The sequence below is a fragment of the Akebia trifoliata genome, chromosome 14 (assembly GCF_017979445.1).
Source record: "Akebia trifoliata isolate Shusen 1 chromosome 14, ASM1797944v1, whole genome shotgun sequence".
Lineage (NCBI taxonomy): Eukaryota > Viridiplantae > Streptophyta > Magnoliopsida > Ranunculales > Lardizabalaceae > Akebia > Akebia trifoliata.
The window spans coordinates 2169968-2235733 of NC_141388.1; the positions used below are offsets into that span (position 1 = coordinate 2169968).

At 36.3% G+C, this 65766-nt stretch overlaps 6 protein-coding genes across 15 annotated transcripts in view; 3 read left to right on the forward strand and 3 right to left on the reverse strand.

The window, feature by feature from the left end:
• LOC147385427 (Core-2/I-branching beta-1,6-N-acetylglucosaminyltransferase family protein) overlaps positions 1 to 2106 on the forward strand; it is a 2362-nt gene extending 256 nt beyond the window's left edge. Inside the window, exons 1-2 of the mRNA XM_086423888.1 lie at positions 1 to 1072; positions 1638 to 2106. The exon at positions 1 to 1072 is cut by the window's left edge and continues 256 nt beyond it. Coding sequence (XP_086280014.1) covers positions 1 to 1059 — 1059 coding nt within the window. The 3' untranslated portion in view covers positions 1060 to 1072; positions 1638 to 2106. The remainder of the gene's footprint in view (positions 1073 to 1637) is intronic.
• Positions 2107 to 17855: 15749 nt separating this feature from the next.
• LOC147385428 (nuclear transcription factor Y subunit A-10-like) lies at positions 17856 to 24458 on the forward strand. 2 transcript variants are annotated; one of them, XM_086422680.1, is made up of 6 exons: positions 17856 to 18013; positions 18556 to 18883; positions 22188 to 22306; positions 22403 to 22471; positions 23246 to 23386; positions 23552 to 24458. In XM_086422680.1, exons 2-6 carry the CDS (start codon positions 18619 to 18621, stop codon positions 23957 to 23959), a joined length of 1002 nt encoding a protein of 333 aa, XP_086278806.1. In that variant the 5' UTR covers positions 17856 to 18013; positions 18556 to 18618; the 3' UTR covers positions 23960 to 24458. The 2 variants fall into 2 exon arrangements, with proteins under 2 accessions (XP_086278806.1, XP_086278808.1); XM_086422682.1 differs by lacking the exon at positions 17856 to 18013 and adding an exon at positions 18070 to 18229.
• Positions 24459 to 25045: 587 nt separating this feature from the next.
• Positions 25046 to 30665, reverse strand: LOC147385429 (Outer membrane OMP85 family protein). Of its 4 annotated transcripts, XR_015171778.1 has the most exons (12): positions 30373 to 30663; positions 30147 to 30213; positions 30027 to 30062; positions 29200 to 29344; positions 28872 to 29030; positions 28704 to 28774; positions 28151 to 28229; positions 27939 to 28054; positions 27694 to 27841; positions 26021 to 26090; positions 25467 to 25690; positions 25046 to 25282 (listed from the first exon to the last, which is right to left on the reverse strand). XR_015171778.1 is itself a non-coding variant. In XM_086422678.1 (11 exons), the coding sequence occupies exons 1-11, from the start codon at positions 30404 to 30406 to the stop codon at positions 25533 to 25535; spliced, it is 1083 nt and encodes a 360-aa protein (XP_086278804.1). In that variant the 5' UTR covers positions 30407 to 30662; the 3' UTR covers positions 25046 to 25532. The 4 variants fall into 4 exon arrangements, 2 of the variants coding, with proteins under 2 accessions (XP_086278804.1, XP_086278805.1); XM_086422678.1 differs by having other exon boundaries at positions 25046 to 25690; positions 30373 to 30662; XR_015171779.1 differs by lacking the exon at positions 25046 to 25282 and having other exon boundaries at positions 25559 to 25690; positions 25947 to 26090; positions 30373 to 30664.
• A 7487-nt stretch (positions 30666 to 38152) lies between these two features.
• LOC147385430 (serine/threonine-protein phosphatase BSL3-like) lies at positions 38153 to 50166 on the forward strand. 2 transcript variants are annotated; one of them, XM_086423354.1, is made up of 22 exons: positions 38153 to 38305; positions 38438 to 38989; positions 39442 to 39502; positions 39667 to 39745; positions 39863 to 39942; positions 40035 to 40129; positions 40252 to 40351; positions 40510 to 40579; positions 41481 to 41582; positions 41739 to 41820; positions 43220 to 43399; positions 44318 to 44528; positions 44638 to 44878; positions 44978 to 45148; positions 45536 to 45774; positions 47460 to 47544; positions 47659 to 47757; positions 47878 to 48077; positions 48178 to 48253; positions 48990 to 49125; positions 49212 to 49351; positions 49458 to 50166. In XM_086423354.1, exons 2-22 carry the CDS (start codon positions 38575 to 38577, stop codon positions 49539 to 49541), a joined length of 2946 nt encoding a protein of 981 aa, XP_086279480.1. In that variant the 5' UTR covers positions 38153 to 38305; positions 38438 to 38574; the 3' UTR covers positions 49542 to 50166. The 2 variants fall into 2 exon arrangements, with proteins under 2 accessions (XP_086279480.1, XP_086279479.1); XM_086423353.1 differs by having other exon boundaries at positions 38238 to 38989.
• A 1518-nt stretch (positions 50167 to 51684) lies between these two features.
• On the reverse strand, positions 51685 to 59565 carry LOC147385431 (uncharacterized). 5 transcript variants are annotated; one of them, XM_086423359.1, is made up of 9 exons: positions 59240 to 59565; positions 59056 to 59129; positions 57377 to 57531; positions 57099 to 57250; positions 55722 to 56180; positions 55057 to 55130; positions 53128 to 54880; positions 52832 to 53036; positions 51685 to 52222 (listed from the first exon to the last, which is right to left on the reverse strand). In XM_086423359.1, exons 5-9 carry the CDS (start codon positions 56110 to 56112, stop codon positions 51964 to 51966), a joined length of 2682 nt encoding a protein of 893 aa, XP_086279485.1. In that variant the 5' UTR covers positions 56113 to 56180; positions 57099 to 57250; positions 57377 to 57531; positions 59056 to 59129; positions 59240 to 59565; the 3' UTR covers positions 51685 to 51963. The 5 variants fall into 5 exon arrangements, with proteins under 5 accessions (XP_086279485.1, XP_086279482.1, XP_086279483.1 ...); XM_086423356.1 differs by having other exon boundaries at positions 55722 to 56195; XM_086423357.1 differs by lacking the exon at positions 57099 to 57250 and having other exon boundaries at positions 55722 to 56195.
• Positions 59566 to 62171: 2606 nt separating this feature from the next.
• LOC147385432 (Chaperone DnaJ-domain superfamily protein) overlaps positions 62172 to 65766 on the reverse strand; it is a 7616-nt gene continuing 4021 nt past the window's right edge. Inside the window, exons 4-9 of the mRNA XM_086423384.1 lie at positions 65517 to 65594; positions 64698 to 64771; positions 63740 to 63853; positions 63530 to 63637; positions 62572 to 62610; positions 62172 to 62447 (exon numbers count right to left, since the gene is read on the reverse strand). Of these exons, the coding sequence (XP_086279510.1) occupies positions 62361 to 62447; positions 62572 to 62610; positions 63530 to 63637; positions 63740 to 63853; positions 64698 to 64771; positions 65517 to 65594 (500 nt within the window). The 3' untranslated portion in view covers positions 62172 to 62360. The remainder of the gene's footprint in view (positions 62448 to 62571; positions 62611 to 63529; positions 63638 to 63739; positions 63854 to 64697; positions 64772 to 65516; positions 65595 to 65766) is intronic.

Sequence of the window (65766 nt, forward strand, 5' to 3'; positions counted from 1 at the left end):
TTTGTTGTCTCTTTTGCTCTCTTACTCTCTCTACCTCTTCTCTTCCTCCTCGCTCCACGAATCCTCACCCCTCGACCTATACCCATCTCTCTACCTGACGAACTCGATGATCTCTCTCTGTTTCAACAAGCCGCTCTCGCTTCCTCTTCTTCTCACTCAAATTCCAAATCTACTGCTTCGCACTCCCATCTTGGCACCACCAACCCTCCACCCAAAATCGCTTTTTTATTCCTCACGAACTCTGATCTCTCCTTCGCTCCATTATGGGAAAAATTCTTCCTAGGAAACCAACATCTCTTCAACATTTACATCCACGCAGACCCATCTACCAAATTGAATCCCCCTAATGGGGTTTTTCAAGATCGATTCATAGCTGCGAAGAAAACCCAACGCGGATCTCCCACTCTAATCTCCGCAGCTCGAAGACTCCTCGCTACTGCTCTCCTCGACGACTCTCAAAATTCCTTCTTTGCTCTTATTTCCCAACACTGTATTCCTCTTCATTCTTTCCGCTTCGTCTACCAAACCCTCTTCACCCCCACTCCGACTAAGTCACACACTCGGTTAAGGAAAATGAGTTACCGCAGTTTCATCGAGATAATATCCAAGGAGGAGAATTTATGGGATAGATACACGGCGAGAGGGGAAAATGTGATGATGCCGGAAGTACCCTTTGATCGGTTCCGGGTGGGGTCGCAATTTTTTGTACTAACGAGGCGACACGCCTTGTTGGTGATCCGAGATCGAAAATTGTGGAGGAAATTTAGGTTACCTTGTTTAAAGATTGAATCTTGTTACCCTGAAGAACATTACTTCCCGACATTGTTGTCGATGAAGGATCCGAAAGGTTGCAGCCACTTCACCTTGACTCAGGTCAATTGGACGGGTAGTACGGATGGGCACCCATATACGTATCGACCCGCAGAGGTGTCTGCGGAGCTTATTTACAGACTTCGAGTTTCGAATTCGACTTTCTCTTATTTATTTGCTCGGAAGTTCTTGCCGGAATGTTTGACTCCGTTAATGGAGATCGCCGATAGTGTCATTTTCCGGGACTAAAAGTCTGAATACGGTAATCTGTTTTATCTGTCTCTTTTTTTTCTGGTTGATTTTCTTCTTTGATTCTGAATTTCTGTTCTAACAAGATATGGGGTCACTGGGTCGATTCGGGTGAACCCGAGTCATCTCGGGGTCCTAAAGTGATAAAGCTGAAAAGGATATTTTATTAGATTTCCCTGCAAATTCCTGCTTTTGAGACACCTGAGTCAACCCCGCATGTCCTCTAAACTACCCAAAAGTCTGGAATTAGTTTTTATTTTATCGACCCATTACTCTGAGTAACCCACTGAGTTATATGGGCTAGCCGAGTTTTAACCGAGTTGGGTGGGATTTCGGTTTCCAGAAGCCGAACTTTTTGACTGTGTCATGTGCGTCATACGCTAAAGCTTGAGGTTCTGTTACGAATCTTGTTACTGTGACTCTCATTCATTTGACTGGGTATCTACTCGTCCGAGTCTAGACTCCGAGTTGAATACTACGTTGTTTAATAGGTATTTCGTTGTGATCTTTGTTAAATAGCATGAGTCTTCCATTCTGAACAAGTATTTTTGTTAACTAACCCGAGTCATCATTTACAGGAGATCGAGTCAAGTGGTTAAGTTACCTTGTTGTGGGTGTAGAGAGAAAAGTAAGGTAAAGGGTGGGGATAAGCCCAATCCAGATCCTGAGGCCCAAGCCAGAGCAAAGGTTGGATGTGTGGTGTGGAAGGAATAGAGAGGGTGGAGTGTTTGTTTGTACTTTTTGTATATAATAACAATAATACTTGAAGAAGAAGAAGTAAAGAAGGGAGCATTGAAAAGCAAATACCAAGGCCAATTGCTTTTTCTTTCTCGGCCTCTAATACCTTATTTTCTTATCCTCTGTTTTCTATTTTTCATTTTGTTTGAATGGGGGTTGTTGTAAGCACTAAGCACACCACCAGATGAGAGATCAAAATAACAATAGTAATTATAATTGGGCAATGATATTACCTCATCATTAGTTGTTTCTAGCTTCAATGTGGAAGAATGGGGGATCTCTTCTTTGAAGAGTGTGCTTTTCTATGGAGTCACTTCTCTTTAAATTAACATTAAATGTTGTTTGGGATCTAGAATCGTTTCCAGAAGTTGTGGTGTGGTGTGGTTACATAATTAGGCACATTTCCATCTAGATTCCTACATATAAGTCAAAAGTCAAAAACAGCTTCCAGACTTCTATCAAGCTAGGATTGTAAGCTTTGGCATTTAAAAGCAGGGATGGCAACGAGGGTGGTTAGCTAAACCCGGCCCGGCCCTAATTATTATTTGTTCGGGTCTAATATTTTTGACCCATCCCCACTCTGAATAATTTTTCTCCTTAATTTTTAATCTTTAATTAGGTGTTTTAAGTAATTTAAGAAAATGGGTACCAAATGTATCATACAACTTCAGTAAGTTGTAGTGTTGATATATAAAAATCGTTTCCTGCCCAACATTGAATCGATTTTTCATTTTTACTATCATAACAGTCCCAAAACTGTTTAAAAGGGAGAAAGCCAACTCTGTAAGGATGGGTCGGGGCAAAATTGTCATCTCTATTTAAACGCCCTATTGAATACTATGTAGCTTTGGATTCTGGCTTCTGGAGAGAGAATACCAACCAAGTTATAAGGTGTGTGACCCACTCCTCGATGACATTTGATCACCAAGATGAGATTTGCTTTAAATGTGGTAAGGGTTGGTTTGGTGGGTCCATCACTTCATCAACTTTATCAATAATGTTGTAAATGTCGTACATCCACGGGGTTGTATTGGAGGATGAGAAATGAAAGCAAGATCTGTCATCATTTATATCTCTTCCCCTCGTGATTTCGTACATGTGCCGCCACCAACTTAAATTCGTGTGAATTACTAAATCACCCCTCCATCAAGATAACTATCCATCTGTTTCTGTAGGACTAGAATTGTTCAGAGGATGGAAAACACCCCCCCCCCTTTTCTCTCTCTCTCTCTCTCTCTCTCTCCTCCTCCTCACAATCAATTTTGTATGAAATTTTCTCTTCATTTATAATTTTTATTGTTGTCGCTTCCAAAGAATCTCTGATGCTTAAATTATACTTATAATAATGTCCATGTTCTCTTAATCTTCAATCGTGATTTACACTATCAATCATGTGTTTATGCAACAATCTCTTTCGCATCACTTGTATTTTCGTTTGGGAGACTATTGTTCGAAGCAGTCACCAGAGTCAAAGTATAGATTTAAAGTTGCAAGGGAAATTTTTTGAAAAAATGGGAAAAAAAATTATTCTCATTTAATGTAATGTATAATATATTAGACATTTATTTTAATTTTATAATATATTTTTAAATAAAAAGATATTAGTAAATATCTATCTATCATGACATGTGCCCACCACATAATTAAATATTTTAAGATGATAAAAAAAAATTTAATAACAATTAATATATCTTTTCATCAAAATAATACAATATGGAAAGAAAAAGAAAAACAACTATAATACTAAATATATATAGTTTAGAAAAAAAAAGATATATAGTTTAGACTAAGGGCAGTGACATTCTTGTTGGAAGTTACTGGTGAGATGTAATCAAGAATGTCTTTATTTGTAGATAATGTTTTATTTAAATTAAAATATATCTAAGTTATTATTAACACACCAATTTTTACTTATAACACATTGATTCATATTTGGATTACATTTCCTAAGGATTGATGTGTTGTAAGTAAAAGTTGGTGTGCTGATAGAATTCTCTAAAATATTTAAGACAAAATAACATTGCAAAAATCTCGATGAAAGCTTTTCTCCTTCATTATTTTTTTTATTATTGTATATTGATCGAATAATAATGAATATCATTGTCATCATCATTATTCTTATTATTTTAGTCAATGTGTACCAATTCAAGAAAAAATAAAACTTATTATTTTGTAACGGAACCAACTTACTTGCATATCACAAATCGTCTCTTATAATCCACCCTTAAATATATGTTATGTATTTATTTTAATTCCTACCTATGGCACTATACTTCATTAACTCCCTTATGTATAAAATACGACTTTTGTTAAAATATAACTTTTTTACATTGAAATCTTGAAAATAATCTAAATAATAAGAGCCGTGCTAGAGTAACATTGAAATGTACATCGTGAGGAACATTTCTGACGTGGATGTGTATCAGAACCGTATATATATTTTATCGAGATACGAGTTGATTTTGACACACATTCACGTCTAAAATGCCCCCCCCCCCTTCATTAACTCCCTTATGTATAAAATATCACTTTGTTAAAATATAACTTTTTTACATTGAAATCTTGAAAATAATCTAAATAATAAGAGTCGTGCTAGAGTAACATTGAAATGTACATCGTGGGGGATATTTCTGACGTAGATATGTACTAGAACCATAGATGTTATTCATTGAGATACGAGTTGATTTTGACACACATATCCCCCCCCAATGTACATTTTAATGTTACTTCATCATTATCCAAATAATAATATAGAAATTTGTTGACACTAACATTTCCCTTACTAATTTGGTAAGATTTAAGTCTTACTAAAGTCATTTTGCTCAAATGGATTGCATCATTGGCAATCCAACACCATAGACCTCTAGATTTCAAGGACAAGCTCATATCCAAAACAAAAATTAAAAAAAAACAAAAAAACAAAAAACTTTTGGAGTTGATCCAAGGTTTTCAAAAGGGGTTTGGCTATTGAACTTCCACGTAACTTCTAAATTTAAAATTAAAATTCAATAGTAAAAAATAACTTTTATTTTGGAAGTTATTTTTTCAAAGCTTATACAAATATATCTTCTACATGACTACACACCTTGCAGCATCGGATCATGATTTTAGATGCTAAAAGTTGAACACAAGGACCCTTAGTAAGGGTGAAATCCGTACTAACTTAGTAAGGTTAGTAGGACTCATTTGTTGATGGCGTAGGCGTTGTGAGTCCTCTTGATATACATACTACATATATTGATTAATAAATAAGAAATTCATATTATCTAAAGAGCTGACACTGACGACAAAAAATAATCTCTCCTCAGAGTACACGTGTTACCCTTTTTAAAATAAGATATATTATCCACTAAAATAGTAGACGTTTGAAAACAGGTTTGGTTTTGCTCGGGAAGTGTATACCTATATTAAAGGGCATAATGAAAATGTCGGGGACTGTTTGGATATCAATCCACTTTTGGTGCCCAAGAAATGATTTAGGATTTGAAATTGTTGTTTGTTGAGGACTTGGTTTTTGGCCTTCCATAGAGATTAGAATTCGAAAATAAGTTAGAAGCAGAAGTTATTCAGGCCAACTTTTATGGATCAGCACTTTTTATCATCTTGGTGTCGAACTATTTTTCCACAGAACCTCACCTACAATATCCTCACCGCAGTAGAGTTTAACCACCAAGTTTGGGATGGATTGGTGTGATTCCTCTACGCCTAGGACACCAGAATCTCGAACCATGAACGAAGAAAGGCATGAGATAAAAGCATATTGGTTAGTGATTGTGAGATTGTGAGGCCCCAATTCTTGACCTAACCATAGCTACTTGAAGGCGAACCCATTATTAAATGGTTACGGTTCGGCGGCACCTACAATCTCTCCTCGGACCAGGTACTGGGCTAAATTTGGTTTGTAGGATTGGGCTGGATCCTTGGACAGGCCCACCAAAATATTAGTACGGTTCGGGTTCTGTCAAATCCATGATTTAGTTAGAAAAACTACACCCTAACAAAACCCAGGAAGAAATCTATAAAACAAGCTCAGTTGGTTTGACACATTGCAAAGAAACTTTGAGGTCATGGGTTGAGTCCAGCTTACTCATCAAAAAATAAAAATCTATAAACGAAGCCCAACCATGGACCATTCCGTAAAACCCAACCCAACTGGGCTCAATAATTACCTTCTAACACCATTTACCAACTTATTTGGGCTAATCTTAAAGCCCATTTCAAACTATTCTGGACTCACGAGTCTACCAAAAGACCTCAAAGCCAGTTCCGGTGAGAAATCACAGACCAGGGGAAGTTGAGCCGACTTATTGGGCCTCTGGAACCATTATATCAGCATTATAGCCAGAACAATATGGATCCTCCAAGCCTAGCCTTTCTGACCTGATTATAGCCCATTCAGTTATCACGCTTTAAAATCAAGCATCAGCCAAGGCCCATATAAGGATGGGCCTAAAGGTCTATTAGATCATCTCAGCTCATTAACATCCTTAATGGAAAACCTTTTGTACCTTAATTAAGGTAAAATGTTGGCAAAATTTTTGTTCCATGTCTTTCCATCAGATGCCCTCGGATCTATTTACTGTCAATGGGTCTTATAAAGGGTAAAAATGCCTTTATACATTGTGAGTAATCAAATTACACTTTCTCATATTCACTCCTATGATATGATGTCAATTAGTTAATTACTACATAGTCCTTGTAAACTTTTTCATGATGTTGCAATCAAATCATTTAAAGTAATTAAAAAAAAAAAAAAAATTGAAATAGAAGCAATTCTATGGCTGTGAGCATATCCCACCCCCCATATTAGTGTAAATGCTTCAAGATATTTATGATCTGAAGATAATCTTAAGAAACATTATTTATATCGGCATGTGATCGGCATTAATTAATCTTAAGAAACACGTTGTGCAGAGCCGTAACAAGAGTAAAATTAAAGAACGAGAAACGAACACACAAGATTTATTGGTTCGACAAATTGCCTACGTCCACGGAGGAGAGAGAAAGAAAAAAACCCATTATCAACGATTTCAGAGTCTTTGTTCTCTACTGTAAGGAATCTCATAGAGAGAAAAAAAAAAAAAAACACAAAGAAACCCTACTTGAAATACATATATATACTCAAACCCCTGAGTGGGCCTAGTCAGGTAGCCTAACCTTTAGTGTAAAGGCTTCAAGATATTTATGATCTGAAGATAATCTTAAGAAACATTAGTTATATCGGTATGTGATCGGCATTAATTAATCTTAAGAAACATGTTGTGCAAAGCCGTAACAAGAGTAAAATTAAAGAAGGAGAAACGAACACACAAGATTTAGGTGGTTCAGCAAATTACCTATGTACACAGAGGAGAGAGAGAGAGAGAAGAAAAAAACCACTATCAATGATTTCAAACTCTCTGTTCTCTACTTCAAGGAACCTCACAGAGCAAAAACATAAAGAACCCCTACCCGAAATACATATATATACCCGAACCTCGAAATGGGCCTAGTCAGGTAGCCTAACGTGGGACCTTTTCCTTTTGCTCCAAACCCACTCCGCCTTGGAAAAAGGTCCCTTTTGATACTACCTTGCCTCTTGAAATTCAAGCCCAATAAGAATATTAGATATATATCTCACAACACAAACATTAAAGAAATTATAAGAAGATTGATGAAAGAAAGATTAAAACAAAAATAAATAAATTAGATAATTGAATTGGTTCTATGTCCAGGAAATCATCTATTTGAGGCAATATTTCTATTTAGAAGAAAAAAGAAGAAGATAAGTTCAGCTGAAATAGGAAGAATGTTCAAATAAGTTACCTGGTGCATGTGATGCGCGGGCTTTGCACGTGCCCCGGGACTGTTCCTCGGACAAGACCATGGTCTATGGACTGGGCAAAGCCCAGATATGCGGTTATCAAAAACAAAAACAAAAAAAGTCTATATATTTGATGTGTTGCTTGAAACCTGCAAAGAACACTATATAAAATTAAATCCACAACAATAGGTCCAACATTTCTTGAGAACAGATCATGAAGGGTCTCAAATCCCATTAGACAGCTTGAGGAAATCATAGGGTTGTCAATGGGCCATATTGGGGGCTTAGCTTTTGATAATTTGGACCTAACCCGGCCTAACTGGCCTAGTCATATTGTTCTTCCTGTGTTTGCTTTTGATTCATGTTTTAATACTCAGAAAACTTGTTTGATTCACATATCCATCATTGAGTCAACTCGATGGCCTATGAATCGACTTGAATAGGTCCAACTAATACTATTGCCACACCAACTTTTCTAACACCACCCCAAAATGTGTGATTTAAATACAAATTGGGGTGGCATTAGCAAAAGTATTTTTAAAATGAGAACTATATTATTTTACATTTTTTTATAAAAATAATAAGTAACTAGGTAGAGTTTCTCATCAGAGTTGATAAATTTTTTTTCGTCACTTGGCAGAGTTTTTGGGTCAACCAACCAAGTCTATGTTCTAACTTGAAAGATTCTAATTTCCTAACTAACAATTGGATAATACAAAAATGTTATAATCTTTAAGTAAGTCAGTTTTTAACTTTGGGTTTTATTAAGAGTTCATGTTGGAAAAACCCTCCTATATATTTTATGGTAAAAGCATCCACAGTGGACGCGTAAAGTGTTTGTTTGTGTCAGAAGATAATATCTAGCCAACCCAATTCACTCCAACGGACACATTAATGTTTGTGTTAAGTGTGTCAAATGTTAATGTGTGTGTTAAGCGTGGCTAGCAATTTGGTTGTTCATGTCAGTTTTCTAATGTGATTGATTTTGAAAATAATTACTATTTTATTAGTTTAAAATTTTAAAAAAGAAAATTTGAGTAGAAAAAAAAACATGTGTACACTAGTGTGTTTATAAAAGTTCTTGAACTTGCTAAAAAGTAGCTAACATGTGTTAAAAGATGCCTACGTGACACCTTTAACATTTCCATTAGAGATGCTCTTAGAAACAATTCTCTCACGGTTAAAGAGAAAAAAATTAGTCCATTTTAACATTTCTTATGTCAAGAAAAATTAACTTGACATTGAAAAATACCTATTATTCAATTGAATCGTTCTATGTTAAGAGAATATATTTGAATTGTCGAATATGATCTTCATATGTATCCGAGCCAACTTACTGAAATACATTTAAATTAACAAAAGACATGGATATAAACAAATTTGAATAAAGGAACGTGAATCATTTATTTTAACCCAAATTTTGAGATAAGAATGTGGTGATGATTATCTAATCAACCAAATGATTTTATTCAACGCCCACGCCCCACGCCTAGATCTTCTAACGGATATTTCGAACTAGGTTTATTTTTTAGAACGCGCGGGACGTCATGGCCTCATCCAACCTACCAAAATAATCATGTATTAATTAATCATCATTATTTTATAACTAAAAGGAGCTCCACTTGCTTGTTGGTCCTCCATCACAAATAAAAGTTGCAAATTTAAAAAATGTTTAAATAGATTCTAATGGAGAATAGGACTTTTTATTTAACATCACAACTTGTCATTATATATGAGTTGAACTGTGTATAATACCAACAAAGCTCTAATTCTCCACTACTTAGAAGAATATTAAGGGTGATAATCCACTTTCTTAGTGGCAAGTCCATTTCATTCACCCTAATTTACTTTCAAATATTTGTTTAGGCTATAAAGAGTTGGGATTTCCTTAAATACTCATACATGAGAATTTTGCTAATATCCCCCCACCCCTAACTTTTTTTTTTTTTTTTTAATAACAAAGGGTATCCAGGCCAGTTTGCGCACACCAAGTTAGTCCCTACGCCCCGCACCTAGGCTTTACCCCACTTACATGAAACAGTGCGTGGCCACGAAGGTTTTTTTTATGGGTAGTGGGATTCGAACTAGAGACCAAAGAAGGAGCAGACTCCTTGACCCCAAGTCGGTACCATTCAACCACCCCCTTAGTTAAATAATAAAAAGAAATAGAGAAAAACTTGGCTGGTTTAGAATTTTTGAAATAACAGAAATATCTTTATAAGATTTTTTTATTTCATTTTATTTTATCTTTTTTTTTCCTTGGTGGGGGTGGGTGGGGGTGTTTGTAATTGAATTCTGATGCAACAAAAAAATATATATATATAAATTAAATAAAGAATAAATATTAAGATGATGAGTGGAAGGGCCCAAAAATGATAATTCACAAAAGACAAATTTCTAAAAACCTACTAAAAAGAAAGAAAATATATTTATTTTAAGAAATACCTCCACGATTCCCCCATATCTCTTAAGTATGAGTTTACACTCAAAGTGAGTCTTTACATTTTGAATTAAAAATTGAGTAATGATTTTCTGACGCATCCCCTTTGACATACGCCCCATTACAAAATCATAGATCATTTGCACCAACAAACGCAAAATCATAAATCATTTTCTTGTATATCCCGAGGCAAATGATCTACAAATTCCATGATAGGTGCGTTAGAGGTCGTATGTCTGAGGTGACGCCAAACTATCACGACTCTTAAAAGTTTATAATAATTATTCAAATCTTCTTAAGATTTTTGGTTCATGGCAATAAAATGTTTTTTATTTTATTTTTAAAACAATAAAAAGTCAACTATATTGACCAGTGGTCAAGGGGTCATACCAATGAATCCTATTTCTCAAGGGGAGGTAGTTCTACAATGACTGTATAACACTTGAAAGATATTTCTCCAAAAATGAGATCTACAAAGTAAGGATAGAAAAATTAAGGATTTGTAAAAAGCCATCCTCTGACGTGGATCCCAACACCAACAGGAGTACAGAAAAAGCTATTGGACCCATTTTTGTTGTTACAAGAGACTGCCATTTGGCTTGATATTACAGGTTGTCGGCACACGTCACTAGCACTTACTGAGTAACGACACGTGGTGTACATCATACACACTAAGAGTGGACACTTTTTTCTAAAACAGGTGCAAAAGAAAAAAGAAAAAAGAGAAAGTTTTGTGTGGTTGGAAAAGTGAACCACCTGGTTCTGCATGAGTCGGATGAGGCCTTGTGGGGATCACCACTCAACTTTGGATCCAATCTGATATCATATTAGATCAAATCCAAAATCTGACACTGAATCCAACCCGATAATCAATCGGATTGTCAGTCCCATAATCAATTGGATTTACTATCTAATTTGATGGATATTGGGTCCCGACTTTTTGTTCTAAGCCCTTTCTTAGTTGGATTAGAATGAGGTTTGTTCGTCTAGAATAATAACAAGAACAACAACAACGAAAAATTTTGTTATAAAGATTTGAGATTGGTTAAATAAATTTTGTTGGTTCAGTCCTTACTCCCCAAAGTGAGACTAGATCATTTTTAACATTTTTTGATGATTGAGAGAGCACCACATCAACTAAATATTAAAATCACTTTCTTTAGGGAGTTCAATTATCATTTTTCAAAAAATAATTATTAGGTAAAAAATATTATTTTTTATTTTTTAAAATTTATCTAGACAATGAACCTTATAGCATTAAGGTCAAGGGTAGAACCAGGATTTTCTTGTAGTGGGGGCAGAGGCAAATTATGGTTAGTTGTATAGTTGAAGATGAATGGTTTTAGAGAGAAATTCAGAGGTTTTTAATTAGTAGAGAGGTGAGGGAGTGAGGACAAATAGGACATGTAATTAATTGAAAATATAGGGGTGTCTTAAAGTTCTATAGGGGCAATTGCCCCTACCAGCTCTTTACTAGCTCCGCCCCAGATTGAGGTGTTTTTTTTTTTTTTTTGTTCAACATGGTGCTCTCTCAACAGTGAAAAAAGTGCTATAAGAAAACACATGCGCTAAAGAGGATCAACTCCCCTTCAAAGTCAAGTCTATAATAAAATTTTCATTAATATATTATTGTTAAAATAAATCAAGATTCAACAATTCTGTAACTCAACAAAGTATAAATGGACATTGGATTGAATTTTCTCTCATTTTATTTAGTTATTTATTTATGACATGGTATTTTGATTTATAGGCCCGGCTAGCAGAGACAAGCAACTGACCTATTAGAGCATCATATCTCGTCCAAATCCTCTGGGTATATGCAATACCCCATGAATAACACATATCAAGTAAGTCAAGAGAAATCCCCATGGATAGTCAACGAAAGAGTTGGAACTCAAGGATCCTTGAATTGAACCAATATTTGACAACTTAACTCTAAGGTCCTAATTGACTTAAAACCAATGTGGGATAACTTATCCAGCTGAATTCTTATCTAAATCTATATTTTACTTGTCTTAATATTTAATTAGGAAGCAATATGTTAATAGATTATTAGTGATAAAGACGAGGATGCTGAGATGGATGAGTAGGATCAAGAAATATAAAATCATAAATGAACACATTCATATGAATACAGGAGAAGACCTAATAGAAAATAGAGTGAGTGAATAATGTCAATTAAGATCATTCGATCTCGTACAACGAAAGTTGATTGAAGTTCGAATTGGTTGGAAAGTACAAGTTGAAGTTCTAAAAGGATAAAAAGGAAGAACAAATTAAAGATTCGTTGACATTTGTAATGAATAAAAATATGATTTCATCAGTAACGAAATGGAGGGTCGAGATTTATATAGCTTACCCCACATTTCTAGGATAAGACTTATGATGATGATCATCATCTTTTCGAGGGGAGTCGTGATTTTCTAACTCAAGTATTTTCACTCGATCTAACTTGGCAAGGGCATAGAATCATTGATTATTTTTATCGAGATATCCAAGGATAAAATCAACAGTTCTGTGCCTATGCCATGTCAGACTAAGTGAAAATACTCTGATCAGAAGATCATTAGCTTTTCAAAGATTCAAATCCTAAAAAAAACAAAAGAGAAAAAATAGTCCAATATCAAAACCCTAAATGATTTGAATGAGAAAGCTTACTTCCCAACCTTCCTTTTAGCTTAACATCTATCATAGGTTGAAATCATTGTTTACCTACTCAAAGAGACAACGAAACAAAAGTAAATGACCCATATACCGGAATGGGACCATTGAAGTGGGTGTTGAGTTGTCTGTTGGGCCCACCATTATCTGCATGCTCTCCCAATATTTTAGTTATTGACTATTTAGGACATTGGGACCATATAGAGAACTCCTTTTTGGTGTTGGTATTGGGAGAAGATAGAGAGGGCAGTCATTTTACTAATGGGGTATTATTTTATTACTTATGAGGTAGACGACAATAACATATATATATATATATATAGGGTAGCGTTCAAGGGCAAATTTTTTAGCAAACTTTTTGGCAAAACATTTTTCAAAACATGAGTTAGAGGTTTTGGAATGGGCTGATTTTTTGTGAGGATGATCTCTACGGTGAGGAGATCATCCTCACCAAAAATCAGCCCATTCCAAAACTTCTAACCCATGTTTACAAGCTGAAAAATCGTGGACCGTCTATTTTTTGTAAACTGTTTTTGATGGGGTTAGAGGTTTTGGAATGGGCTGATTTTTGGTGACGATGATCTCCTCACCATAGAGATCATTCTCACCAAAAATCAGCCCATTCCAAAACCTCTAACTCATGTTTTGAAAAATGTTTTGCCAAAAAGTTTGCTAAAAAGTTGGCCATTGAACGCCCCCCATATATATATATATATATATTATATATATATATATATATATATATATATATATATATATATATATGGGTCCCGTTCGCCACCCTTAGTTTTACCACACACTTTAACAAACGCGTTTTGTCTTACATGGGTTAGAAGTTTCGGAATGAGCTGATTTTTGGTGAGGATGATCTCTAGGGTGAGGAGATCATCCTCACCAAAAATCAGCTCATTCCAAAACTTCTAACCCCATCAAAATTGATTTACAAAAAATGAACGGTCCACGATTTTTCAACGTGTAAACATGGGGCTAAACATTTCGGAATGGGCTGATTTTTGGGGAGGATGATCTTCTAATCATAGAGATCATCCTCACCAAAAATCAGCTCATTCCAAAACTTCTAACCCATGTAGGACAAAAAACGTTTGTTAAAGTGTGTGGTAAAACTTAGGGTGCTGAACATTTCCCTATATATATATATATATATATATATATATATATATATATATATATATATAGGGTAGCGTTCAAGGGCAAACTTTTTAGCAAACTTTTTGGCAAAATATTTTTCAAAACATGAGTTAGAGGTTTTTGAATGGGCTGATATTTGGTGAGGATGATCTCTACGGTGAGTAGATCATCCTCACAAAAAATCAGCCCATTCCAAAACTTCTAACCTATGTTTACCAGTTGAAAAATTGTGGACCGTCCATTTTTCGTAAACTGTTTTTGATGGGGTTAGAAGTTTTGGAATGGGCTGATTTTTGGTGATGATGATCTCCTCATCATAGAGATCATCCTCACAAAAAATCAGCCCATTCCAAAATCTCTAACTCATGTTTTGAAAAATGTTTTGCCAAAAAGTTGGCCATTGAACGCCCCCCATATATATATGAACAACGTTCCTAAGACTTATATTGGGACTCACATTGCGACACACCATTTTGTCTTATACGGGCAAAAATATTTGGAATGGGCTGATTTTTTGTGAGGATGATCTCTATGGTGAGGAGATCATCCTTGCCAAAAATCAGCTCATTATGAAACTTCTAGACTGTCCAATTTTTGTTGAAAAATTATAGACCGTCCAATTTTTGTAAATCAATTTTGATGGGGTTAGAAGTTTTGGAATGGGATGATCCCCTCATCACAGAGATCATCCTCACAAAAAATCAGCTAATTCCAAACATTTTTGCCCATATAAGACAAAACGGTGTGTCGCAATGTGAGTCTCAATATGAGTCTTAGGAACGTGACCCTATATATATATATATATGGGTAGCGTTCAATGACAAACTTTTTAACAAACTTTTTGGCAAAACATTTTTCAAAACATGAGTTAGAGGTTTTGGAATGGGCTGATTTTTGGTGAGGATGATCTCCTCACCGAGGAGATCATCCTCACCAAAAATCAGCCCATTCTAAAACTTCTAACCCATGTTTACAAGCTGAAAAATCGTGGACCGTCCATTTTTTGTAAACTGTTTTTGATGGGGTTAGAGATTTTGGAATGGGCTGATTTTTGGTGATGATGATCTTCTCACCATAGAGATCATCCTCACCAAAAATCAGCTCATTCCAAAATCTCTAACTCATGTTTTGAAAAATGTTTGCCAAAAAGTTGGTCATTGAACGCCCCCCTATATATATATAAAGATATATATGGGTCCGTTCAATGGCCAACAGTTTGGCAAACACTTTTTCAAAACATGGGTTAGTGGTCTTGGAATGGGCTGATTTTTGGTGAGGATGATCTCTACGGTGAGGAGATCATCCTCACAAAAAATCAGCTCATTCCAAAACTTCCAGCCCCAGTTTACAAGTTGAAAAATCGTGAACCGTCCATTTTTTGTAAATCATTTTTGATGGGATTAGAAGTTTTGGAATGGGCTGATTTTTTGTGATGATGATCTCCTCACCGTAGAGATCATCCTCACCAAAAATCAGCTCATTCCAAGACCTCTAACCCATGTTTTGAAAAATGTGTTTGCCAAACTGTTGGCCATTGGACGCTACCATATATATATATATATATATATAGGATACTGATGTCCTAGACCCAGGCCCATTGTAATACATTGAACCAACTCCTTAAAATGACATGTGGCATACTTATTTTCTAATTTCTTTTTTAAGGGAAAAATACTCAAAGACCTTGGCGGAGGGATTTCTTTATACATAATCTTTAAGTTTTGGATGTCTTTGGACAGTCCACTTAGTAAACTTTTTTTATTTATATATCCTTAATGGTCCCTCAAGCTCATCTAACCTTATAATATTTTCAAACTATAAAAAATTACCATCTTTCAATGGAGATTGAGATCAATTTTGATCATTTTTTTTCGTAAATGATGAATGGAGAATAATGTCAATTGTCCATTTCACACTATAATATATGCATTTTATGTCTTTTGAGAAGATCTATCCAGTATCGTAATTAGAAAAAGTGAAAAATAAAAATTAAAAAGAGTAATCACATTTACTACTTTTTATTGTTGAGTTCAACATATTTTAAAATTTGTGGAATTCAACACTAAACAAAGTCAAACTCGACAATAAAAGATAGTGAACTTGACAATAAAAAGTGATGAGCTCGATATTGCATAAAAAATTTAGAATAAAAAATTTACTAAATGGACTATCAAGCTACCATTCAAAACTTAGGGAATATTTAAAAAGAAATCTTTTTGTCAGTCCTTTAAGGGTATGTTTGATTGCATGGAAAGTCACTTTTCATGGAATTTGAAATTCATGGAAAATTAGTTGTGAAAAATAGGTAGGGTTGGAAAATCAAATTCCATTGTTTGATTTCACTTGGATAAAATCATGGAAAAAATAAGAAGAGGAGAAGGAGGATGTGGCGATGACGACGGCGGCGATGGTTGCTACGACGACGATGGTGGAGGCGGTGGCTACGACGACGGTGGCGGCGGTGACGACTACGACGGTGGCGATGGCGACGATGAAGGTAAGTGAGGAAAATGAGGGGAGAACTTGGTGGTGGTGGTGGCGGAGGAGGTGAGGGATGGAGAAGAAGAAAAATAAGAAGAGAAAGAGAGAAGGTGGTCGGAACGGAGCCGACGGCGATGGTGACAACGACGATGACGACGACGGCAAGGTTAGTGTAATGGTGGTGGTGGTGGTAGGGAATAATTGATGATGAAAAACATGGGTAGATTTCATTTTCCCACCCATATGGGTGGGAAAGTGAAATCCATGATTTAGTGGACTTTTTGAATGGGGTGAAAAATGAATTCCATTTCCATGTGCAATCAAACACTTGAAAAATGTCATTTCCCATGGAAATTGATTTTCCACCTTATTTTCCATGTGCAATCAAACATATCCTAAGTAATTTTCTGTTTTAAAGGCTTCCGTTGACCCACAGGTGTCTGGGCATTACTTAATGGTCGTACACATAGCCACAAAATTCTCCGAACAATGGAACTGGTTGATTAAATCGACAAATTGATAAATTAATTATTGAATATGATAATATATTTACTCTTTACCCTTGAAAGTTATTTTTTTTAACATTCAAATCTCAAGCACAAGTAGAATTCGTGGGGAGATTGAAATTGATGGGTTTTGGTAAGAAATGTAAAAACATCAATTTATGTGTTTCTCAAAATTTTCCCAAAATTTTAATGAAACTTTCATGAATTTATTCAAATTAACCGAATTTAGGCTCAACCGAATAATTACTGAATCCAAACTTTGTTACTATGATCTTACATACCATATTTTATTATAACCAATGGATTTGAGTATTTTCATCATGGGCTTGAACCCATAAAATGGATCTTCTCACGAGGTTACGATGATAGGTTAGAATTCATCAATAAAGCTGATTTTCTTGATTTTTAGAATCCCCAAAGAGAAATCATAATGGATCATATAGGTAAAAAGTGTCCCACGTGGCATTGTTTAGGTTGAGAGTTCATTGTAAATGATGCTCCTGGGTTCATTAAATATTATCCTTCTCTCATAGACTTAATGTCCTAAATACTAATCTCAAGCAAGTAAAAATAAGATCATGTACTTCCAGGAGTTCATTATTACTTTACTCTAGATCTCTAATTGATGCCAAATGGCACTCTTTTTTCAAGCCCATTAGCGCACCCACCACTTACTGAACTTGGCCAGTGATTAGGTTCAAAACCCATGATGAAAAATACTTAAATCGAACGAACGTAAATAACCAATCAAACATAATGGGTCAGTGGGCCCAAGAGAGTTTGCCAAGTGGCTTATAACGAGGATTGTGGGAGTTGGGTTGCAACCCAACTCTTGAGTCTTGAGAACTCATTAAGTAAGTAAATGAAGTTATAATAAATGAGTCGTGATAATCGGACTACCCCCGTGGCATCCTCAGTCGACTACCTTAACGTGTATCCCGAGGATTACAGATCTACGATTACTGAACTTGTTACGCCAGATAGTCACGATTCATAATAAATACAAAGAATTGCATGAAAGCTATTGCCCATTGGTTGCTACCGTGTCGCTCCAGTACATATGTACGCATCTCTCGCCGTCTCTCTCTCCCTCTCCCTCTCTCTCTCAGCTCGATATTCTGTCGACACGCTTCTCTTCAAACGAGCACAAGTCCAAGCTATTTCTTTTACTGAATTGTGAGTTCCACTCTCTCTCTCTCTCTCGCTATACTTGGTTGAATCTACTTGATTATCTATTTTTTTATTATTTATAATTATCTCATAGATTGAAGGTTTCTTGGTGTTTTTCTTGTTGTTAGTGAAGTGGGTTTTGTGTGAAATTTGGAGAGCTTTGGTTTTGTTGATTATTTCCTCCTTATTTTGTTTGTTTCCTTAAGGGGAGTGAACTATGAAGTGGGTATTTGTTTTTTTAGGACTAAAAGATGATCTGGGCATGTACAAGTTTTTATTTTTATTTTATTTTAATGTCAAATATGGCCAATTTTCACTCCAAATCTAGAGATTAAATGATTCCACCATCATGTAGTGTTCAGATATCTAGGTGTTTTATCTTTCCAAAAAAAAAGGATATCTATCCATCTAGGTGTTTTGTATGAATTTTGGGTTGCTTCATGAATCATGATTTGTTAGCAATTTGTTTCTCTTTTTTTCCCCATTTTTTTGGGTTTGAATTCGACATCGTTATACTAATATATTCCAATGGGAATTTTGAATTTCAGGTCACTTGGTTCAATCTTTGAAACAATATCTCCTTTTTAACTGTAGTTTGGTTGGTATTTACAATGCAAACTGTTTGCCTCAAAGAACCTGGAGGAATCATCCAATATCCTTTTACCCATCCATCACCAATTCCATCCATGTCATGGTGGAGTACAATCGGATCTCAATCGTTATACGGAGATTCATTTGGTCAACCAAAGTCTTTATCCATGGACCACCCTAGTGGTGAAAGTCAACTCACAGCCACGCTTCAACCAGTACAACATGAATCAGACCAAGGCCCAGAGAAAGAGAGCTACAATACATCTCAATTCACCATCTTTCCTGGTAAATCTTCACCTCCAATTTATCTCTTTCATGCACCTAGTGACTCTCTGTTATTCTATTTATGTCTCTAGTATCACTTTTCAATCATTTATATTTGTATAGGTGCGTTTAAATGCATAATTAAATATGAGTGAAGGACGGTTCATTTCGAACTTTAGTACCACATGGGCTTCTTCCCTTCATTCATTGGTATATTTCATGTAAATATGTTGAAATCTAATATCACATGGTTTATCTAGGGAAGATATGAGATGAGTTTAACAATGACGAGATTTCTTTTGCCGCTTGTGTATATGTGTTCACAATCATGTAAACATGATGCACTTCATATCACTAGGATGTTCAATTATCCATAAAGATTAATATATATTAGGGAGGAAGTGAATTGTAGAATGTGTTTGGTGGCTAACTTAGAGGGAAAATGAAGGAAATCCAATTGAGATGGTTTGAAACAAAGACTAATAATGACTACAACCATGAGAATGGGCATTTTGGTGCTGGTTGGAGGTATAGATAAGCAAGATGACAGCTAAAATTACATGGGCTGATGGTTGTAAGAAAGTTTTTGAAGACAAATGTCTTGATAGAATATATAACTCTAAATAGAGTTCAATTTCATTTTGCCAACCCCAATATTTGGGATATGGTGTAGATAACAATGAGGACAATTCACAACACATTTTAGACATTAATTGACTTCGACTAATCAAACTCAAGACTTTGGTGTTATTATCATTAGGAGGATGTGGGACTTCAATTTATTGATTTCTTTTCCTTTTAAATTAGACCAAGACGTGCTCTAGAGAAATGTAAGGATAGCCAAATCTAAGGAATTGAAATTTATAAGCAAGTGAGCTTGCAAATCAGGCTGATTCTACTTGGGGAGGACAAAGCTTACCAAAAAAATGATGCTCTAAGTCTCCCTCTATCCAATGGCCTGGTGTAAGATATTTTGTATTTTTCTATCTTGGAATTTTTTGTTGAACAAAGACGCCTTAGTGTAGTGGAGAAAATTGACCTCAAGGAGGAAGACAAGTGTCTTTGCAAGTAAAGCCAAATTGATCATGGGGTTCATAGAGCTAGATGTAGAATGACCCTCCAACCAATTTTCACACCGAAGGTCTATAGAGGGAAGATTTCTCACAAATAGAGTCCCATTCAATTTAGTATAAAAGGGAGATTAGTTTAGTTGCAAGGTAAAATATTCCATGCTGAACAAAAAGAATATTGTTCATCAAAATTAAGATACGGAGCTCCAATAAAACTCCTATAAGGTGCTAATCCAAACAACTGGAAGTACTCGTTCATCACTATTACAACATCCTTATAACAATTATTTTTAAGAAAATGAAACCCTAAAAGCTAACTTAAGGGTTAGGCAGAAAAATCTACACCTATCATCTATTTATAATAACTAAGCTACCCCAAGTCATGTTATAAAATCTATAGCAAGACTTGAGCATTATTTGGAGATGTAAACTGTTAGGGCCTCCAGATAACTTGTGAAGTAGCTGTTGTAGATCTCAGAAAGAACACTATTGTAGATCTCATAAAGAATTTTACAACAATTTCTAATGATTTCTCATTGGGGTACTTGAGTGGAAATTGCGTTTTTCAGAATGGGTCTATCTCAAAGACCTGGTAGGATTTGAAGATCCATAGCTTTTCTCGTGGCGAGCATTTGTAATGGGCTTCAATTGAGCCTTGACTTTTGACCTCCCTGTTTAATATTTGCACTTCTATCTTGCAAGGGCTACTATTTTGATTGCATCAAAGTCACTTCCCAATTCCCAAATAGTACCTTTTGGCTAATCTTTTGCGTCACTCAATCGTATTCAACACCATATGCCTAATGTGCAACACCATCTCCCCTCCCCCAAACATTATCTAATTGGGAAAAAGACATATCCTTATGCTTTTTTGGCTATAATAGGAAGAAATGATCTCCTTACTAAAAGTCCTCTTTCCTTTAAAAGAACTATTCGGAAACGGTTGACCATCTACCCAGTATAGACTGAAACCAAACTATAGGGCACTTTCAATGTGGAAATTCTAACCAATTATCTAATTTCTTAAAAATATCAAGTTCAATAAATTCGATATTGGCCATCGCTCTAGTCTCTGGCAGCCACAATGGTTGTGATAAATGTGTTCAGACAATTGAATAAGTACTTGTTAACAGGATCAGTTATACTTTTAGAAAGTTTCCCTTAATGAGGTTTAGTGAAAGTGGGTGTTGAGTAATAAATTGTTTGTTTGTACAAGTTGGTGGTGTAGAAGATTGAAGGAAAGATTTCCAAGTGAAGCATAATGTGAAAGTAGGAGCGAGGTTTAAAATCTTATACCAATAGAAAAAAAAGGTTTAAAATCTTGTATTGTTCCATTGTTTCATTTTTTCCAAAAATCAATGCGAATGAAACATAATTGAAATGGTCTGAATGTTCTGAAACCTTTTGCAGCATTCACCTTTTTTGATTAAATATTAGTTTTTGTTCATAAATAAATTCAGAACACTGCTTCCAAGTATTTGAAATGAAAGCTAGAATTAAAAGTTACATTGTTTCACATCAATAAGATTTTGAAATGCTTCAAAACATTCCGAAACAAGCATAGGCACCTCAACATATTGCATCTGATTCTAATGTATATTGTAAAAGTCTTTTTTATTTTGTTTAATCATTGATTTATTATCGGAATATTGCTTTTCATATGTTCCAGAAAACATCCGAGACATTCGAACTTTTATAAAATATTTTTTATGTATGTTACTGAAATAATGCATTACATTGGACAATTCAGTGTTTTGAATGATATATCAAAAAACCGGAATGTTTTGACCAAAACATTCTGGAACAGAATGAAACTTTGAACAATGTGCTGGAGCATGGACACGTGTGTAAGTGGTACAAAATTTTACACACTTTGACTCACAACCAATATGCAGACACATCCAAACTGTTTAATCCCATATGTTGAAAGATATTTTTTAAGAATACTTTAGTTCATGTCAAGTATTATACAGAGAGTTTTTTATTAGATAAGTTGATATGCATTAAAATCATATAAACAGTATATAAAATAATTGCTTAAATGGAATTTTTGAATAGATCTGAAGATTTATTTGGTAATGTGTGTCACCATGTGTCTATCACATGGTACGACACGGTGTCCGACATGAGAAAGTTTTGGAAACCGTCTTTCTTACATAGATATCATTTGTCCCAATTAGCTAAGGCTGAAGAACCATATTTACCTGGCTTAGTTTAATTTCCATTTTGTCAGAACTAACAAGCTTTTCATTCAGGTGGTGGCAAGGATTCTGGAAAGGATCAGAAAGCTCAGCAACTTCTGGCAACTGCCTCTCAACAGCCGTCCCCCCCTGGATATCAAGCTTGTTTCAAACTAGGATTGGGTCAACCGATGGTAAGATTTCCCATTTGGACTGATTTTACTTGGTTCAGTGATTTTTTTTCCTTTATTAATTATGGTTTGTTTTTCATTGCTGAAATAACACTGTAGGTTTGTGCGAACTACCCCTACATCGATCCATGTTATGGGCTATTTGCAACTTTTGGAGCTCAGACTACAGTTGGCTTTCCTCCTTACTAGTTTCTTGGAATCATGCTCTCCAAATTCCAATTTTATGATTCTTGTGAATTTAAATGCTTGCTATTTATTTGTGATTGTCTTCACTTGGCCTCCATCCTTGCTTACCTAGAAAACAGGGAAAATAGTAGTAATAATAATAATAATAATAACAATGATGATGAAAAAGAAGGGAAAAAAAAGGGTAGAAATTTATCTAAATGTATTTTATGTGGTCCATGGAAAATTAGTGGTAATCCTGAGTTGGCAATTGTCATGAAATAATACTAGTAGGTCTCGCATGACTATATGAGGACTGGAACCCAACTTTTTGTAAGGTAAATTGCTTTGTTTCGACATAAAATCCTCAGATTGATGACTTCATAATTTAATAGCTCCGGTTCTAATGCTTCGAAGGCCACTTCCAACTTGCAGTTAATACTATATTCCAAAATGGTGGACCGATGAATTGTTTACTCAAAGAGGTTAGATACTTCAGCTTTAGGCTTTGAATAATCAGGAAAGGCCTTCTTTGGGTCAAAAGACTCCTCGTAGGCATCCATGATAAGGCTATCTAGAAGACTCAGTTTGCATATCTGCAAATATGTTAAAGAAAAATATAATAAGCTCTGTTAGTTTGTGCTCTCTTATCATCTAAATACAACATTTTAGAAGATATCCAGCTTTGATTATTATTATTATTATTATTAGTTTTTGCTATAAATACATATCTAGGTATTCTTTCTGATCAAATGTTTTCCGTATACAATTACACAGGGCCGCATAATGTTGCCATTGAATGTGAAATCAGAAGATGGACCGATATATGTAAATGCTAAACAGTACCATGGAATAATTCGGCGTCGACAGTCTCGTGCAAAGGCAGAGATGGAGAATAAAATGATAAAAAATCGGAAGGTACAGTCCTTCGTCCCACTGAATTGTGTAAAGAATTCCAATTTTCGAAAAGCTGGAAGGAAAAAAAGAAATTCATTTTCTTCCAAAAATTTATTGTTTTTCTTGAATCACCAAAAAATTTTCCGTGTCACATTGATTTATATCTGATATTTTTTTTCCCCACAGCCATATCTGCATGAATCACGTCATCTCCATGCTTTGAGGCGACCAAGGGGATGCGGTGGACGCTTCATGAAAAAGAACATAAATAGCGGAAAAGGTGGGACTGAAACAGACAAAGCAGGTGAACAACAAATTTCTCAGCCCTCTGGATCTCTGAGATCAGAAGTTCTACAATCTGAGAGCAGAAAATTCAACTCTTCAAAGGAGGCATGCGGCAGTGAGTCGAGTCTATCCGGTTCTGAGGTGACTAGCATGTACTCCAGAGGTGGTTTCAATCATTTCCAGATCAACCATTTCCGTTCGTCTGCTTTCCACTCTCTCCCAAGCACAATAGATAGTGGTCAGGGTATCAGTACTCTCAACAAATGGGTTACAGCGGCCGATGGCTGCTGTGAAATCCTCAAAGTTTGATAGCAAGGACACATGGGGTTGGTGGAAGTTGTAGTGTTTGGCCTCACTGAGCTCTTGAGCCTCCTACGCTTAACAACCACCCCATCCTTGCACCAACCAAATGGAGGAACTCTGTTGGAAAGTCATTTGTGGCTACCATGACAGGTTTCGGTTTAGGGATGGTCCCCTGCCACCATTTGGTTAGGCAATTCATTCTTGGCTTCTATGCATTAAGATTTTTAGCTGTTCAAACTATCCTGAGACATGTTTTCAGGGTAGTTAATGACGCTGAAATCCTTAATGTCTAGTAAAAAAAAAAACTCAATGGGTTTGTTCCCATTGGGTATTCGTAGTATATGAGATTTGTATTGGGTGTGCTTGTGAACCTAATGTTGTTGTGGACAAGGTGTGGTGTTTGTGTTGTGTTGGGGAATTGCCCTTTTTGAAGTTTGATATTTACTGTTTGGGTTTCAACTCTTGTTCAAGTAATGTGCAAGACTGCTTATATTGTGTGTGATTATCTGCAGCATTTCAGATGTCATATATTCTGCTTTTCAGGTTAAGCCACAACTGCCTCTTGGGTTAAATGATACCAACCCAACCAACACACCATAGAGCAGCTGTGTGCTATGTGTGGAATCCCATCACCCTATTAATGGGATGCCACAAACGCTTTGGGGTTAAATTTATGACCTAACCATACATAGGTGTTATGGTGTGGAAGATCAAGCCCTTATTTTTTTAGGGTCACAAAACCACATTCCACGGTCAATCTGGCCCACTGTTCATAAGCAGAACTTGAAACCACAACCTCGTGTTTTTTCACCCTAAAGTATCTTCCAGCTTCTCTAAGCAGCCAAATTACAGTTAATAATATACTGTTCTTCACCATTGTAAATCGATAGATATTCCCTACTTAAAGGCCTGGTCAGGTAAAAAATTACAACCTGACACTTTTGGCCTTGATCTGAAGCCGAGCTGGGTCAAAATGAGTAAACCAAGCAAGTGACGGATTCCAATCAGAACCTGACAAATTGGTCAGGTTGGCAATTTGATTTTACTCTAAAGAAAAAAATATAATTTTAATACAAACCAAGAAACCTTCACTGCATAGATGATAATAATGATTGTTATAGAGGCAATAATAGAATTTGAATATCTTACAAATCCAATCTAAGATGGTGAAAAAGGTTTTTCTATGATAACTTGTCAATTTGTTTCCTTAATTCATCTTCCACTTTGCTATCTTCAAGAAGTTACCCTCCAGTATCAACTTCTTCGTGGCCCCAACTAAATTTAACACACTCTTTTGAGGGCAACTGTCGTTTCATCATTCGTGTAGGTCTGATCACTTGAAAACTTCTTGTCAGCAAATTAAAATGCTAGATAATGAAATATTAAATAAAAAATCGATTGAATTGCAAGAGATTTATGCAATAGGCTCAAGTTTTGAAGCAACACTGTTGTGCAGAGCTACACTTCGTATCTTCTCAATGAGAGTGACGATCTGAGTCAATCAGTTAGATACCTTGGATACGTTTCTCCAAGAAACCCAGAGCTTCAGCAGTTACATATACCCTAACTCTGTGACACATCATGAAACAGAATTGCTAATGCCAAAGTAGACAGTCTTTTGATGGAAGGCATTGATGGCATAATCGATCTGAAATTGTCCCACCCGAGAGTTCAACCGAAGGCCGTATCCAAACCCAACTCCAGAACCAGGTTTGCCCTGCCTCAGGGCAGGATTGCCTGAAATTTCCCAAACAAACTTGAATGTCAGTCAATAGTCATTACATGGTTTTGAAGTGTTTGAACCCAGTTTAGATGAGCCATGCAGGAAAGTGTAGTGATCAATACTCTTCAAACAGACAAGCACCATGGATGGGGGACCCCTTATAGAGGCATTTAGGAAAGGAAATATCAGGGAAGCATATTTCTCATGAGTAGTTGAATTACAAGTACCGTAAAACCTGCACACTCTTCATGTGCAGAAATATGTACTCACTCCGCATGGCATGGCCCCTACATAGCAAGAAATACAAAGTGGAAAGCCATTGCAAGAACAATGAACTCACTCACCAGGGACATGGTGACCAGAGCTTAAGTCCGTTCCCCAGTCCAAGAAAACAGCACCTTCTAACACCTTGTTCTGAACACAAGATGCACGACAATGAGAGGATGTTATAATGCACTTCTTTTCAGACCAACAGTAAATAAAAGAATGCATTATAATATTCATTACCATAGAGTGAAATGAAGGGTGATTCATCGTTTTATTTTGAGGTGATGATTATTATGACACAATCTTCTATTTGGACAAGTAGTAATAAATTAATAATGGCAAAGAATAATAGAGCAAGTAATGTGCACCATATGTCCTCTTATCTTAAGAAATAAAAGCTATACATTTATACCAATACAATATTTGGGTACTTTTAGGTGCTAAGACATACATCATTTTTTTTTAATATATTTTTTATAAGTGTAATAATTTCATTAAAAGAGGAAAGAGAAAAAAGGGAGCTGAGGTAGCCCCCAAACAAGAGAGAGAAAAGGAGAAAACCACTACAAAAACAAAAACAAAAGCAACAAAGCTAAGTAACACAAAGAGAATTCCATCTGAAAACAAAATCCTGAATGTCACTCCCTCAAAATCCTTGCTAAGCTTGGACCAAAAGTATAGAAGGCCCAAAATCACATCTTGGGAGGAACTATCCTTGCTCTGGAAAACCCTGTTATTCCTTTCCTTCCAAAGACCCCAAACCACGGCAAAAGGAAGGATCACCCATAGGTGTCTTTTTCTAAGAGAAAAGATATTGTAAGTTCACCCTTCCAAAAGATAATAGAAAGAGTGTGGAAAGTCCCAGTCCATCTGGAATTGAGACAGGAAGGATATCCAAATGCTTCGGGAAAAAGGACAATGAATTAAGATATGATTCACTGATTCCCCACTACTCAAGCACAAAGAACAGAAGTTTGGGGTAATCCAACCCCGAGAGATTAAATTCTCCAAGGTGAGGATTCTTCCTGAAGAGGCAAGCTACAAAAAAAGGAAACCTTGGATGGAACGAGATTAAACCAAATGATGGATGTTGAGTAAAAAACTGCAAAAAACGGAAGTAAACACTTGTAAAAAGTGCGGACTGAAAATCTCTTATCCTTAGCCTTGAACCATTCCCTCCTATCCATGACATCCTCCGCAATTTGAAAAGAATTGAGAAGGGTAAGAAGAGATGTAACCTCCATTAACTCCCAATCATTGAAGTTCCTCCTAAAACCGAGATCCTAAGAACGAGTGCTTCCGTTACTAGCCAAACAATCCTTCACTAGGCAATTCTTTTTCAAAGAGCAAGCATATAAGGAGGAAGGGTATTGGGTTGACAAAGACAAGTCACCGCACCATGTGTCCTCCCATAATCTAACCTTCAACCCTGCTAAGACATATATCTTCCCCCTCTCTAATATCTTGAATACTCGTACAAGAGGTTCAACACTTCACACAGAGGTCAAGGGGTTCCAAACATAAATTTAGCAATGAAGGACAAAACCCAAAACATTATAACATAGAGAAGTTGAAGATCTAACACTCATTAAAGATGGGTGGTCAGTTCTCTGTCTTAATAAGCATGTGGAATCATTCCTACAACTGAAAACAGGATAGAGGTCTTAAGGTTCATTTAACAACTTAAAAACAGCCAAACTAGTGTTTTGTAGTTTCCATCTCAAATGTGATAGCCAACTATATTACATACCAAAGGGAATGTTAATTCACTGTTCATGATTAGACATGATCTCCCAGCTCCAACTGCACCTTCACCATACCCTCTAACACTGCCAAGACCCCCAATCGCAAATGCTTGATATGGAGCCATGTCCCCTACAATGGAGCCACCTGTAAGGCTGTCAGATGGAAAAAAGTATTGAGTTATGCAAACATAGTGACTGAACAAGAATCGAGATAGATTTATCTCCTTAGCATAATGAAGGTGAATGCTACCTTGTCAAGAAAAATGCCGGCCCAACTTTAACTCCTTTTGATGCAACAAATTTGAATCTATTGAAGATTAACCACTTAGATAGAACAGGAATCCCTTGTTCTATCTGAAGACTCATCTGAAACACAAAAAGACGAGAAAGTACAAAACCTATCATCATTATGGCTTCGGATATATTTTTATATTAAAAGCAACATACTATGATGGGGATTACTTGCGAGAAACTGTGATCGTTGGCCTTTGCATAACGAGACTCTTGCTTCAAGACTACCATACTATCATGGGGATTGCCACTGTAAAGGAACATTGAATATTAATTTGTATCCATAAAAGATACCCTAAAACGATCATTTAAGTTATGTGGGTTGAGTTATCCATAAAGATGGAGAAATTGGTGAGGGTGTTGTTGCCCATACTATAGAATTAATGTTAGGTGGCTAAAGTAAAGAACTACTTCCGGATTGCTCCGAGGCATACCAATCAAACTGAAACTGAAATTTTTACAAGACAACAATACGATTATATACGTTTCATGAACCTGAATGTTGAGCAAACAAAAAATATGTTCATAGAATGATTGTAGCACAGAGGAGGATGTTGTGATAGAGGAATGGAAGGAGTACAAAAGATAAAATAAAAAATGAGCAAGGTAAAGGGAATCAATGAATAACGCCATAGGAGATGAAATAAAGGAAAGTTGATTGAGATGGTTTCGACAAGTACAACAAAGAACAATAAAAACAACAATTAGAACGGGATTCAATCACCTGCAAGTCACTGGAAACCCTTCAAGGTCCCTGCTAATGGAACGACCATCATCGTTGATCGGGCGTACGTGCTGAAAAAAAAAAAAAACTAAGTTAATTTCGGGACTAGAGCTTGCGCATACACCTTAACAACTAAATAAAGGCCAATAATTCTTAGAGTAAACCCACCTCAAATTTTATGCTGGTTGTGCTGCTCCATTGGGAGCTTGCAGGTTCGTTGAGATCAACACCAGCAGAAAAACGGCACAAGTTTACACCACCACTCCCTGACCGGGAGAAGTTGTCAACTGGCAAACCATGGACTCCAATCTCAGGTGAGATGGAGTGCTGAGTGACAAGAAAACACTCAAGTGAGATACAAAACAGAATCCGGTGTTGTAATTGAATTAGTGATCCAAATTCATTAACTAGGTTTTCGGCAATTATGTTGAATTGCTTCCTAAAGGTCCTATATCAAGCAGATTTGAGTTTCGAAAGGTAAGTACAGATAGAGTACCTGAATGACAAAAGACTGTTGAGACAACCATTCGGGCCTCGGCCTCCTATAAGCTATCAAGATATTGGAATCACATAATCCTTTGTCCCATGACAAGTCAAGCTTCTCACTTCCACCAAATAAGTTGGGGTGTTTGATGCAAAGACTGCAATTTTTTTAAAGATGAAATTAATCACACTACAAACAATACAAAAATCAAAGATACCAAAAACTAAGCCACCACCCATGTCCAAACAAGAACCTAAAAGCATAAGTTTGAGTGTTTAATGCAAAGTATTACAATGAACAGATTGAACCCATAACACCAGAAACAGTAAGAATCAGATACAAAACAAAAGATTCACCACCCATGTATGGATAATAACCCAAAAAAGATAAAAAGTGGGGTCTTTGGTTCAGACACTAAGAGATTAAACCTACCACACTATAAACAATAAGAATCACAATGATGACAAAAGAGCTTCCACCTATCTTCAAATAAAATGCAAATGAATAAAGTTGGGATGTTTGATGCAAAATACTACAATTAACAGACCCAACCCATCACACCAGAAAAAATAAGAATCAAATACAAAACAAAAGACCCACCGGCATCTACAGATAATAACCCAAAAAAAAAAAAAAGGCTGGAGTGTTTCATTCAGACACTTCATCAAACAGATTAAACCTATCATACTATAAAGAACAAGAATCGCAATGATGACAAAAGAGCTCCCATCCATCTTCAAATTAAATCCAAAACAATATCTTAACTTGGGCAATAACAATCAAAGATTGAAAAAAACAAATCCCATAACCCATCTTCAAATAGAAATCCAATATCTTACCTCCCTATGACCTGCGAAAGGGGATTGCTAGAGTGCCTGAAAATATCAAATTCTCAATCAAAATCTCAAAGAATACTAATAAAATAATAGAATTAAAATTAAAGGAAATAAACAGAAAACCTGAAGGGAGGAAGCATCAAAGCTGCACACAACTTGTGAGTGAAATCCACATTTACGTCTATCTTAGCTGCCCAAAAGCATCATCAATAGAGTGAGTGTGATTAAAACTTCAAAAAAAAAAAAAAAAGAGAGAGAGAGAGAGAACATTTTTTATGGAATTATATTGGTTCTGATTTCTGGGTTTCTGTCATTTTTGCAGAGTTCTTAAGTTCTTCTGATTACTAACCTTTGCCTGCATGGATGCTCTTCTGAGCTCCCATCCCATCACTTCTGCAACCATTAACGAAAAAAAACGAACTTTAAATGAAAATCTACAAATCCACCAATGAATCTTCTCTCTCTCTCACAAGTCTCAACAAAGAATTAACGAATGAAAGATCTTGTTTGCTTTAGTGGTGAGAGATGAGTCTTTTATTCTTTTCTTTTAGCTGAGGCCCTGTACCTATTGGAAAAAAAAAAAAAAAAATTCTTAGGAGAATTTTTTTGGAAATTTGTTCTTTGATGGTTAATTATGGGAAACTTTAGAATCTTCACGAACAAAATAATTTCCAAGACTATAAAAAATTTATTTTTCAGAAAAAATCTTTCTCAGCTCTTGTGCCTTGCTTCCTTAGAAGTCTTACCTGCACGTGCGAATGAGGTGTCATTTAGTTGAGGATGAAGAAAGTATAAGATGCTTCTCTGCCGGAGGATTAGATGGTCTATCATTCTTGTATGATCCAACTAACCTTACTAAGTTTGTAAGGATGAACCCTTACTACGGGTCCTTCAGCTCACTTTGTGGCATTTAAACACATGATCCGATGCTTCAGTGTTGGGACAAATTTTTATCTTTTTTCTCTAAACCAAAGTTAAAATTTTAATTTTAAGTTTGGTAGTTAGGTGGAAGTTTATAGTTGCTCATTTTCAAAACTTTGAATCAAGCTCAAAAGAAATGTTTTTAATTTTTTGGATCTGAACTTTTTGATGAAACTTAGAGGGCTGTGGTGCTGGATTGCTGATGTGATAGTTCATTTGAGCAAATCGACTCAAGTAAGGCTTAAAATCTTACTTTATTAGTAAGAAAAGTGTTTCGTTTCTTGTAATTGTGGTCCAAATGAAAATGCTGACTAGCCCGAAGTGGGAAGGCAAACCATTTCATTGGATCGGTGGACTCAAGAATATGATTTGGATCCTGGTGTTCTCAAGATTAGGTCCAAGCCCAATAAGGACAATAACAATTGGATCGACTCCAGATCGTATTAAACCTGATTTGATATACAAAAATCTGGACTAACTTCATATATTTAATATAATTTATATACTTTCTCACATTTTATTTGATCGGAACATGGTTGATCTAACACCAATCTAATAAGAAATGAACCTTATCAAAACCCAAATTCTTGGTCCAAATTCTGGAGTTATCGGATAGGATCAAACACCCCTAGATATGACCCACCAAATAATGATGATTTTTTTATTATTATTTAATATAAAAAAAATGGACAAATCAAATGCATAATGGTGAAACGAGAAAGATGTGACTCAAGGCAGAATTGAAATATTGAATAGAAGAACAAGATTCATTTAAACCCCATGGGGGTGGTTCAATGACAATTTCGAATCAAATAAGCGGTGAGAGTTCATTGGTTGTGTGTTCGATACCCAGTATGAGCAATATTTCCTCAGGGCCACTTAAGAAGGCGTTCCCTCACTTACCTGGTGCGTGTGATGTGCGGGCGTACGCATGCCAGGCCGAGGGTCCCATATGCTTGGCTCTACCGGTCCCCTTAGTTATAAAAAAAAAAAGAAAAAAAAACAATAACAAGATTCATTTGGTGAATCCAAAATATTTGAGATGTGGTTTCTGTCGTAGTGATGACAAAACAAAAAAATAAAAAATAAAATAAAAATGCATTTTGCTCAGAGATCTATCACCATCAAAGTCAATTTCTTTTACACTGATCTCAGTTATAGACATTTTCTTCTTCCAAGCGTTTTTAGAGAAGAGAAAGATAATAAAAAAAAAAAAAAACAAACAAATGGAAGAATGAACATTGGCTGGTGTCAAGGTGAGGGGAAGAAAAAGGTTGGTGTGGCAATATCAATTGCCGGTTTTTTTAACAATGGTGATATTTTTAATTACAGTGGACCTAAATGATTATCAATGGAAGCATGGTTATCCCCATCTTAAATCTCTCATTCAAAGTTATGGGTAGGGTGTTATAAAAAAAATATTGGTTTGTCGATATCAACTATCCATTTTTCTTTCAATACCAATCACAAGCTGATGCCCAAATGCAGTTGGTGTGTAAATTGAAGAGAAATCTTAAACTTTTGACGAAATTCAGATTCCAGCTCACTATTCATTTTAATTCTCAAAATGTGAATCACGAGATCGCAGGTTTTTCAAGTAACGATCTTGCAAGTTAAAGTGACAATCTCACACATTTCAAGTGAATATCTCATGGGTTTGCTACTATTAGTGAGATCATCACTATTTAAACCAACAAGATTGCCACTTTGGGCGTGAAAAATCAATGAGATTGTCGCTTAAAACCTACGAGATCTTCACTTGAAAAATCTGTGATCTTGTTGTTCACGTTTTGGGAATTAAAATGAATAATGAACCGGAATTAATATTTTATCATATTCAACTCACGAAATGATAATTTACCCTAATTGAATACTGTCTCACACCCATTTAGAATGAATTTAATATGATTTGAAGCATAGGGATCACTATACTCTAATCCAACTTTGTACCTGGGCTCCCTTTATGGGAAGATGAAGTAATCCCTTTTAAAGTGTGGATGATAATTGATAAAATCAGGCAAACATGAAAAAGAGTCGGGATTTTCTAACTCCCCCTCTGACAAACTCCCCCCGAACTCTTCCCACATAGCGGAATCACAAATTTTTTTCTCAGGATACACAATTGCTTATATTTATGTGAAGGTGTGTATCCCACCAAAAAAATCTATGGTTATGTGCACAATCACATGGGGAGAGTTTGTCAAAGAGTCAAATTATCATTAGTCTTATAATAATAAAAAAAGTGCACATCCAACCTATATAAATTAGTCCTTTTGAAATAATTAAATAATTTTTTTTGATGCCCCCATGATAGAATCGTAGATCATCTACCTTGGGATACGTAAATTCATAAATATATTTTTCTTCTGTATCTTGAAACAAATGATATTAGAAAATTTACTTTATGATTTGAAAGAATTCGATAAAGGAGATAGTTTTTAAGACTTCAAGACTCAAATAAAATTCGATCTCTTTTAGACAAATATTATCCCTTATTAATTAGAATTACAGTACACAAAAGGTCAACGAACAAATGCCTTCAAGATACAGAGAAGTTTGCACTCAAATTATCAAATCGGAATATGTACAATCCGATTTAATATAAAATACTCGAAAAATTAAAAACTGACGATGCGAAATACTTAAGCTTAGAAAAAGGAAAACATAAAAATTTTCAATGAAGAAATGTAATTTTTTTTATTGGCTTTTTTATAGTCATTTTTGTGCATGTTGATCAAAAGTCATAAGTTAACATCTCTTGGTTTAATAGTTGTTAGATTGTATCTGATATCAGATCTAACGATCCATATCGCATCCAATCGAAGGTATGTGTCTCATGCCTTTTAATTAATACCTATTAGTTGAATCTATGTAATCTAATGATTTTAATCGTGTCTGATCGGTTGCCACTTGATCTAATAAATCTGATAGACCATGATTGGATACCCATCATGAATCAACACACCTGATCGATTTTGATCGGGCACTAAATTAATCCAACGCACCTAATCGTTTTCGATCAGGTACTATTTTGATCCATCGTATTTGATCAGTTCTCGATCAAATACTAACGTGATCGCGCATCCGATCCATTACACATTATGCAAAGTGTGTCGCAATGGCCTAATTGCCCTTTCGCATGATGTGCATGTGCGTGCAAATACTTGCATGCGGGTGGTGCTTCGCACCAGATCAAAACCTTAAAGGTGTGACACAAATACAACTAATTATGTTGACTTTTTATAAGGTACACTACTTTCTCATTTGTGAGTAATGTGGGACTAAATGTATATACACAAAAAATTTCAAAATCTAACGTAAGAAAAATAAAAAAAATAAATCACAAAAACTTAAATTTTATTTTGAAATTATTCAACACTATGATTGGGGCGAAAAATCAGAGGAAAGGGGCGGGGAAGGGGGGGGGGGTCAGATTATCACGACTCTTAAATAATTAAAGTATACGCATTTGAAACCTTTGATTCCGTCCACGGTCCACGAACCATTCCATTTTCATTCTCTATTCCACCTTGAACAATCCTAAATCCTTTCATCACCATTTTATCTTTCAATCATTAATCTACACCATGACAAAAATGATACATATTTCTTTAATTTCCAGTAATGTAGGAATCTTATAATTGTCTTTTCTTTGTATGTATCTTTATTGGACAGTTAAGTTGTTGAATACTTTACCTCCAACATTGTTGGAGATTATAATAAATATCTTTTGGATTAGAATTTTACTCCCACCGAGGCTGGACATTGTAATTATCTTTGTTATAATATTTTATAGTGAGATATTTTGGTTTGAAGTTTAATAGTGCTGGATATTTTTAATCCGACAGCCATGCAGAAAATGTCACGGACTTGATGAAGAAGTAAGGTTTATCGTGAGAGACTCCTCAGCCCTAGGACAGAAATTAGAAAGAGCCGTCCTAAGCTGACTTCCTTTGGACAATACGTTCTATACTGAGCTTACGTGGCAGTGTATAAAGAATTATATATTATTTCCCCTAAGATACACCAAGAAAAATCTACTTAAAGTGGGTTAGGTTTGGGTCGGATTTGAATATACTCGTACTCAAATTTTCATTCGGATTTGGATATGGATCCTATTAGCTTAGACCATATCCAAATCATTATGCTTTCACTAAAAAATTTTATTTGAAAAACATACAAGTATAATTTTCAAAGCAGTAAATCATTCGGATCTAGGCGGATATAAGGATGGATCCGTATCCTACCTTGATCTGACTCGAATTAAAGGACATCAACTTATATTTTTATTCATGTGTACTCCATGGGTTCAAACCCGTTAAATTCAGGTTTTGATTACTCAAATTTCAAATAAAATCTAACCCATTTTATGCTCCATTTTCTATATATTGTCACGTCAGTGCAATGTTGAACGCAGTGTTCAAGGAAGTCAATTAAATATTTTCCATTTAGAAAACAAAAGGACTATACTTGGGGATTAACCTCTATCCTGTAAAATACTCAAAAATAATGTTTTAAAAATTAGACAAGAGTGACAGGTTGGACCAAACTTTTTAGCTTTGATAGGTTGAGTCAATTGAAAAAACACAATTAAAAATAGAAATAAAATCAATGGTCCCATTTGATTCTACTAGTTTAACAAGTAACCCGATCGAATTTGTGAAAAATTAGGTCTAATAATATCCTTTTACAATTTGGTGAATATTTGAGTTACCCCTTTGTGTTTTGAAGTTCATGCTATGCCCTCTTGTCCTAAAGTCTTCTATTATAAATTAGTGGAAAATGATCAAACTTAGTAAAAATTTAATTAATGAACCCATATCGATTGTCATTTTGGAACATTTTTACGACCATTTAAAATTCATGCTTATATTAAATTCAAAATAATATGTTTTTTGGCTTGATCCATGTTTGAAAATGAACGGCTGCTAAATTATTAAATTTGAAATTCAAATTCAAATCCAACTAAGAAATTTTTTCATTTTATTATTATTATTATGTAAAAGTTCTTAAAATCATGTAATCTACATCAGTATAATATCATATTTTTGAAGTTGAAATTAGTCAATTATGAGAAGAAACAAAAAAAAATACTAATTTTAATATTTTGTTTTTGTGTCCGACCAGTTAGACTCACTTGTGGGACCGCTTTGGACCGACCCGATCAATAATATAGGTCAATGACCGGACCGGCCCCATTTTTAAACATTCCTCAAAAATATATTATTGGTGGAGATTGCAAATCTCAAAGTTGATCCAGTGGTGTAAATCTAAGGAGAGCATACTTCGCAGGAGTACACCATCATTTTCCAACAAATAACCCCTGTTCGCCAAACGGAAGATAGAGACAACCATACCCAACTGGAGTTAGATAGGTAGTTAAGTTTCAATGTCCTTTTGACTCCACGTGGCATATTATTTGAAATCCATTGACGTGTCAACCTGTGCTCCGCACTTTGCAGGGCTACACACCTAAAATCAGCTAGATTGGTCATTTATAGCAAGAGATAACGACTGATTATTTTCTTGACTTGTCATGTTAGCTATAACGTCTATTGAAGAATTTCTTGTTGTGTTTGTAGTTCACCACAATCTGCTGTGAAACTCACGCTTGATAAGAAAACATAGAATTTCAAAACCAATTCAACTTCTATTTTAATCATGATTTTAAATCCTGTCCAAGATCGAGAAAGACCGATTTACAAGTCAATCTCAAACCTGACGTATTTCTCAGAAACATGGTTTTAAAATTTATTTTAAGCGAGACGACTAGAATAAATCCAACGACCCATTCTTGGATGAGAAGAGACGTCAAAAGTTTTGAAACCAAGATTTTGATGCGAAGGTCAACCCTTAAGATGGGTCAAAGTTCATCGTCAAAACAGAGATGGGGAGTAATGTAGCTACTCAACTCCTGGGAGTAGAGGATTCACACTCTAAGCCAAAACACAATAGCTTCTCAGTTTAACGAGTTGCTGAGCCAACGAGTCAAACTCAGTTGCACACGTGTTTTAAAATGGAGAGTAGGTGTTCTGTATTAAAGTAATGTCGAAAATCGGTATCACTTGACCTGTTATTGGAAAAGACATTGACAGATCAACACCAATGGGGTTTGACACCCATTAATCGACGTACAAGGAATCTAAAACATTCTGATGGGCCATTTACATATAATATGAAGTTTCGTATTCAATGTATCTTGCACTTTCCAACACTCCAAACTTATTTTATTGATTAAGTAAGGATTTTGCTTTGTAGACTTGAGGTTCATCGTTCTCCAAAGACCTCTTTTGATGTAAGCCACTCCACTAATTGTTCATAATTTGGTTTATGATTCATGATCGAACTCTTGAACCTAAGTTAGATCAACTTATGTTCCTGTGAATGACTCTTAATCCTATTGGCACAGATATTTTAAATTAATATTTTTGACAAATTCTTAATTAATAGTTGTGTAATAGTTTTCTAGTTCAACTCTAATCGAATAACTTAAAAATTTATTTGTGCTGTATGTGCAAAAAGCATAGATTTTTTCTCTCGACATACACAACAGCACATCTTCATAAATATATTTAATTGTGTATCTCGAAGAAAAATCTACCTCTTCCACATGCAAGGAGTTATTTTGTTAGACTGTGTCAAAAAAAACAAAAAAAAAAACAGCACTCTTAATAATCTGGTTCACCTACCTCTCTCTCACTTATGTTTAATAAGTAAGTGATTTGTGCTGGAGTGACCTCATATTACACATTTTGACGTGAAAGTAGATAAGAATTATAGATGCTTTTTCACTTACATCTCGAGAAAAATATATATATTCTCATACAATTTTTACATTAAGACGTGAGATGTGAAGTCCATTCTTAACGTCACTTCAAACATTATTCTTTTTAATTATTTATCAGTTTTTAGTATAATTATATTTTATTTTATTATAGAGAGTAGAGGGAGAATTATTTTTCCCGGTTTAACCGGTAACCTAAACGGTTTTTCTCCCGATGCCTTAACGGCTTTCGAAAGTATTATTGGAACAATACAAATCACCACCGGTTGACTGAGGGGAGCAATAACAAAACAAAACGACTTCTGATCCACTACTCCAAGAGTTTTATAACGTTAACCAACTCCAGATTGTTTCACGAATGGAGCTTCGTTTTCATGGGTCTTAGTGACATCGCCACGTGTCGAAAAGCGGATATTGGAGTTGGGAACTTGCCAAACACCCGGAGTAGAGAAAACGCTGCAAACAAAGTTTTGCGAAAATAGATCGACATTTCTCTTTGGTGTCTTATGTTCCTCGCTATTATCTCCCCGTTTTATTATCATTATTTCTCGACAGCTTCGTGTGAGTGTGTTTGCGAGTGAGTATAAATTTTCAATTTTTTTTTTCCCTAATTTTTTCTGTGATCCTTGCGAGAGGTTTTTCGTTCCGCCTTAGTTGAAGATTACTTGATTTTGATTTTTCTTCTTCGTTTTGGATGAATCCGTGACAGCAAGGGAAGCAGAAGCGTTGGATTTGATTTCTTCGGTGATTCGATGTTTGATGGAGCACCGAAGAAATGCTAATCCTTCAGAATCGCTTCTCCAATCTTGATTTTCCAGAGAAGGAATCATCAAATACAAAGGAACGATGGATGTTGATTCGATGATTTTGTCGCAGACCAATCAGGATCCGGAGCAGAATCATAATCATTCCTTGGCTGCCACACCGATGTCGTCTATCGATAATCGCAGCGATCAGCTCGGTGGGACTGACCAATCTGAAGCGTCCGAGCCTTCTCCATCACCGCCTCAGGCGCAGCCAGCTTCGGTTGCTGGACCAAGGCCGGCTCCAACGTACTCTGTCGTTAACGCTGTAATCGAGAAGAAAGACGATGGGCCGGGGCCTAGGTGTGGTCACACTTTAACCGCGGTGGGGGCCATCGGAGAGGAGGGGACCTCAGGATACATCGGGCCTCGGCTTATATTGTTCGGTGGTGCCACTGCACTTGAGGGGAATTCTGCGGCTTCTGGGCCACCTTCACCAGCTGGCAGTGCTGGCATTCGTATGTTTTTCTTCAATCGCGCTGTTTGTTATCTTAATTGTTTATTATTCAATCCAATTTTGGTTTTCCTGCTATTGTTTTCAGCATGATGTAAACAAAATCCCTAATTTTGTTGAAATTGAAGTAATTTTAGGACTTACCAATTGAAACATGTACGGACATGGATTGAATTCTATTGAAATCTACGCATCCTTCAATTTTCATTCTACAAACAATCACTTCTGTGAGACTTAGACCCATAGCTCAGTTGGTTTGACACGTGGCAAAGCAATTTTGAGGTCACAGTTGGAGTCCAGCTTACCCATCGAAAAAAACAAAAATTTCTTTGAAAGAAACAGAGAAAAAACAGAAAGAAGGAAACATAAAGGGGCTATTCTACAAAAAGGAAACTTGTAGGCTTAGTGACAGCTGATGTTGAACCACTTATGATTGTTACAATTGTGGAATTGCAGGATTAGCAGGTGCTACTGCCGACGTCCACTCTTATGATGTGTTGTCGAATAAATGGTCTAGGTAAGCTTATAAACAATGGTTATTTATCTTTCTAGTCTGTAACTGTTCTTAAGTTCATGTTCTTGCACAGATAAATTAGGTGCTATTTGTTTAGTGATTGCTTGGTTTTCCCTACTAGAATGATTTTAGTGTGGATGTGTGCCTTTTAATGAACTTCATTACAGGATTACTCCATCAGGAGAGCAACCCTCTCCAAGGGCAGCACATGTGGCGACGGCTGTGGGTACAATGGTTGTTATTCAGGTTAGCATGGGGATTAACAATATTCCGATATGGGTTTCTAATTCACGTTTCAATTATGTTTTTTGAAAGTAAGTATTCATTGGAGTCTAGTCCATTTTTTCTTGATTCACATCTCAGGGTGGAATTGGCCCAGCTGGTTTATCTCCCGAGGATTTACATGTTCTTGACCTCACACAACAACGACCACGATGGCACAGGTTGGCAGTTGGCACCCAGCTAAGAAATTGCTTACACATTTTGTTAAGTTTCAGTATTCTTTATGGGCTAAATAACTTGTTGGTTTTTGTAGGGTTGTTGTCCAAGGACCTGGTCCAGGGCCACGTTATGGACACGTGATGGCTCTTGTTGGGCAAAGGTTTCTTTTGGCAATTGGTGGAAATGATGGTAATCGACTCCATCTTTTGTGTACGAGGCATTTTCCATCTTGTATACATTAAGTGGATGCTGTGTTTTAAGGTTTTCTTTAGATATGGTGTTGGTAAAATTTTGTTGTATATTTTTCCCAGGAAAGCGGCCATTAGCTGATGTATGGGCCCTAGACACAGCTGCCAAACCTTATGAATGGCGGAAGTTGGAGCCAGAAGGTGAAGGTCCTCCTCCATGCATGTGAGTTTTCCACCTCATTGTCTTGCTTTCCCATCATTATGTTACCTCCATTTAGCTGATTTCTGATTTATTCTTGATTTCCTTATGCAAATGTTTTGTCAAAATTGAATAATCTCTGTTTCACTTTGAATTCACTTCTCCCTTGTATTCTTGGGTAGGTATGCAACTGCAAGTGCGCGTTCTGATGGCCTTCTTCTGCTCTGTGGAGGGAGGGATGCAAACAGTGTGGTGAGCTAAAATCTTCCTTTGAACAATGTGTAGTTTAGTGGATGCCTAAATAGTATAATTTTCATTTATATATTGGATTAACTTCTTAAAGACTTTTGGGCCTTAAATGCACTGCACTAGTTTGTTTACATACTATATCAATTTGCAGACATTGCATTTGGTGATACATGTGGAGCAAACTAATCTTCCATGGATTTTGAAGAAAACTATACTCTGAACAACAATAACATGGTAATCTTTCATGGATGTAATTATATAGGGACAACTTTTTCTTAATAAGTATGTAGGGTTAGCCTTTTTTAAAAGAGAGTATAATAGGCATTTTATTAATTAAAAGAAAAGAGAAAAATCACAACACTACACAAAGTTAGCCCTAGGCGAACAAACTAAATCCCACTGAAATAGAAAATCTTCAAAGAAAAAGCCTTTGAACTATACAAATAGACTGTACCAAAAAAATTGAAAACTCAAAATGCTAATAATGCTATCTCATTCCCTTTGAATGCACGGGAGTTTCTCTCATGCAATATGCACACCACTTAAGGCCTTTTTTTTTTACGTCCAATCAAGCTTGAATGCCTTGATTTTGGGAAAATGCTTGTGACATTGATTATTAATTATTAATTTGGGGAAGAATTGAGATGCTTAGGAAGTTTCTACTCTGTATGAGGTGAGCATTTGAACAGGCATATGATGAATGCAATGTGATTTGTGGATGATGAATGTTGTACTGAAAGCTAGTATGCTTATGTGATGTTTCAAATGCAGCATTTCTATTTAATCATCTCTTCGTGCGTATCAGTGGTACAATAGTTTTTTTGCATCTTGTACTGTTTTCTATCAGCATCTTTCTATGGTGACTAAAATCATCTAACCCTTTTTTTATTCGTTCTTCCCGTAGCCGTTGGCAAGTGCATATGGTCTTGCAAAACACAGGGATGGTCGTTGGGAATGGGCAATTGCTCCTGGTGTCTCGCCTTCTCCTAGATATCAACATGCAGCTGTACGTTTCAATTTTCTTCCCCCCCACCCCCCACCCCCCCGATTTCTTATGTTTATTGCATTCTATCTGTCTTTGGATCATCAATCAATTTATATCTTACTTATCAATAAATAAATAAATAATAATAATAATCAATTTACATCTTGCCTCTTCTAGGTTTTTGTCAATGCACGGCTCCATGTGTCTGGAGGAGCACTTGGTGGTGGTCGCATGGTAGAAGACTCTTCGAGTATTGCAGGTAGTTTTTTCTGTTTCTTAAAATTATTGAGAGTATTGGATCTTTTTAAAAATAGAGGCTCTTGACCAATATGTTAAGCTAGCTACCATCTTTTGGAATATTCTCTTGCTTTGGGTTCTAACTTTAGACCTTCAACCTCCTGTCATATTTTAACATCATTCAGCTCTTCCCGTTATGGAGTATTACAGAAGATGTAGCAATCATTCTTCTGTTTAATGGTTGAACATTATTCTTAGTGACGCTTATATACCTTACCAACTGGTTATAAGGCTAGATAAGTATAATTACAAGCATGATCTGGGAAGAAATATGAAAAAAAGGTTCTAGTCTTATTTTTTTAGCATTCTAAGATTTGATAATTGATGACCTTTCTTAGAATCGCACACTGTCAATTGCATCCGGGCATCCTCCTGCCAAGAATTGAGTAAATATGGCAAAAAAAAACTATATCATTTCTGTTTGACCAACCCTAATGTGTGACCTTAGCATATGAGCCAATCATACAATTTTTTATCATATAGAAAGTTTTTGAGACTGTCTCAGGAGTCAACTTTTTCAGGAGTGAGTTTGAAATGGGATGATTGATTTATTGTAAAATTTATTTATGAGTTGGGGAACAGCTATGGCTGGGAAAATCACAACATTGCCATGATGCCTCCTCTGTCTCAGATGAGATTATTACCCTGATAGATGGTAGTAGGATAAGAAAACTACCATAATAATGCCCCCCACTTCCTGTGGTGGAATTTTTTTCGCAAGTCTGCATACTCTAGGATGGTGAACCTATCCTGGTATCTAGGAGTGGGTTGCCTAGTGTAGTAGTGAAATTTCATGGATATCATACAACTGTGTGGCATATGCATACATGAAAAAATGCGAAAGGATTTATAGGATTATTTTTCAATGATTTGATGCCACTATGCAATCCATTATATATCTTTATGGTAGTACAACGGTACTGAATTGAATTAAAAAGATAAAAACAAAATTCAACTATCAGAATAATTTGTGTTCTATGCCTTTATTTTTTGGTCTAATCTAATCAAGAAGTGAGTAAGTGAGAATGGATAAGTTCATTAGTGGACAGTGAATGACATTGTGAGTTCCTTGGCAATTTTATAGCAGATGATATTGTTTATTAGGAACATCTTCCCTACATACAGAAATTGTCTAGTTGTTAACTCAAATAACCTATTTATTTATTCTTTTTTAATTCTTCCATTTTTATCGTAAAATAGAAGCAGATATCCCATTGTCTGTAAAGCCATACTATATCTTGCATTTGTCGAAGAAATGGTAAAGTTGTGTGCATTCCAATTGATGATTTTGTTTTATCAGTTATTCAAATTGATGATTCTTCATGCAGAAGTTTTACAAATGCCTTCTTGTCTCTGTTTAGTGTTGGATACTGCAGCAGGAGTTTGGTGTGATACAAAATCTGTTGTGACAAGCCCTAGGATTGGCAGATATAGTGCTGATGCAGCCGGCGGAGACGCTGCAGTTGAATTGACGAGGCGCTGTAGACATGCAGCTGCTGCCATTGGGGATTTAATATTTATTTATGGTGGACTACGTGGTGGTAAGACGTGAAAGAGATTTTGTAACCACTCATCTGGGTGCATCCTTTGGTGCAATGTTTAGGATGAAAAGCTGCCAACTATTGTGGATGTTATGCATTGTTTTCTATTATAGCCAATAATTGTCTCATGTTCTGTCTAGTTATGACGTAATTTAGAAAGACATTATTACCTTTGTTACCATCAATAAAGCACTGGTTAAGAGAAATAGAGGATATAGGGTTTTGTGAGGTTGTCTACTGGAATGCGTATTCGGGGCCAGGGTTACCCAATTCGCTCTTAAGTACCAACTGTGAGCCAGTTTGAACCGAAACTGCGAACCAAGTGAACTTCATCATTTTACCCTAATTTTTTATATCTCCTCCACATATTAATAATATTTGAGATATCCCGCTAATGTTTCAAACTGATAGCATACCCGTTTGACCTTAGTCTATATTAATAGACTGATGAAAATTGACCAAATACCCTCATCTTCAATCTGTAAATAAAAGATTTGGATTTTTTCTTCCCAAAATCTACCATCTTTTTAACTCTAGTCATCACTTCCACCTTCAAATGCCCTCATCTCTGTCTACCTTCGCGAACTGGGTTCATTCTTGACTGGCGAACTGTGAACCTGAATTCGAACCAAGCGACTCCACGAATCAAGTAACATAGTTTGGGGCATCAGGAATATGCTACTGTCCAAAAATTCACAATGTACAGCTGTAGCACCGAGGAATATGTGAAACATCCCTTCTAATGTGCATCACACTGTAGTGTAGAATCTTAAGACAGTTATGAATTGCATCTTTATGTTTGGGGTGAAGTAGCATATTTTTGTGCAGCTTCACATGTCTGTGTGCTTATGCTTATGGATTGCGTCTGTGTTTTGGGGTGAAGCATCATATTTATTTGAACTGGTATTTTTGTTACAGGGGTGTTGCTAGATGACCTTCTGGTTGCTGAAGATCTGGCTGCTTCTGAAACTACAAGTGCAGCTTCACTTGCTGCCGCATCCAATGTACAACCTGGAAGGTATGGATTTGTTGATGGGGCAGTTGTGCTGGGAAGCCCTGTTGCACCTCCTATAAATGGAGATATGCTTACTGATACAAGCACGGAAAATGCCATGCTTCAGGGACCTAGGTAAGATACCATATACATCTACTCATGTGCACTATATGCAGTTAAATGGTACTTTGTTTCCTAGTTTTGGGATAGAGGTACTTAGAAATTAGAATAACTCATGCTGCAGGAGATTGAGCAAAGGCGTAGAGTACTTGGTTGAAGCATCAGCAGCAGAAGCTGAGGCTATTAGTGCCACATTAGCTGCAGCCAAAGCCCGACAAATTAATGGAGAAGTTGAACAATCACCAGACAGGGACCGTGGGGCAGAGGCCAGCCCAAGTGGGAACCAGAACACTAGTTTAAATAAAATTCCTGATAATGTATCAAATAACATCCCTCCACCTGGTGTACGGCTGCATCACAGAGCTGTCAGTATTAGGATTCCATCAGTGTCTTTAAATTTTCTGTTTCATTAAGTTCTGTTTGACTGAACTAACATGGAAACACATCTGTTTACATTGGCACAGGTTGTCATAGCTGCAGAGACTGGGGGAGTTTTTGGTGGTATGGTCAGACAGCTTCCAATTGATCAGTTTGAAAATGAGGGCAGACGGGTTAGCTATGGTACTCCGGAGAGTGCAACTGCTGCTAGGAGGCTATTAGATCGGCAAATTTCCATCAATAGTGTGCCTAAGAAGGTATTGAGAACTTTTCAAATGTAATTGAGCATTATAATCTGCCTACATGGCGGGAAACACGATTCTATATTCTGGTTGAAATTGTAGTTCCCACAAGGCTTTTAAACAGAGCTTCCAAATGGACTCAAGATACTGATATCACAAGTGTTCTACGTGATCATGATGATCCATTTCTCTTCTATTTTTCCCTTTTAATGTAGTGCCAAGAACGTTGGTTGAGAATTTTGAAGCTAAGTTGCTAATATTTTCGTAGGTCCATCTCTGCCTTTTAAAAAAAAAAATGCTAAATTGCTAATAATAGGATTTATTGTATTGCTATTAAATAGCTTGATTATGTACTGTTGTTTTTAATGCCCCAAGCATCGTGTCATCCCTGTCAATTTTCAGGTAATAGCTCATCTTCTAAAGCCACGTGGTTGGAAGCCTCCTGTCCACAGGCAATTTTTCTTAGACTGCAATGAAATAGCGGATCTTTGTGATAGCACTGAACATATATTTTCAAGTGAGCCGACTGTTCTACAGATTAAGGCTCCTGTCAAGATATTTGGTGATTTGCATGGGCAATTCGGGGATCTCATGCGCCTCTTTGATGAATATGGATCTCCATCAACTGCAGGAGACATAGCGTAAGCCTTTTCTTAATGCATCTCCTGTGCATGTCACACACAATCTTAAATCAGATATTCTACGTGTGTTTCAGTTTTCATTGTATGTCACCACTGGCATATATTAAAATAGTAGCTCTTCATGCATCTTTAGGGGAGCTGACCAGATTCCAGTTCACTAAATGAATTTTATGCCTACCCTCGTCATTTCGAAGAAAGTCTCGAATCAATCTGTTTAAGTGCATCTTCACATTTCTAGGTATGGAAAACAAAGATTGGAAGTAAACTAGAATACTTGCCATGGTACTCTTAGTTAGAGTCATTTCCCCCCTTTTGAATGGCATCTACACTTCGAAATACCAAGTCATCTCCCCTCCCTCTTGATCGAAGGATCCCAGTTTGAGGCACAGTAAGGTGCTCCTAGAGGAAGACCCAAATAGGGAGATGAGGCAACTTGACAACTCATACTGGCTGTTAGGAGATTAAGCTTAGTAGTACTCTTCAGGAGATTAATGGACAACCAGAAACTGCCTAAAAACTACAGAGGAGGCCACTAAACAAATCTGATCTGATCAAAGAGGCCTCAAGAAAAACTAGCGTGTTTTCGAGAAATTGCAGGTGTGACACTATGAGACCTCCCTCCTTAAGAATGAAACCTCTCAACGCTCCCTTAGTCATTGCTTTCCCTATCATTCTCCCAAAATCCTCAACCACAATATTAAATAGGAAGGGAGAAGGATCTCCTTACTTGAGCTTGTAAAGCTCTTGAAGCACTCAACAAGATTACCATTTTTTTTTTTTTTGATAAGTACTCAACAAGATTACCATTGCCTAATTAAAAACAAAAAGAGGCAGAAGACACGTAGCATGATCCAAGAAATTCACCCCCCTCTGAAGTCTATTCTTCTCAAACAAATACTCTTTAAGAAATCCCATTTCACATGATCATAGGCTTTTTCCAAGTCAATATTACACATAATTCCAAGATCTTCAGGTCTCAACCTAGTGTCAATGCAGATTGGCTGCTAACTCTCAGTTACTATTTTTGTGGGCGTCTATGAAAGGTCGAATGACAACTCGATGCATTTCTCGTCATCATCATCGTTGAAGTCAACACCATAACCATCCAAGGGTTTTCTCGGCTAATTGGGGTGATCAGCAATATTCTTTTCTCACCATTCATTTCTACATAGAGCCATATACAACATTAAGGCATGAGGGGCGCAATGAAGAATATTAAATCCACCACTTCATTAGAGCAGAAAGCTTGATTATTATGGTTCGGTGATATTCTTTTCTCACCATTCATTTCTACATAGAGCCATACACAACATTAAGGCATGAGGGACACAATGAAGGGCATTAAGAGTAAATCCACCACTTCATTGGAGAGGAAAGCTTGATTATTATGGCCAGTTAGTGTAGCATCGGGGCAGTGTTCCAACATGTACGGCTTTTGACATCATACATAGGTTCCATAACCTGACATATTCAATACCAAATTGAATGTGTGTGCCTCACATATTCATATATCACCTAGCATTATTGTAGATGGTATTTTTATGTTAATCTAGTAAATTTAAGATGACAATTTGTTGGGTAATGGTTCAAATATTTGTCTTTGATTTTGTTTTTATGCTACAGTTAGTTATACCAATTCTTTCACAGATTTTTCATCCATGTCGTTTTGTGCATTTGATTTCCAGTTATATCGACTATCTCTTCTTAGGAGATTATGTTGATCGGGGCCAACACAGCTTGGAAACTATTACTCTGCTGTTTGCTTTGAAGGTATTGCATGAACGTGCATGCTAATTCATATCTTTACTCTTCCTACTATTTGATTGCATTTGCATTGAATCAAGGTCTGCTAAGATTTTTCTCCATTTTCATTTGGTGATCAAGGTTGAATATCCTCACAATGTACATTTAATTCGTGGGAACCATGAGGCAGCAGATATAAATGCTCTGTTTGGCTTCCGGATTGAGTGCATTGAGCGCATGGTATTTATTATTTATATACTTGCATTATGTTTTCTGTTTTTTTCCTCTATTAGTTTGTTGCAGCCATTAACTTTACCTATGTACTTTTTTTTTATCAATACTTTACCTACGTACTGACAGGGTGAGAGGGATGGAATCTGGGTTTGGCATCGCATAAACCGGTTGTTTAATTGGCTTCCTCTGGCAGCCCTAATTGAAAATAAAATTATCTGCATGCATGGTGGCATTGGTCGATCAATAAATCATGTGGAACAGATAAAGAGCCTTCAACGCCCGATTACGATGGAAGCAGGCTCTGTTATTCTTATGGATTTATTATGGTCAGTGTATTTCCTAAGTGTTCCCTTTTTTCTCCTGCAATGAAATTCATGCTTCATATTTGATTGATTGTCATTCTTATTGGCTAGTTTCTATTTATAGGTCTGACCCAACAGAAAATGACAGTGTTGAAGGATTACGCCCAAATGCTAGAGGTCCGGGTTTAGTCACTTTTGGGGTAAGTCCATCTTGCTTACCTATTTCTTTGGTAGCTTGCGATCTGGTTGGTTTGGTTTTGAAAGCTCAAATTCTTTAAGAGCTGTTTATTTTGAATATTAATAAAGAATTGATTGATGAGCTGACTTGTGAAAAATGATACTGATATTGTTAAAAATAAGACACTATCCCTTCTGTGTTGGGGTTATGGTTCCCTCTTCTTGGAAGATTGTGCCTGTGTTTGTCCATCTGTTGAGGAGGCCTCAGTGGCTTTTCTAGAGGTGTTCCAATGTTTAATGGTTGCTTGATCAGGATTTTGTATCATTAGTATCATTTGATATATTTGATATAGATATGTCAAGTAGAATTATATTAGTTGTCTGTCTAATGGGATTGGTTGTCTCAATTAAGTGGTTGGCATAAGTATATATAGGCTGATGGTGTTGCCCATCCAGTGAGGGATATTCTGGATGTCAGGTGGGATCTTTGCCATAACAGGATATTCTTTTTTCCTTCGGACTTCTTCCCTGATTTTTCTCTTATTGTCTTTGTTGGGAAGTCTGAACTTCTCTCATGCCAACTTGAATTTATTATTATGCATATGATTTTTACCGTGTGGAAGAGCCATTCTGCTTGCACTTTCGATCATGTTTCATCATCATCAAGAAGGCCTTGATCCAATTTCAAATTTTTTTTTTTTGAAATTTCTACATCATTTTGAGATGCATTGGTCTTGTTTAAATCATATGGTATTGCAGCCTGATCGTGTCATGGAGTTCTGTAACAACAATGACCTCCAGTTGATTGTACGTGCGCATGAGTGTGTGATGGATGGTTTTGAGCGTTTTGCCCAGGGTCATTTGATTACTCTTTTCTCAGCCACCAATTACTGCGGTACGTTGGACAGTGAGGTCCGCACCTCTTTGAAACCTAATTAACTGATTCAGCCATCTAATTAGGTTCTTTGCGTCTTTTTACAGGTACTGCAAATAATGCAGGGGCGATCTTAGTTTTGGGAAGAGACCTCGTGGTTGTTCCGAAACTCATTCATCCTTTACCACCAGCAATTATATCACCAGAAACATCACCAGAGCGCCATATAGAAGATACATGGATGCAGGTTCTGCCGTGCTCTCGTTAAATCTTTCCTTTTGTACAAGATTGCATTTTATAACCGTGCATTTTCTTATGGGCTTGATCTGGTCACTGGTTTTGTGTGATACCAGGAACTTAATGCTAACAGACCACCAACACCAACGAGAGGCCGTCCCCAAGTTACGAATGACCGGGGTTCTCTTGCCTGGGTATAAGATCTATTTTCAGAAGTTCGATATTCTTTCAAAGGCCTTACCCCAGCTTGTCTTAGACAAAGCATCAGGCTTGTAAAGGAATTCTTGAACATGCATCAATATCCCTAAGTCAAGTTTGAAGGTTTTCACCAGAACCCTCGATTCTCATGACACAAAAGGGTTGTGCAGGACAGGAGGTAATAAAGCAGTGATTATTGTCCGGAGGTTACTGGTGGTGGGGTTAGTTGACTACTACTGTTTAAGGAAAATACGAAGACAGCAATGTGAGGTCCTCCAAAAGTTCTCTCTTGTATATTGAGCCACAAGCAGGTAAATTTTTTATAGTTTTGTTTGATAATTGGAGTGGTAGGCTGGTAGCGTAATGGGTATTTGTCACGTTAGTTATAATTCTTTTTCCCTCCACTTTTTAGTATTTTTTTTCGCAAGAGAACATGTCTCAATATGTGGTGAGATATTAAGTTTATGTTGTCGTGTCATGTATCATAGAGGCGTTGCCGTTGCACCACAGCGCCTTGTAATTTCCCCTTGTGCTGCTTGTCTATGTAACTTTTGTGTGAAGAGAAGATCCATTTTTTTTCCATGCAGTTTGAGAAATAAAAAAAAATTACGAGGATAGTTCAAGGTCCGTATTTTCTTTCTTTCTTAAAATTGTCCCTCTTTTTAACCCGCATTATGAAAGAAAGGGGAGGGGGAGAGAAATACTTAAGTTGGGCCTATCACATGATCTCTCAGTTTAGGCCATGGTTTGTTCTAATTCCAAGGCTTTCTTTTTTTAAATCTTGTCCGATTCGACTCAAATTAATCGGATATCTCGTCCGAGACGACTTGGTCTCATTCTTGGACAATATGTCAAAATGAGTTTTAAACCATGGTTTGGGCAAGATCATGAGATAAAACACTTAATGGTGGTATGTTATTCATCCTTTTATTTTTTTTTCACCATGATTGTTAATTTGAAATGCATCTTTTATATTGTACGTAAGTCAGGGGGATTGAAATCATGGATTGAGAAAATGTAAACAAATAAGAACAAACTTTCACTAACAGAAGATGAGACTACCGGATTGAATGGAAGAACAGGATTTGGTTATCTTATTTCAAAAAAACATAAAAATTAAATAAATAAGATAGGGGTTGGGATGATGATGATGATGATGATGCATGGTGGGGGTGTAGAATCTTCAAAAATATTAATTTGAAGTTGAGGGAGGGGCTAAAAATGGGTTTTTGCCAATAGTAGATGAATGAGTGAGAAATATGGCTTTGGTATATAATACACGCTTCCAAACTGATGAAATTCCCCTGTTGACCATGGTCTTCTACCCTGAGAAAATGACAGAAATACCATTCCCTCAACCTCTTGTTCCTTTATCAAGTTCCTCAGTAAAATAGAAAAAAGAATAATTGACTCTTCAAGTAATCTGCTTCTTCAATAAATGGACTTGATACCATGTTTAATATTAGAGAAGACCCACATGGACCATTGGGTGCATCTCTGTTTAAAATAAACCCAGTAATTTACGAAATAGAAGAGCAGAAGATTGAAATATGAAGATGATTCCCACAAATCCATCTCGTGAGATATCTTGGACGATATTTTGAAAATTTCGGCCACATCAACTGGGATTGTGTAGATTTTGATTAAAATCATTTTTGTTTTTAGAATTTATAGATTTTATTATATTAACTAAAACGTGATTTTATAATTAAACATTTTCTAATCTATCATATTTTATTAAAAAATTATAATTATTTTAATTTAAATGTATGTAAATCATTCATTATATACCAAATTAAATTGATTGACAAGATGTCAAACCGAGTTTTGAAACCATGGATTGAGCTACATCCGTTAATTGGCCAGTGCTGGAATAGCTGTGAGACGTTTATGCTTCCATGTGCTAACCCTTGTCCGTGTAGCACAAGGACCCTTGGAAAATACATATTGCACAAAACAAATAAAGTGCTAAGAGGAATTTTACTAACAAACTTATCGGTTTTTTTTTTTTTTTCAATTTTCTAAATGTAATCATTCAAAAATTGTTCAAACATGCATATGCCTATCAGAAGAAGAGAAAAAAAAAAGCATTTGAATAAGCAAATACTAGGGGTATTTTTAAGAAAAGAACATCGCTGACACTAGTTTACTAGAAGGGCCATCTTCATTATAGAGGTTTATTTATTTATTTTTCTTTCGTTCTTTCGATAAGTATTAGGTTACAATATTCCTCTCAAGAAATTTTCGTTTATCACACAGACAGCTATGACTGGCACTAATCCAAGCTATTTACAGACACACAGACAAGGATCATAACACAATTCCAGTAACTATGGATGCATATACTTTTAAGTTTGTTATGGGGAAAAAAAGAAGAAACAAACCAATTTGTTGCACTCAACCCAACAATCAAAGCCTCACTGATCAATCAACATTTCCATTGTAACTGCTGGTGTCCTCGCTGCCGCATTCGTCTGCACTATAATTAGAATCATCAACCTTCATCACCTTGTTGCACATGGATACAGCATCACTGGGTGGTGCTGTTACATCTATCCAACCAAGAACCTCACCCTCAGGAGCTCCGGGATCCTCAATCCAATCTCCTACGATGATGTTCATTCCCTCCAAGCATATTGGGTCATCCATTCCTTTTGTCAGGGCCTTGCTTACTGCTGATTGCCTTAAAACATTTTCAGAGAAAAATTCAGTTCTACACTTCCTACAGTGATTTCAATACCACAACTGAAAGACCTAGAAATGACGTCTTTGTGTGTGTGTGTGTGTGTGTACCCGACTAAAACCAGAACTGATCATTCTGGTTCTAGTCTACTTACTTCAGTACCAGAACTGAATTAAGTTATCTGTGTGTGTGTGTGGGTAGTGCCAAGGATGTCAAGTTCCTTTTGAGAAAGCATTATTCCTATTTTCTTTTTTATCTTTTAATACAACAGGTGGGTACCTGACTGCAACCAGAACTGAGGGATTGGCACAATGGGTCTCATTGGTAGGTGTCAATGGTACCCGACTACAACCAGTACCGTTGCATGAAACTGGTTCTGGTACAGGGTACATTGACAACCCTACTCACCAGGGCACTGTTTGCCATTTTTTTTGCAGTTTAAATGAATTTGATAAAGCGAGATGGTTAGGATAATCTAATGTCAAGATATTGGCGTGACCCATTGATATGAGCCAAATGCATGGTGGAGGCGGGGAGCACTGCTTGTTCCCATTCTCACGCCGTGATGAGTAGTCCTATAGGGAAAATACAAAGGGGAGTCAAAATTACCTATCTTGAAGGCGTAGATTATAGTGGACGAAGATGAGATCATTCAACTTATCATGCTCCAACCGATTCCTTTTATTCAAATGGGTTCGCTCAAACATGCTCCAATCTTTCTCACAGCGGGTACCACTGCATGTCTGACTTAAAATCCTAACAGCAAAGTTTTGCAGATCTGGATAGTCTGCTGCATACAAGGACCACCACGTAGCTACACAAAAAGAAAAAAAGGCACACTAATGACTGACATCACATACAGTAAGAATTCATACTTGGAAGCACCAAATCAAATGGATGCTTACCCGGAGCCAATGATTCACGACCCCGCAGTGCCACGGGTCGACTGAAATCCCCTGCAGCATCCTCATAGAAAGTTATGTGTCTTGTTATCATATCCTGGGCAGTTAAATTAGGTTCTAGGGTTTCAATACAATCAAGTAAGCCCTTTTGGATCACCTTGTTAGTGGAGAAGTTAGGGTTGTAAAATATGGACGGGTTAAGATAGTATGCAGCTGAATGGAGTGGGCTATGAAGTTCTTCTTCCCAGATATGATCAATCACCTTCAAGTATGGAAAGTAGTCAGCTTCCTTATTGTTGAATGCCACAATGATGCTCTTCTTCGCCTTTTCCATTGCATCGTATATATACCCCATAGAAGGCCTGTCGTCACTATCAGAAAGGTGTAAAACAGTAATAAGAGGCTTTGTGACCTTCAAAACTTTCCCACACAATGACCAAAATTGAGGATCCACCACGATATCTGACACCTCAAGCCCTGCCCTTTGTTTAGAGAAAACAGATTGCATCCACGTGGTACTAGTGAACATCTGATGGAGAGGGTCCTTCAACGATATGATGCTTTGCAATGTTAGGAAGTTAGTTGTAAACCTTGTAATGGCTGGCCTAACAATATCTCTTCCACCTGTTTTCTTCCTCATTAAATTGAGGACCCAAGCATGGTTATATATGAATTGACATATTCTTTTGGCTTTTATTAACACCTCTTTCACGTCATCCAATTTTCCTAATTCCTCGAGCATTAAATCAATACAATGTGCAGCACAGGCGCTCCAGAAAAAGGTCTTGTATTTTCCCATTAACATTTTTCCTGCAGCTTTATAGTTGGGAGTAGTGTCTGTCATGAAATGTACAATATTATTGGGTCCCACCTCTTGAACGATAGTGTCAAATAGAACAAAAAGTGCCTCGGAAGATTTTGACATCTCTGATGCATCGACAGATTTAAGGAACAGAGTACCCTTGGAAGAATACACCAAAAAGTTTATAGTTATACGACCTGTAATGTCTGTCCACCTATCAGCCATTACTGAGCACCCAGTCATGTCCCATGACTTTCTGAGTTCTTGACATAGTTCTCCTGCTTCTTTAACACTTTTGTTCAACAACTTTCCCCTCAAAGAATGATACGAGGGCATTTTATACCCAGGGCCCACTGCTGCAATAGCATCAGCCATCAGTTGGAAATGCAATGAATTTGCTGCGCTGAATGGTATGCCAGCATCATACATGAACTTTGCGACAGCCATATCTGCTTGGTCCAGGCTTTCTTGGGAAGCGAAAGGTAAGTGTGGAGGGGCTTGAGTAACAGGTGTCGCAGTTGGAATGAGTTGCTTCTTGTGTCTCTTTCTTTTGCGAGGTGTTTGTCCATCCCCCTCTTTTACCCTTCTTCTACCAGTATTGGTTCGTGTGGACATTGCCTTAGGGATCCTTTGCACATCATCGCTTTGTCCTTCTTCCTTGCCGTGCAAGATGGAGTTCAAGGGATTCTTTATAGTTTCTGATTCTTTCTGCTTCTTTAGCCTTTCCAAAACTTTGAAACCTAAATGTTGTTGCATTTGTGCTTTAACATCTTCAGGTACTTTCTCACACGGGGCTATATTTCCCCTTTCCCCAGCTAAATGTTGCTTCAGTCTGGAAATTCCACCCCCAAGGATCACTTTATGACAATATCTGCACTTAATCTTTTGTCGATCCCCATTTACCATCATTCCATGGACCCAACCAAGATCAGTGGCTCTGGGAGGTGCCGAACCCTTCGACAGAACATAAATTGAAAGAGAAGAGACAGATGTAACAGAAAGTATATCATTGCCTTAGAAGCATACGACGAAAAAGATGAAATGATATATGAGCACTTGAGAATTGAAGTTGGTGACTTTATGGAAACATGCAAACAAGAACATAAAGACAAATGCAAAACAATTATTACTCGCTCATTCCTGCATTGAACAGTTGAGAAGGCATCAAAGAACTCCCGAGTCCCCACCATGAGTTGTTGATGGTCTGATTTTTAAGTCATAACCACGAACAAATAAGGTAAGTAAGCCAAATATTTAAAGAGAAAAATCCACATATTCTAGGAGGGATACAAAGAAAATTTTCTTCAATGATTCAAAAAACCATCCTCTTGGAAGAACATATGCCAGATATTAGATAGACTGTTGATAGCAAGGAGGAACAAATTTCCCAGGGGATTTTTTTCTCACCCTGCAGGAAAATGCTTTGCCCAGTGGTATAGAAACAATCACCCATGTAGGTGGGGAAAGCGACTTCCATCAGAAATTGATTTTCCCAAGAAAATGCCAAAACAAACTCAACTAAATGAGGCTGTTGGCAGAAAAATCATTTTCTGGGGTGAAGTTCCCAAAAATCAAAAGGATCCTTCATTAAAAACTTAAAACATATAACATACAGGTGTCCTTGTGCTTTACACTAGTGATTTCTATACAACATAATGCAAGTTTGTCAACTGTAGAGTCTTGCATTATGTAACAAACTATAACATAAGAACTGACATTAGACTTTCTAGAGATAAATTAGGTTTTGACAACAGAAGTTTATAAAATAATTATGAGAATAAAGAAGATAGTAAACCATTAGTCATTTGTTGGCGGGCTACTTCTGCTTCATGCAAGGTCCGCAAACTCTCCAGTCTAGCAGCTGCCATCTCTCGGTCTGACTCATCTGACTCTGTATCCTTCTCTTCAGATGATGGTGCATTCAGAGCTTCTGCATCTACTCTTTTTTGCTTCTTTTCTGTCGTTCTTCTCGTCTTTCCTGCAGCTAAGTGTGCTTTTATGAGCTCTCTTACTTCTTTGGGGACAGCTTCACATCCCTTAATTTCCCCCCTTTTACTAGCCAAGTGTTTTTTGAAGCGAGTAACACCTCCAATCATGGTCCTATGGCAGTAATTACATTGCACATGGTGCCTATGTCCCCCAATCATTTTCCCATGTTGCCACCCTATGTCTCTAGCACGTGGCATTGTAGTTCGCACAATACCAACTATGGGCAAGCAACCCAAACCTTTGTAATCTGTGAATATGTGATACGCTGTGCAATGACAAACTAGACATAAGAGATACAAATAAGAGATGTGTAAAAACATAGGATGTTCACGATGAAATATTAAGGTATTGCAAACAAGAAAGTATTTACAAAAATACATACGAATTAAAAGAAAAGGAGATGAGGTACCCCGAAATACATATTGTTCCAATGGAACCTTATAGTCAATATTATGTACCAAAGAAAAGAAAATGCATACGTATGAGCATCAACTATTAAGTACAGTAAGATATATTTCTCAACTTCTCCAGCTTCTCTATGAATAAGATCTGACATGCACTTAGGGCCTATTCATTTGCAAAGAGAGTATAAGGGTAAAATCGGTTTGCATATTTTAACAATGCTTATCTTTCTTCAATAAAAATGGATTTATTTGGACCCCATCAGCAATTCCTTGCATCTCCTTCTTTTCTTTATTAATTAAGTGTTGCAATTTCACTCGATCAAATAAAAGAAACAATAGGAGAAAATATTAACTATGCAAGATATATAGTTCATAGGGGTTTAATGGAGGATATGGCCCTAGATAGAATTAAAAAACGGAGCAGGATTCATGTAGCAGACCCCAAATAGTTGGGGCAAGAATAAGCCAAAAATAATAATAAAGCAAAAAATACAAAAAGAAAGATGAAAAATGAAAAGAATTAACCCCAAATATTAACCTTGAGTTTTCTTACACACCCAACAAAATAGATCAACATATAAGTTGATAATACATTTATTCATATTATAAGAAAACCCTAAGGAAAAAACAAACAAGAGATAGTTTATAACTACAAGTATTAAAAAACTAACAGAAAAAAAAGGCATGTAAACAAATTGCTATGTATACCCATCATTGTTATGCTATCATTATGAAACAGAAGAGAGAATTTCATATGTTGCCCTTAATGGTCATTTTACCCTTTCAGTCAAAAATTGCCAAGAGGTGTTCAAGTCAAAAATTGCCAAGAGGCATTCAAAGTATAGATATCAACTGCAAGTGGCTATGCCTCCACAAGCTCCCCAACAATGTATGATATGTGCTTTAGTGCAAATGAAGAAAGGGATGCTGACTGTGTAGTAAGAAAAATGAACATATTAGAGTTGTCATTGACATTTCCCAACTAAAAAGCAGTTTTCATCTTATGGACACAAGCAAGTGATTAGGGGGAATTATGGATTATCCCACATATAAACACCTTATGGACAGCAAGCGGGGAACTGAGATCTGTGGATGTTGGAGACTAAGTACACAAGTGTGATCGTAGATTGGAATGTCTCCAAACATAAAGGAGAATGACCACATTGGAGGTCTTCCCAAAACTTGATAGTATCACATTCCCCTAGCTTGTACCTGATACCATTTGATATAAAAGGGCGTGCGCGAAGATTAGAGATGCCTTTCTATTGAAATAAGGGAAGCAGCAAAGAGAATAAAAATCACACACAAAGCACAATTTTATTGGAAGTCACGAAAACAATACAATTTTAGGTAAAATTGCCTACGTCCATGGGCGGTGACGAAAGTTTCTTATTGGAAGTCATGAAAACAATACAATTTTAGGTTTTCCAGAGAACAGAATATATATATAGGGTGGCGTTCAGAGGCCCTAAAGTGAGCCAAACATTTTTCAATGTATGGGTTAGAAGTTTCAGAATGGGCTGATTTTTTCTGAGGATGATCTCTATGATGAGGAGATCATTCTCACCAAAAATCAGCCCATTCCAAAACTTCTAACCCCATTGAAAGTGGTTTACAAAAATCGGGCGGGCCACGATTCTTCAACTTGTAAACTAGGGTTAGAAGTTTCGGAATGAGCTGATTTTTGGTGAGGATGATCTCTTCATTGTAGAGATCATCCTCACAAAAAACCAGCCCATTCCGAAACTTCTAACCCTTGTTTTGAAAAATGTTTGGCACAATGTTTGGCTCTCTTTAGGGCATCCGAACGCTCCCCATATATATATATATAGTGTCCTAAGGCTTCCAACGTATTTTCTAGTATCGAAAATAGCGTCAGAAGTTGTACGGATGCCAAAAAATGTCGTGAGGCAAAGCCATACAGGGGAACTTTGTTACCACTCAGGGGGTGGCACTCTATGACGAACTTGAGTTCTGCATACCTCCACCAAAGTAACCTGAGATTCGGGCCAAAACTAACACTTTCCACACCCCACAACCATACAGAGTTCAAGGGACTCTCGAAGTATAGCCATTATAATCAATGCCATATCATAACTGATTTCCATAGCCTATAATTTTCCTCTCTGAAGTACAATGCCATTTAGTGGGACCGAAGTCATTTTTTTAAAGCTTTTTCAGTACCACTCAGCTTCTTATCATAACATAACTTAGCCAGTCCACTTAACAAAATTTTCGGCTATTTTCCTCATTGTCCCATAGAAAGATTTTAATGATTAGCTTTACACACCAACCAAAACACAACTTATGACTTACAACACAGTTATGAGGGCCTTGCACAGTTGCAGGGCATGTCTACTCCCATCCCAAGACTCCTCCCAACAATTACATAATTCAAATGCAAAATAACTAAACACCCTTTCTAATATATCTAACAGATTTATTACCCACTAAGCCTACAAACAGAAAGACAATTCTACTTTCTACCCCCCATAGAGAGTAATGTGAAGGACACCAACAGTGTGAGTTCATGTAACAGTAAATGTGGAATCTTGAATGTGGTCATAGTGTTTCCCCTTCAAATGAATCTGAATTTTCCAGTACAAAACTACAGAGACTGAGAAAAAACAAATTTTTGAAGCATTCAAAGAAGACTATTTGCTAAAATCAGACATATATAGCAATTCAAATCCTCTATAGTTTATCCATTAAGAACAAGGATCAGATCGGACTTACTACGAAAAAAAAAATCCTCCTCCGATACAAAACGCAGAGACCGATACGACAAATCCCAGGTCAGAACAGTGAATCTGAAATCCATGGAAGACGATCAGAGAACAAAAGCTAAGAAATCAAAACGAGAGACAGAGAGAGAACTGTAACAGATCGATCCAGTTTGATTAAGTTTTAAACAACGTACATTTAGATCGATTTCCTCACGTACTCTGGAATTCGAGAATGTCGGGGGGATTGGTTTCGGAGGATCAAATCGTCGATTAAGGAAATCGCTTATCGTCTCGGATGACGAAAGCCCGATTCATGAGTATGGAAAAAAAAAAAGAGGAGATGTGTATCGGAAAAAAACGGTAGAAACCCTAAAACGTTTATCGTTTCTGCTAATAGTTAACGTACATGTACTAATGTATGAAGCATGAGAACTGTATATTGTAACGTTTCGTTTCGGCTCTCGGGTCGGTCAACGTCGCGGAGCGTGATTAATGTAACGATTTCTTTGCTTTTTCGGATTTTTTTTTTCTCGTTTTTTTATTATTATAAATGTTTTCCGAATTCCGATAAGGTTTTTCTATTTTGATAGTTTTGATTGGTTTTAGAGAAAACCACAGATACCCCTAGGTTTTCAAACTGATAACATGCCCCTTGGCTTTGGTCTTTCATCAGAGAGATATTACTAAAATGACCAAAATGCTCTCCTCTGAAATCTCTAACCAAAAACTTCCTACTTTTGGGGGTTTTTTTTTTTCCAATCTTCAATCTTGTCATTAATCCAAGAGGACAATATGTGACTTCAAACAAAATAGAATAAAGGGATAAGAGATTCGTTTAGTCGACCCAAAATCTCTAGAATAAGGATTTGAGGGATGACGAGATTAGATAGCTAAGTTGAAGATGAGGGAAAAAAATTTACTCTGAACGTTGAAGCAATGGGGATTCTTGTGTAAAAACTAAGGGCATGTTTGGATACCAGGAGCAGAACTACTCTTCCAAAGAATAGGAGCTGAAATACTCTATGGAGGAGCTGGAAAAGTAATTCTGTGCAGAAAGGGCGTTTGGCAATCAACTCTGTGAAGTACTGGCAGAAGTACTTTTGTGCTGGAAGTCTGTTTGGGAACCATACTGACTTCTCATGACTTTTAGAAAAAAGACCAGAATACCCTTATATTATACTAGTTACTGTTTTTTATCTTTTAGTGTCATAATATGCCTTCAAACTATACTATTTTTGATATTTTAACTATAAATATTAATATAATATAATATAATATAATATTTTAAATATTAAATATTAATATAATATGTTTAAATCCATTATACTCAAAAAATTTTAAAAAAATTGACAGACTGTTTTTGACATAATATGACATAATATTAAAAAAAAAAATTGACAGACTGTCTTTTAGTGTCATAATATGCCTTCAAATTATACTGTTTTTGACATTTTAACTATAAATATTAATATAATATAATGTAATAAATATTAATATAATGTATTTAAATCCATTATACTCAAAATTTAAAAAAAAAAATTAACAGACTGTCTTTTAGTGTCATAATATGCCTTCAAACTATATTGTTTTTGATATTTTAACTATAAATATTAATATAATATAATATAATATTTTAAATATTAAATATTAATATAATGTGTTTAAATCCATTATACTCAAAATTTAATTTTTTTTTTTAAATATTAATAAATGTTTCTTTCATTTGATTTTAAGGGCAAATGAATTAGGAATATTTTCATAGAAAATTAATAAAGTTAAGGGTATTTTGGTAAAACGAACCGTTAGATTTTGACTCCCCGCAAGATGAGTTTTGAGAAATAGGTTTTCTCGACTTCTTCACAAAGAGTAATTTCTTGCTCTTGCGCGGAGTAACTCTTCGAAGGAGTTGTTCATCCAAACGCATCCAAACGACTTCTAACTCCCCACAAGAGTCAGAAGTAGCCAAGGAGTCCTATCCAAACGCCTACTAATTATTTTTGGCGATGATTGAAGATGAGGACATTTCAGTCATTTCGGCTACTTTAATAGAGGACCCCCAAGGAGCATGTCATCAGTTAGAAAACTAAGGAGCTATCTTTAATTCTAACTAAATTGGGGAGGGATAATTCACAATTACTGTGATTCTCACATTTCTGACGTGGAGGTGGCCACATAACCATAGATGCTTTTTACACGTATCTTGATGACAGAATCTAAGGCTATCACATCCATGGAGTGAGAATCACAGTGAAAAACAAAGTCCCCAAAGGATTTGCCTAGTCAAAAATCTCTAATTGAAGCTTTGTAGAATAGTAAATCTCAGAACAACACTTCAGAAGCGGACCATAGGGTGTCACCATCTCTTTGTGATTTCCACTCCGATAAGCACTTTCGATTCCCTCCCCCTCCCCCCACCCCCGGGAAATTGGAAAATGCTAAAATGACAAAAAGTGTTTACTGTGATTCTCACAAGTCTGACGTGGGATGTGCCCATAACCATAGATGTGTTTCCTCGCGATACGTGTAAAAACCATCTACGGTTATATATGCATGTCCATGTCAGACTTACGAGAATCACAGTAAATCCTGTCACCCCAGACGACTAAGCGAAATTAGATTCCAAAAGTGAAAAGCCAAAATTAATGAATTCATACCACTTTTGACACTGCAGTAGTTCCTTCTATGAGAGTTTGGACGAAACTCAATTGGCATGTTTTCCCAATAAAAACATCATTATTTTTAGTTGAGCCAATTCCCAAATAATTACAAAAGTTTTCTGTATTTCTGAAATGTTGCCAATGTTCACAAAATCATGTAATGTAGACAATTTGATGACATTACATGATAGTACTGTCAACATTAGCAAAATTTTGGAAATACCAAATTTTTTTGTAATTATTTGGGAATTTACCCTTCTTAGTTAAGAATATATAATATAAAAAAATAAAAAATAAAAAATAAAAAACTAGTTTTCACTTCACCAACTCAGCAACCATTATTTTTAATCAAGTAAAATGTTGAAAAACAAGGTTTAATTGAGAAAGCATAAGGGTAGTTGTGTAAACATGCATTGTTATAAAGTTCAGATTTTGAATTTTTTTTTTTTGCTATGAACAATATGTCTCATTGAGATGTAAAATTCCTCAAAAGGATTTCAATTCACATTAAAAGGTGTATAGAAAAGTTGAAGCAAGTTGCATGGTATCACAGAATAATCAACAAGACATGAATGGATAATGCCTTATTGCCCTCTCAAATATTGGTGTCAATACAGCTGTTGTAACAGAGACCAATCCAACCAACCATGTCTTTCTTTCACCCACGCTTCACCGGCCTCTGAACGTAAGATTTGTTTGGGTCTTCTGTTTTGAGCTTTGGAGGTCGAATCTCCCCTTTTTTACCCTTCAAAAATCAGATAATAATATTGTCAGAATCACCATCCAAGCCACTGTCATATGAAATAAAATCATTTTTTTTTTTTTTAAGTCAGTTAATCCGATGAGTATAACTAAACCAATAGTATCACCTTCTTTCCTGTTTTCATGAAATCTCTCCAGCTGGAAACCTGTGAATGAAATAAAAAAAGGGAAGTTATAAATAGTTTGGAAAGCACTTCGGTAGAAATCCAAGTATGGAATACAAACTGTACGTACCAAACTACATGGAGGTTGAATTTAAAATAAAAAGTAAAAAATATTTGAATAAATAAATAAATAAAAACAGGGAATACCGTCCATAGACAACATTGATTACATTTGACAATAAGTGATGGCATCAAGCAGTGTAAATAGAAAACAAAAAAAAAAGATCTATATAAGAACGGACTTCAAGAAGCATAATGGTATCTTTAGTAGGTGAAAATATTAGCCAGCTGTTAGTAACAAGAGCAAAAATAAACGTACTAACGGATTGTGAATCAGTTAACAGAACCCTATCCATCATTTCCAACTGAATCTTTCATCAACAATGGCACAGAATTTCCTTGAAAAATGGAAGGGTGGTACACTACTACTACAGTATGTTAGACCGAATCCTTCTCATCAGGGATTCTCCATCAGTTACATTGGAGCAAATGTTTACATGCATGTCATCTGGCTCTATAACCTCACATCACAAGGCACACACATACATCTGAGTAGGTCTCACTCTGAGATCTATAGATACCTACACTCCATGTCATTACACGGTTATGAGAGTGCCAACTTAGCTAAGTTGGTAAGGTCCACGAGTGTTGATATCAAGATTTGGGTTCAAAACCCTCCTTCACCCACAAATTTTTGACACCTTCCTGTAATACTCTGTAACTTAAAATCCAGATAAGTTCATGTTTACTAAATTTTTTACCAAACGACAGAAACATCGGTAGTTTGGTAGGCTCCAGCTTGAATGACCAAACATGGCACATCCAGCAACTACAAGGCAACTTATTTCAAAGAAACATAGTTAAAATTGAAAATCGACAACAACAAAAATGGTGAACAAACCCTCTTCTCCCTTGTCCCTTCCCACTGTTCCTCGTGTTCACGCTTCCTTTTCCACATCTCTTTTGTTTCTTCTTCATCCTTCTTCAACCTTCCTTCCTCTTCCGATATCTATATAACAGATTGATTATACGGTCACCAACAAAGTATGAAGTATGAAAGGGGAATAATTAAGCTAGAAATAATAACATGGCTACACAAATGTCAGCGTACCCTCATTTGCATTTTCCTCCTGCGCCATTCTTGTTCTGTTAATAGCTCTCGCACCTTTATTTTCAATTGTTGCTGGAACTCTTCTGATTGCTCGTATTGTTGTTCATACCGTCCCTATATCATGAGATACAGAAGTAAATTGGTAAGTTCATTTATTTCAGAAGCTCACAAAACAACCATGTTCATTGAAATTACAGAAACTCAAGCAGACCAAAAAATGTGAAGTTCAAGGAAAAAGTGTGTGAAACTATTTGTTGGCAAAATTTCTTGATAACAATGAGAAAAGATTTAATGAAACAAAAGTTCAACTCGCTTTCAAGAGGTCATAAGGATGGAAACCCTCCCCCATCCCCTGTTCATCTTTTTCCTGCCAACTCCATGGGAGTCAAGCTAAATCCTGTACCCGTTTGCATGAATTCAGAAAATGTGCAATGGTCCAGAGGAAGGTTTCCAAAATACTCATAAACTTTGATAGAATTTAAAATGCATCACCAACCTCTTAGGACAACAAAAAAAAAATATTAAACTACTTTCTTTTCAAAAACTAATTAAGTTTAACAGAACAATAACAAACAAGGTCAACAATTATAAGATAATCTAATCCCAAGGGAAACCCAGATAATGCTATTCATAGGTTTCCTTGTGTCCACCAAGACTTGACACATTTCCTTCAAAACGTTTCAACCCTTGTGTCATAGTATATCAGATTTTACCCATATAAGTTTTTTTTTTAATAAGTAAAGATTTTTTAAGAGGGGGGGTGGGGTAATCTTCTTTGATTATAAGTTTACAGTTGACTAAAAAGGTGTCCTAAAATTTAAATCAGTTAGATATGATAATTGCCATTTCAAGGAACACGTCTAGAATTCCATTTTTAAAAGTTAAATTTGTCAAATTTATTCCTCAAAATCAAACTAGCTCTCTGTCTCTCTCAATTTCATGACCAACTTCATATTACCTCATCAACCTGTGACTTTATCTTGGAAGCATTGTCCTTCTTCAACTGCTTTTTCCTCTTCGCTCTGAGTTCTTCTGCAATTCATTGTATGGACATGAGCATCTTTACACAAGACCTTAAAAAAAAAGGTTAAAAATAGCACGCCTTATCCTATTTGGGGTCAAACTCTATCATAGCTATATCTTCCATCAAGAAAATTACTAAAATTTAATTAAAAAGAGAAGCTGCAAAAAAGAAAAACCACAGGAACCCGGTACGTGTGGGGGGAGGGGACTGCACATGCCCGAGGATTAGTCGGGTGCTCTAAGAGGCCTGGATACCTCAGTTTTTTTTTTTTTTTTTTGTGTGTTGGGGGGGGGGGGGGGGCAACAGGAACAACAAAGGCTACACAAAGGGTTATTTTGGCTTACATATATTGTTATGTTCGATATGTGTAGCCAGCAGGTACATCCAGTACATATACTCGACAAAGACACTTGTTAAAAGTAATTTAAGTATGTCAAGTTTCCTAAAGGATCAAGTTTTCTATGTACATTAGTAACAACAGTAATCACCCTGATCCCATCAAAATCCTATTGTACTCTCATTAAACCATTGTACACAGATCTGTTGCATCAAATCTAATGGAGTCTGCAGATAGAGTTAAACCAAAGCCAAGACTGTTTAGAAGCTACTGAAAGACCAATCTAGAATCCACGGTTCATAGTATAAGGAAAGAGAATTTTAATGGAATTTGTGAGCACAGACCTAGCACAATCCCTATGTTGGAGAAAAAAAAACAGAACAATAGATGACAGGTATTCAAATCTTAACACCTACCCTTTGCTGCATCAACTTGACTAAGAAGATATTCTCTTTCTTGTGGTTCAAGTAATAGCTGCTGGGCCTTTGCCAATGCTGCTCACAAGTCAATATTGATTGTCAGTAAACACCAAAAAAAATCTAAAATCTAAAATCTAATAGTACGAATCCAATATCAAGGAGCTAGCATTCACTGAACACTCCCAGCAATAAGCATTAACATTTTCATCATTTTTTTGAGATCAAACCCAAAACATCATCAAATATC

Bases quoted from the DNA above. Each gene is read 5' to 3' on its own strand.
- LOC147385428 (XM_086422680.1), top strand. From the start codon at position 18,619: ATGCAAACTGTTTGCCTCAAAGAACCTGGAGGAATCATCCAATATCCT. The intron at 22,307-22,402 runs GTAAGATTTCCC...ATAACACTGTAG, and splicing joins TAGGATTGGGTCAACCGATG to GTTTGTGCGAACTACCCCTA. The intron at 22,472-23,245 runs GTTGGCTTTCCT...ACAATTACACAG, and splicing joins CTTTTGGAGCTCAGACTACA to GGCCGCATAATGTTGCCATT.
- LOC147385429 (XM_086422678.1), bottom strand. From the start codon at position 30,406: ATGGGAGCTCAGAAGAGCATCCATGCAGGCAAAG. The intron at 30,214-30,372 runs GTTAGTAATCAG...GCTTTTGGGCAG, and splicing joins GAGCATCCATGCAGGCAAAG to CTAAGATAGACGTAAATGTG. The intron at 27,842-27,938 runs GTAGCATTCACC...TCCATCTGACAG, and splicing joins CCGGCATTTTTCTTGACAAG to CCTTACAGGTGGCTCCATTG.
- LOC147385430 (XM_086423354.1), top strand. From the start codon at position 38,575: ATGGATGTTGATTCGATGATTTTGTCGCAGACCAATCAGGATCCGGAG. The intron at 44,879-44,977 runs GTCAGTATTAGG...ACATTGGCACAG, and splicing joins TACGGCTGCATCACAGAGCT to GTTGTCATAGCTGCAGAGAC. The intron at 47,758-47,877 runs GTATTTATTATT...ACGTACTGACAG, and splicing joins TTGAGTGCATTGAGCGCATG to GGTGAGAGGGATGGAATCTG.
- LOC147385431 (XM_086423358.1), bottom strand. From the start codon at position 56,112: ATGCCACGTGCTAGAGACATAGGGTGGCAACATGGGAAAATGATTGGG. The intron at 53,037-53,127 runs GTAAGCATCCAT...CTTTTTGTGTAG, and splicing joins TCGTGAATCATTGGCTCCGG to CTACGTGGTGGTCCTTGTAT. The intron at 52,223-52,831 runs GTAATTTTGACT...AAATGTTTTAAG, and splicing joins AATCTACGCCTTCAAGATAG to GCAATCAGCAGTAAGCAAGG.